The sequence below is a fragment of the Hetaerina americana genome, unplaced genomic scaffold (genome assembly GCF_022747635.1).
Source record: "Hetaerina americana unplaced genomic scaffold, ioHetAmer1.1.p SCAF_4, whole genome shotgun sequence".
Lineage (NCBI taxonomy): Eukaryota > Metazoa > Arthropoda > Insecta > Odonata > Calopterygidae > Hetaerina > Hetaerina americana.
In genome coordinates, this window is record NW_027286985.1 from 1,256,878 (window position 1) to 1,317,825 (window position 60,948).

A 60,948-nucleotide genomic window follows, 5' to 3' on the forward strand; every position below is an offset into this window, starting at 1 on the left:
GGGATGCACTGAACTGGTCTCCCGAAGCAAAGGCTGTGCACCTCAAGTGGCTGCTCCACTCAATCCAACTGAAGGAACTTCAAGATGTGAAAAAGTACCTCGTTGAAAATCGTGCTCAAGCTCAAGAATGAACTGCGGACGAATTAGGTTCAAGAATCAATTGTGGATGGATTAAATGTTTCATCGTTTAAAAAAAATTAATTTTTGGATAAAAAAATGGCAAAAGACAATGGATTTCAATGAATAAAAAATATGTCACCATCAGAAATATATTAATCCATGAATCGAAGATTATTTTCAAGACCACATATTATCCCATGTTTGTCAATTTTTGTTGTGATGGGCATGTTAAATTTATCAGTTTGTATAATGAACAATCTTAGTTAGGTTCATTTACAGTTTACGTGCAGTTCATTCTGATTTTTACTTCTCCAGGGTGGACACTCAGCTTGGAATATTGAGACAAAGTCAAGAATTTCTCAACTTCTTCAAAAATCGGGAAAAGGACTGAATTTTTCAAGTCGTTAGGAATTAGGAATTCTTGATGAGGCCATGTGGTCTTTGTCATTGGCCATTGGCCATCGTCATTGGCCATGGCAATAACAGAGCCAACTTTGGTGATACCTTTGGCATGCATGGTGATGATGTGTGACAATATTATTATTTTGAATTGTCTTTGAGAGTGATCCTTTATGTGTTCTCACAACTGATTGGGCGGGTCTGCTGCCAAGAGGTTGGGGTGTGTTTCTAATAGCAATGATTGCTCAACCTCATATTGGTCATGCGAAATCTATTCTGGGTACATTTGGTGGTGGACACTGCCACTCATTTATGCCCTTTGTAACATTTCATGGGAATGTCATAAGGAAACAATCCCATAGCCCAGATGAAGAATTAGTCGCCTGCAGTCACGACTAAATCTGTGGTTGCTTAACAATAGAGAGAGTCAATCCTTTAACCCCATTTTGTTCATAGTGAGACATTTATTGGCAATAAACAAAAGTCTTCATGTGCTCAGGTCCAAAGAAGTTGCCTCAATAATCACCAAGTGGTGGGCATTAAAAAACAAAATAAGTGTAACTTTTCTTTGTTAAACAGTGATTATAACAAATATCATAATAATAGTCCTTGTGATTCGCATACCCTGGTTGTTTTGGTTCCAAATGGAGCACAAATATGTGGTGTCATATTCATCTCTATAAATTGTTTGAGCATTCATCAGAAGCCCTCAAATAAATGTTTTCAGGAGGTGAGGATAAAATGAATGACATTGGTGAAGGTTACGTACAGTAAGACAAGAGTGTTAGGTAAGAGGAAGGGAAATAGGAGGAAAGGAAATGACAAAGAGATAGTGGAGGAATCTTATAGGATGTGGGTAAAAGGTTGAAATACGAGGGAAATTTAAGCAAATGATGGCGAAGGGAGTTCAGCAGTGTGGCAGACGTTCGTGAAGTCAACGCAATGGAGGTCAGGAAACAAGTGAATTTTGGACTGGCTGGACCCGGCCTATTTCATCCTTGTTGATCCCTGCCTAGTCACATGCAATGTTTTCCATCCTTCCTTTCTCCTCCCCCCCCCCTATAAAATGAGATAGTCTCTCACCTCATAGAATATTTAAAAATGATCATCTGATAAAGTTCCAAATATTCAGGACAAAAAATCCAGAAAAAGGAAGCATGTTTTTTTAAGAATTGGAATTTAGAAGATGAATGGCCACTTTGGTCAAATGTTTTGGAATTCCAGTGCATCGGATTGTTTTCCTATTTTTATATCACCTACCGCAGTGTTTACTTAATATTGTGTCCATGAACAGCTTTGGCTGGAGTGATTCATAAGGAAGTTACCAAGGTGAATGCTCACTCCAGGGCCTTGATTGAGGATCAGGGCAGTTTCTGACCAGTAGCAAAGCTGTCTCACTTGTTTTTGAATGAAAGTTAACAAACATCATTGTCATTGAAAGTACTCGTGTGTCCATTAAAATTAATATGTGTAAAAAAGTTAAAGTGGGTGCAAAAATCTTAAAAACTAAAGTTTTCACAAAGTTTATAATTGAAAATTGTGTATTTTTTCATAGTATAAGAAAAGTTCTTGCTTTGACAAAGACCCTAATATTTCACATAGTTTTCCATGTGCATGTTTCTGACCACATTACTTGAGGAGGTAATAATTCCCTGCACCTACTTCATGAATTTTACTGATATTTATTTCGTATGATATATGTTATCTCAGGAGCAGTCAGTATTATGCATTATGTATTTTTGTACCAAGAGGAAGTTCCTTTCACATTCAAGAGGTATTTTTTGACAAATGTACAAGACTTCCAAGGACAGCAGTAATGAAAAGTTGGTGGGCATTTTGGATCCTCTTCTGTTGTTAATTGTCTTGATTCACAAAGTGTTATCATTAAAATAATTATCAGTGAGCTGCATGCTGATATTAAATACTGTAGGTAGTGCAGTAATAAAATAATTCTAATACATTTGGCTTGTCTGATATGTCTGTGTTATAATCCACTTAAAGAGAATGATTTGGCTACACAGGCAAAAAGTAATAGAGAATGTATGCAGCGAAATTGTGTGTACATATTTGTAAATCCTATTAAGGGTTTAAAGCATCATCATAATCTATTTATTATTTGCTCACCTTGTCCCAAGCTCAATGACATGTGAAATTCAGGCCTCAGAATAGAGTGGCCAGTTCTTTTCCCTGTGGTTTCCTAGAAAGATCACAGTTTGGGTGAAGCTAGAGGTACCAGAAGCATCACCCGGAATAGTATCCAGGCCTTCTGATCAGTAAAAAATAAGAAATAGAAAGCACTCTGACATTGCAGAATGCTTGAACTACATAACAAATCATTCCAGTGTCTTTTACAAATTAAGGTGAAGGAACAAACTTAAAAATGAACAACTTGGAAGGTTCAAATGAATTGCAATGGTTACAGAAAACATATTTGAATGTATGCCACATTTTAACAGGCATCTCCAACATAACTCAATGACTTAATGTAATGTATAGTTTCCCATTTCTTCAAACGAATTCGAACTTATCCAGGGGTTTTCATAATATTTGCCCTTTTCTTAAATTATGTTTTTTTTCATATTCATCTATATTCTCATGTGTAGTGTAAAATCACTTCTTAAAAAGTTATGTCACCACCTTATTAAATATTGAATACTTCTAGTTTGATCTACATAATTTTTTTCTATGTGTTTGCACTTTCATACATTTTCTCCTGAGAAAAAAGGATTCTATTCTTTCATTATTATGTTCAGAATTGAATGGGATGTGTGTTGATTGAATTGACCACTGATATTTTCAATTAATAAGTTTCAGTAAATATGAACCAATTACATGGGAGTGAAGAGCCCGTATATTCAAGTGATGTTAGTGTAGGGTGTTAAATCATGTTAGGTAAGGCTTAAAAGTGTATCCATTCCAAATCTATTTCAACTGGTAAACAATAATCAATAATAATATATTTATAGGCATTTCATACCTACACATTAGCAGATTATGACCCAAACTGCCCTTGAGGGGTATTAGTTGGTGCATTAGCCAATGATTCCTTTAAAAGTTACTGTTGCAGCATCTCCGACAGTTCCTTTGAACAGACCTATGCCGAGAACTAATGCATTTCTAGGCTTGGTAGAAAGGAGAGATCGCTGTTGAAGAAATACAGTGCAGCCAGGACAAGTGAATGCTGGAGATACCTAGAGGCAATGAGGTACTCTACATATATGTTAATATAAGGGAGAATATTAGGTAAAAGAGGTCAAATTAGGAGGGAATATCATCTAGGACTTTGATAATTGGCTCTACTGATGAGTTACCACAGAGTGACTGTTTGGAATATTTTAACTTTGTGATTAACTATTTGTGATTGCATATTTCAGGATATTTAGACTCCGTAGTTTTTAATGCCATTTCCACTATTAGGTCCTCTCAATATTCCATGGAATTTTAGGTAATTTCCAATTAAAAATCAAATAAATAATATTACAGCCATGAATTCCACATGAAATTTTTTAACGTGTAATATTCACTATTAATGTGGCGATTAAATTGTGATCATCTTCACTTAATTATTTTTCACCTATGAAATGTGTAGGGAACATGTTTGAGTTCAAACTGACATTTTTACAAAGTGTACATGTGCATGTATTCAGTATATTATTAACCTATGAAAATCTGACTAGCTGAAGTACTAATAGATAGTATATTAAGAAATTAAAAATGTATAATACATTAAGTAATCAACCGGTTAAGGTAGGTTTTTGGATGGACACAACTACCAAATAAATATTTTAAGACTCCTAAAAAAACAGAACCCAGCAACCTACTCTACATCAAGTCCCTCTTCATCTCCGTGCACTTCCTTCATCCCAGCCAACATCCCTATCCTGTTCCTGTCATTTCCTTGTTTGCCTAACATTTTTCCCTCTATTACAGTCTTCAATATCCCATTGCTGATCAATATGCCCTTCATCCATTTTTCCTGCCTCCTTAGAATTTCTCCCAAAAAAACCCCTCTCCTCGCCCACCATGCCTAGTACTTCCTCATTTGTTTGTTTCCCCTTTGTTTTATTAATATTGATTCTCATCCCATATCCATGGCACTGAATTTCCAATTCACTCAGCAATGCTTGCAGCCCCTTGGCTGACTGACAAACTAAAGCTTGGTCATCAGCAAACCTTACTGATTTTACAAAATCCCCTTTTGATTTTCATTCCTACCTCCAGTTCTTCCCATGCCTCTTTAATCATTTCCTCCACATGTACGATGAACAACAACAGTGATCCTCTCACTTCATCTTCCATCACACTTAAATGCTCTTTATAATTTGTTATCTGTCTCAATTAATGATTTAACTCTTAGTACTTCCTTTTGCCTAACTCACTGTTTACATTCTTCCATTTTCTTCTCTCATCAATTTTTGTAATCATCTCATCCGTGATCCATGGTTTCCTAGTCCTTTTAGCATTAACGGTTCCAATAGTGTCTTTTGCGGCTTTGGACAACCCTTTCTTGATACTTTCCCATTTTTCTTCGATAGTACTCAGCTCTTTACCAGCATACATGATTTTCTCTACAGCCTGCTGGTAATCCTTCCTTGTCAATCCATTTAATGCTTCTACATTCCATCTCCTAACCTGCCACCCCTGCCTTATCTTTTTGAAATGAATGCTACACTTCATGATAACTAAATTGTGGTCAGAGTCCGCATCCGCTCCCGGGAAGCTGTGCGAAATGATCTCACTGTTCCTAGACCTGTGCCTTACCATAATATAGTTCTAATTGATACCTTTCTTATTCATCTGGCATTTTCCATTTATACTTAGACCTTTTGTGGTGTCTAAACCAAGTGTTGGTGATGCCCCCTGTGTCCTACAGAACTCAATTGCTTTCTCCCTGCGGTCATTCCTCGTGCCTAAACCGTAGTCCCCCACTTAATCATGATCTCTTCCTTCAGATATCGTTGCATTCCAATTCCTAATCACTATCAAATGTTTCCCTGTGGGAACACACGAGATTATGTCCTAAAGGTATAATATTGTAGTTGACACCAAACTCCACACTGAATAATGAAGATGAATTACTGTGCTAATACATCAGTAATGAAGTAGTTTTATTTGTAATGATTAATCTACGAGAGTTTGGTTATTGAAGAAAATAGGGTTATGGGGATGTCAGTTTTAGGTAGGGTCATACTATATCATAACTCAAGTATTTACTCAGTGAATTGGTCTTCTTTGAATATTATGTATAAAATATGCCAATGTTTTTTATTTCAATTCAAACTTAAGGTTTTTCAACTTGCCTGTAGTTGAGTTTTAACATTGCATGTCCCTATGTGTGTGGTTGCCTGATAAAATGAAAAATGTACAATCATTCTAATCAAGAAATTTGATTAGAATGATTTCCTGCCAATGAGGCTACATAGATGATTAATATTCCACGGGAAGAATGAGCATTCAAACCCAAATAAACCTGAAGTTCCCCAAAGCATTAAAAGTACTGTGCCACTAGGTTATTGCTGCATCTCCCTATCCCCTAGGTACACATCCTACCTCACACCAACATAAAGCAGCTTTTCATATTTGTAAACTTTTCATCTCCTTTCTACTTGGGGCTTAAGTCTTTGATTACCCTCGGGGTTAGTGTCCTTTCCATTGGCTTTGCTAGCATCTGTATCATGTGATATGCCATCTTTGGCTCCAAGTAGGATCCTACTTGGTGCTTGCTTCTTATCTGAGGTATTACTCACAGAAAAGGTGTAAAGAAAAGGTGTAAGGCAGGGTTGCCCATTATCACCGATACTGTTCAACGTATACATGGAGGAAATGATTAAAGAGGCATGAGAAGAATTGGAGGTAGGAATGAAAGGTGGCAGGTAATTCGTAAAATCAGGTTTGCTGATGACCAAGTTTTAGTGTGTCAGTCAGTCAAGGGATTGCAAGCATTGCTGAGGGAATTATTAATTCAGTACGATAGGTATGAAATAAGAATAAATAAAATACGGTAATGCAGTTTTCCAGAAAGAGAAAAGCTAATTTAAACTTAAAATAGGAGGACCAAAATTAGAGCAGGTGGAACAGTTAATGTATCTCAGAAATGTTTTGGACCAAAATGGTCAATGCAGCAGGGACATGTCTCAGACTGCATCTGATAAGGAGAAGAATTTCATCAAGTGGAAAAGCTTTCTCAAGGCGGAGGGAATTGATGACAGGGCTGTTGACTGATCATGATAAGACAAGGCTAATTAAAACTGGTATGGAGCATAGTTATGTACAGTGGAAACATGGTCATTGAAGCAGGATGATAGGTGTAGATAGGAGGCTTTTGAAATGAGGTTGGGGAGAAGGTGAAGTGGAGAGATAGGAAAACAATTGAGAAGATATTAGGTATGTTGGAGGAGGGAAAGTGCTGAGAGAAATCTTAAGGAGGTAGGAAAGATGGATGAAAAGCATATTAATTGGCAGTGGGATGTTTCATTCTTTGATATAGGGTGAATGTTAGGAAAATGAGGAAGGTGCAGAAATAGGGAAGGGATGTTGGACAAAATGAACAGAGGAAGGAAATATATGGAGATGATGAGGGGCTTGTTGTAGTCTATTAGGATTTTGGGTTGTGTTTTGTTAGGAAAGACAAGATATTTATGATGTGCCCATCCAAAACCTAAGTTAACCGGTAGATTATCTGTAATAATATAATGAAATGCATGCGAAGTACCATTGTTTCACCAGGTTCTCTCTGCGTTATACGTCCATTGTTAACCACTCATCTGGGTATTTAATTTTTCCAAGTCCAACCTGTGGTAGTTATTTAATTTTACACTGAGCCCAAATTTCTATTTTTGCCTTAGGATGATTAAACACGAACATTTTATTATTTTTTTGCAGTCTAAAAAAATATTTTGAGTGATCGTTTGAAATGATGAAAATTTTTGGTTTAAATTTTTAAATTAATGATAAACCTCGATTATTTAACAAAGTTAAAGACGATAACAATTTACTAATTCGCACAATTAATGAAAATATTAGCGTAGAACGAATGCTATTTAAGACATGGTTATATCAATGGCAACAGAATGTTTCGACTAATGGGCAACATGTAAATTACAATGTTAAAAATTTTGTAAAATTAAGGAGCAATATAGGCAACCACACAATACAATAATTTTTTTTTTATTCTTTACTTTTCTTTAGTAAAAAATTTTTAAATGATTACAACACTTCATTTCTACGCAAAAAAACGCTTCACTTTTTATGCAACCAGTAAATAAAAACTACAGTACAAAATTAAATTGTTTGAAGCAAACGTGAAGAGAAATGAAATTCTAAAAAAATTGTATGGTAAATCATGACCATTATTTTAAATTTGCTGTACTTCTGTTAGTTTTACTCACCCAAAGACGATTTATTTTAAAATTCAATGAGTATCTATTTTTAGAAATCCTTATCAGTATGTTATACTCTGAAACTTGAAGCAGGACCCCAATAGTTTGTTTCCTTCCTTTTCCCCGCTTTGTGGCACCCAGCACTTCTGGGGCACTTTTTGGGGGGACAGTATCAATAAAATGTTTTTCAGTAAGGCGAGATGGCTTAGGAGATTTAGATGGCTTTCCTTGCGCTACTTGGGCATCTTTTCCATACTTCGCTATTAATATTTCAGTCAGCGAGATTATAAATTCTTTTCGATTCAGTTTCCCCTTATTCTTTTTATAAATGACATAAGCATTCAACATTGCCATGTCCTTCAAGTGCCGAAATATTTTTGATTGTATTTTTTTGGTCGATTTCTCGCAATTTTGCACATGTCCAGGAGTCCATCGCTTCTATGAACCAACCCATATTCTTATTGTAGTCTTGTAACACAATTGGTTTCACCACTTTTTCCATTTCAGTTCCATGAAATGTGCTCACCATTATCACGTTTCTTTTACCCTTCCATTTCATCGCCATCTGTTTTTCCTTCGTCCCAACCACATCCGTTCTATCCTCTGATAACTTGTCCACTAACCTAGGGCTAGTGTACAAATTGCCCAATATATAGCATGCCCCTAACCTAGCCGATTTTCAGCTCAATCACGGACAATCCTGGTGGTGGCATTCTCTTCTTTATATTTGTCCGAATAAACTGTCCTTTCCCGTATAAATGAAAAAATTCTATTTATAGCCCGATTCACTTTCACATAGCACAAACAGGGGCCATGAGAATGCAACCCGCAAGATAGCGACATAGCTTCGCTCTAAGACGTATAGGTACAAAAAAAAATGCTAAGGTGGTTCTCGGGTTAGACTGCGTGAGAGACATTTTTAGCTCAACGCTTCTCTCGCGTTGCAGGGAACATCTTCAGGAGCGAAGTAATCTTGCGTGCAGTTTCAGTTTTATAGGTTTTTATTTCCGTAAGAACAGCTTACAAGAAATATATAAAATATATGGTGGAAACATAACAAAACAATACGGAAAACCCGTTTTAGGATAGACTCCTCTTCGGGGTGGAAAAACTAAATATGGAAAGGCTACAAAGATGGTAGCTTTTGCGGAAAAAACCTTACATTTCTTTTCAGCGGGAGCGGTATTGGCCCGGCATTCACCCAAGGGCGGAGGGAAACCCGTAAAACCTCCGCCAGACCACCGGAGAAGAGAGATTGAAAATTTAGAGGGTAGAAGGATAACAGGGACATCAACAGTATTATAGAATATAGAGGCAATAAAGTAATGGAAAAAATATTAAAAATGTAGTAACAATAACGATAGTTCTTGCTAAAAGTTCACTGGGATCTCACAGATAGTCTTTCACTGCACTTCACTTGTTGCGTTGAGCTTCTTCTTTGTTCTTCGGCGAGGGGGGGGGGGAGAGCGGCAGGTCGGGATCCGGACACGAGGGCGTGGGCAGCTCTCTGTTCGGACTCGGTATGTGGGTAAGTTGATCTCAGGGTAATATCTCGGGAAGGTGGTGTGGATGTCCCGTGCCGGCGACTGCAGCTTTATCACTGGCCTGGGACGTAGCAGGCCTCCCATGATGGTGGTGAGCAGCTCCACGTTGTAGTCCGCGAGGCGAGCCGCTGTTCTGCAGCGGGTGCGGCACAGCCTGTGGAGTATGGGTTCGACATCAGCACGGTCATAGATATATTCCCTGGGGGCGTCATGCGGGAGGAGGAGCAGCCGTCGCAGGACCCTGCGCTCGAAAGACGCATAGCGCTCGATGCCCTTGCCCAGAGGCAGCACCGCGAGCGCGGCGTACTCCAGCACAGGCCTGATAAAGGCCTTGTAGAGAAGCACCCCACAGCCCTCGGAGACCCCGTGGCCGTTTGCCCGGACGGCCCGCAGAAGGTTGGCACGGCGGCTGCACCTTGCTCTCAGAGGCACCCGCGTGCTGCCTGAAAGAGAGGTGTTTGTCAATATGGACTCCTAGGTAGGTAACGGATTTGGATGGAAGGATGGCTCTGTTCCACAGAGAGATGGAGGGAGGTGAGCTGCCGGTTTCACGGGTATCGTGGCTCCCGGCAAACACCATAAAAAATGGATTTCAGTGGATTTGGCCGCAGGCGCCATCTCTGAAACCATCCCTCGAGGGTCGAAGTGGCACGCTGCAGATGTTTCACGGCCGTTTCAACCCGCTGCGCCTGTAACCACAGTTCCGTGTCGTCGGCATATTGGGCGAGAGTGACTCGCTTGCCGTGGTTTTTGTCTGTGGGCATATCCCAACAGAACAGCACAGGTGGGAGGCTGTGTGTTGCCTTTCTCTTTTTGGCCGTTTGTAGATATTTTTCCCCCACGCAAGAGGCGTTTCCAGGTGTTTGGTAGGTGGAAGCCGTCGTCTCGGTTGAAATTCTGCGGTCGTTTCGTTATTTCAATAGACTCACGAATTAGCCTGGGGAAGTAGTATTGTTTCTTCGCTAAGACTTTCGTGTTGTCGAAGTCTATTTTATGTCCTGGCTCCGACATGATGTGCTCCACAATGGCTGATGTTCTCCATTGTTTGTTTTTCACAGATGTTTTGTGTTCTTTTATGTGTGTTTCTATTGCACGTACAGTCAGGCCAACGTAGCTTCCGCCGAAGCTGCATGTCACTTCGTACACCCCTTCGGTCAGTAGAGGGGGAAGTCTGTCTTTGGCCGAGGGGAATATGTCCTTTAGCTTCTTCACAGTGCCGAAACGTGTGACGACATTTTCCTCGCTGAGGATGCGTGCCTTTTACATAGGGAAGAAGGGCGAAAGCAGCTTGTTTCTCCTTCCTCTTGTCGGATTCTCTTTTCCTCACGGCTCTTCTGATGAAGGCATTATCGTGGGCGTTGTTTCTCATGGCTCTGTTCAGGTGTTTTTTTCTCTGCCGGGAGCGATTCTGCGTCTGACACTCTCTCTGCTCTGGAGAACTGGGTCTTGATGACGCCTGCCTTTTGCTGAGGGTGGTGATGTGAAGTGGCGTGGAGGTAACGATCAGTGTGCGTAGGTTTTCTGTACACTGAGTGGCCGAGGGTTCCGTCTGACTTCCTCGTCACGAGTACGTCAAGGAACGGGAGGCGTCCGTCTTTCTCGAGTTCCTTCGTGAATTTTATGGCCGAGTCTATGTTGTTCAATTCTCGGTGGAACTCATCTAATTTCTCCTCTCCATTTGGCCAGATGACGAAGGTGTCGTCCACGTAGCGTAGCCAGCATTTGGGAGGGAGGTTGCAGGATGAGAGCGCTTTCTCCTCGAGGTCTTCGTGAATATGTTGGCGAAGGTAGGAGACAATGGTGATCCCATGGCCGCTCCTTCCGTTTGCTGGTATATTTCGCCGTTCCATAGGAAATAGTTATTCTCCAGGCAGAATTCAATCAGTTCTGGAAAGTCTGGTGTTAGTCCTTTGCTGGTGAGTCTTTGAAGTATGGCCAGGGATTCCTGCAAGGGGACCTTTGTGAAAAGTGACACCACTTCGAAACTCACGAGAATATCACATGGGGAGACATTTAGTGATCCCAGAATCTCGATGAAGTGGGATGAATCTCTTACGTTTGACGTCGTATTCCCAGTGAAAGGTTTGAGGCTTCTAGCGAGAAACTGCACTAACTTGTAAGTAGGTGATCCTATGCTACTGACAATGGGTCTCAATGGGATATCCTCCTTGTGAACTTTTGGTAATCCGTTGAAAGTGAACATAAAATTGGTGTGATGCATGTACACAGCATACGCACCAAGGGATAATCTCCTCATCACGTATATATGCGACATTCCCAGATGAGTGGTTAATTATCAAAAGCTGGTTTACACTTAAATGTGGCATCATTGGCTTCCAGTTGTTCCACTGTATTTTCTGACATTTACATGCCTTGCTTGAAGATTATTTTAAAGAATTGGATCAAAACAATACATGAACCTGGAGTCTGACTTAAAGTTAAAAATTATAACTGATTCTCAAGATAATTTGCATTTATACACTTTAAAATGAGGTAAAATAATGGAACAGCAGAGAATGTTGAGGTTACCATCAGTACATGAATGAAGAAGAGTAGGAATTCTTCAATTACATGTCTGTCATCTCAAGCCCATTTCACATGGTTCATTTTTGTTAATAGCTGCCAAGGGAAACATTTTACTGGTGACCTTGAGCTGTGCTTGCAATGTTGATGATTTCTGGTTTACATGCATCTGGTGGAAGGTAACATGAGTATAGATAGCAAAAAAGAATTTATCCCTGGATGATTCTCAACACAAGTATTATGGCTGTCAGCTGACTTGCATGCCATACAGGAGAAATATGAGAGAGCTGGAAGGCCTGGATGTGGGCTGTTTGTTAATATTAGAGATAATTATAAATGAAAGGGAAGTTAAGATGGAAGCTGTGGTCAAAGTTGTTTGCTGAAACTGTTCAACCACTGCTGCTGTTGTGATGGCTACAAAAGCAAAGAGAAAGGAATGACGAGAGAAACAAAGAAAGCTATGGAGTGGTTACTCATTAGAAATTGAGGAAGAGATGTCCTAAGTTATAATATACAATGTAAGGAAGTAAGCAAATACTTCAGGTATACTTATGCTATGAAAATTTTATGAAGTTTACTTTAAGTGACTTAAAATATTTTACATTAATACACAGTGCATTACAGCCTCCAAAGTTGAAGGTCCTTTAAATAATGCAACAACATGTGCTCAGATATTCTGAAGGAACATTTGTTGCTGATCACCCGTCACTGTAAAATCAGACATTGTCATGAGATAATCTCAGTCATCCCTAGCAACACTTGCAGTTACCTTGTACTTGCTACTGAAACCTTATTTAAGGACCTCTCATATTCTTTAAGGATTTTCAAAAACACTGCCAAAGTTGGAAAAAGCATACAATACTTAAAAAGCATTGTCTCCCCTCTTGAATGCAAAATTCACTCAATTGAGTTCATTTGGATGGGAAGCTGTGAGTCAGGACAATTTTATACTCTTTGTCAATATCCTCAAGGCACCAGTCTGCTAATTCGGACTGTGCATTGCGTATAAACAAGTTTCTTGCCAACATGATTCAGACAATGCCCTCACTTCACCTGCTGCCTCATCCATGGTTTACCACTTTCATTGCAATCATGTCTCTCCGTAGAAGACAATAGTCGCATGAACTGATCATACTATGCGCTGCTACTTAATGGTGATTAGCCAATTGCAACAATCATCAGGAAAAATACCACTAATCCTTAAAAAGAAAGCAAGGTAGCAGAAGGCTAGCAGAATTTCCAGCAAGGGAACACTCACAGCAGCTAGCAAGACTGCATGCAAGGACTCCTTTGAAGGAAACCAAACCATATGAATCAGGCTTCCAATGTGGAGTCAATATGATAACAGTGCTTTACATATGGAATTTTCCAATAAAATTATTCCAAAGTACAATAAGGTGGGTGAAAAATGCTGCTTCTGAGTTTCTAAATTGTAATTCAGTAAAAGTTTTATATGGTGAAAAATTATCAGGTAAGTTTAAGAGGTGTCAATCCTGAAAAATTACAGTCCATACAAGATTTTTTCAGAGATGAAAACAATTTTGTGGCAGTCCTTTAAAATCCCTGACAACCTACAAGAGGCCAAATCAATTTTCCTGGCCAACCTGGAGTGTATAGTCATTATTATTAGGTAATCTACCTGTTAAGGTAGGTTTTTGGATGGACACAGCTACTAAATAAATATTTTCTGATTCCTAACAGACCACTAAATCCAGTATCCTCCTCTACATCAGGTCCCTCTTCATCTCTGAGTACTTGTTTCCTCCCTTCATCTCGTCCAACATCCCCATCCTGTTCCTACCCTTTCCTTGTTCGCCTAACATTCTCCCCTCTATTACAGTCTTCAACATTCCACTGCCGGTCAATAACACCTTCATCCACTTTCCTGCCTCAATAGGATTTCTCCCAACAAACCCCTGTCCTCGCCCACCATACCAAGTACTTCCTCATTTGTTTTCTCCTCTTTCCATTTCACCTTCTCCATTCTTCTCCACACCCACATTTCAAAAGCCTCCAGTCTATGTCTATCCTCCTGCTTCAATGACCACGTTTCCGCACCGTGCATAACTACGCTCCATATCAAAGTTTTTACGTGTCTTTTCTTAACATCCTTACTCAACGTCCCCGTCATCAACTTCCTCCTCCTTGTGAAAGCCTCTTTGCCTAGCGCAATTTTTCTCCTTATGTCCTTACTACTTTGACCGCGTTGGTCCAAAACACTTCCGAGATATGTAAACTGTTCTACCTGCTCTAGTTTTTGCCCTCCCATTTTAATGTTTAGCTAAGCCTTTTGCTTTCTAGAAAATCGCATTACCTTTGTTTTACTAATATTGATTCTCATCTCATACCTGTCGCACTGAATTTCCAATTCACTCAGCAATGCTTGCAACCCCTTGGCTGATTGACAAACTAAAGCTTGGTCATCAGCAAACCTAACTGATTTTATGAATTCCCCGCCCACTTTCATTCCGACCTCCATTTCTTCCCATACCTCTTCAATCATTTCCTCTGCATACAGGTTGAACAGCAACGGTGATAATGGGCAACCCTACCTTACACCTCTTCCTAACACTGCCCATCCGGACTCCCCGTTTCCCACCCGCACCTGAGCAGTCTGAGACATGTACAGGTTGCGGATTAGCCTCCTTTCCCTCCAATCTATTCCTATTTTCTGCAATATACTCATTAGTTTTTCCCAATTCACTCTATCAAATGCTTTTTCAAAATCTACGAAACAGGTATATACTTCCTGGTTGTGTTCCATATTCCTCTCGATTAATAATCTTATTACTGCAATGGCATCACGTGTACCTCTCCCCTTCCTAAACCCAAACTGATCGTCCCCTAAGTAATCATTTGCCCTACTCTCTATCCTTTTGTTTATGATCCTGAGAACAACTTTAGCTGCGTGGGATATCAAACTTATTGTCCTGTAGTCCTCGCATGACGTGACCTTTACCTTTTTCGGAATAGGAACTAACACTGATCTCACAAAGTCTTCCGGCCAGATTCCTTCCTCATAAATATGGAGTTTATAGTAAAATAATTATAATAATAAACCAGGTTGTTCAATTGCATGTGTATTCATCATGAAAATGTGAAATCAACAGTGAACATCTTTATTGAATGGGATAGTATTTTGGGATATGCAAGGTATAACTTACATAGACTACCTTGAAAAGGGTAAATCTACCAAGAGCAACTATAACATTGAGTTACCGGTGCTTTTGAAGGACGAAATCGCAATAAATGACTGCACATGAAGCAGAAAAAAATCTTCTTTCACAAAGACAATGCACCGTGTGCTACAAGTCAATGAAATACAATAGCCATATTGAATGATTTTGGCTTCAATCTGCTTCCCCACCCACCATTCATACACTCCAGACCTAGCCCCCAGCGACTACCGGCCGTTTGCTGATAGTCCCTAGATAAGACCCTCCAGGGAAAAAGATTTGGCTCGAATGAGGAAGTCATCGCTGATCAACTGAAGCTTATTCTGAGGACAAGGACAAATCCTTATACAAGCATGGTATCGAAATGTTAGAAAAGTGTTGGAATGATTGTACTTAGCTCTTGAGGGTGATTTATGTTGATGAATTAAAATGAATTTTGTAAAACAAATGTTGTTTTCTTGGTTAGTGCTGGAACTCTTTGAACGATGGGTTATACTACCTATATTGAAACTCAGGATATTGATTTTAAACAGTGATCTCATGTAATGTCAATTAATTATTATTTAAAATTGCTCAAAAACTTTGTTAATTCCACATGTAGCGCTAATAAGTCATTGTGTTCTCTTAAATCATCAGGTATTTCCACATATTCATGCCAGAAAAAATTTCCTGTATTCAATGTGAATTCTGCAGAAGTTAAACCTATCCATAGATATACTAGAAAGTTAAATTTCATTGATCAACTTTAAAATAGATGAATTTATTTTATCTTTACATGAATGTATAACAGTCAATCAAGGGGCAGTCATTATGGGACACAATAAAAAAAAAAATAAAGCCAATTTGTCACTAACAAAATAGATCCAAGAGCTCCAACCCAAATATGAGTTAGTCAGATTCATTTACAAACAGTTCAGTCATTTCTTTAGATTTAAGATCACATCTCCTTCCCCTCTGTTTTCTTCTTCCCTGTCAGACACAGACGAATCTGATTTTGACAATGATCTTGAAATGGTCCTTCTATTAGGATTTTCAAACACAGAGCCTGCAGCCTCACCTCCGTCATCTTCACTATCAGACTCTTCGTCGTCAGATGAAGATGATGTGGTGGAGGACGTGGAGGAAGTGGAAGATGAAGATTCGGTAACCTGACGCAGTGGTCGGCGATTGGTGTTCTGGGGAAGGTCATCTTCATTCTCGTTGCCAGATTCACTCTCATAATGTGACTTTTCCACATCTCCAAAGTCAGGATGGTCAAACTCGGGAGGCCATTCTAAATCTCCCGCTGCTCTCAAAACACGAACCATTTTCCTGAGGATAACTGAAACTATTTCTGCTTTAACCTTGTCGCCTTCAGGAATCCATTCAATAACTACAACATCCCCCCTGCGTACCCACACACTTTGCCTGAACTTGCGTGGCATTGACGCCAAGATTCTCTTCTCTGACCAATCCTCAGTTTTTGATGAAACTTGAACTTCGCTGTCACTTTTTGAGGAAGTGACAGCCTCACTGGAAGTTTTAGAGAGGCAATCAGTGGGAGTGGAACACCCTACTTCCTGGCCTTGAACTGTGTCTTCAGCCTTTAGTTCAGAAGAACTGAAAGCTACTGAAGGATTCGCTTCCACTTTGCCCACGACAACAAGGGGACTAGATGATCTGGTACGGGTTGGAGGGATTTCACCAGCCACCATTACTTCATGAAGATTGTTTCCTCTTCCTGCAAGGACACGAGCCAGTGCTTTCCCTGGACCAGGAGGCTGCCATGATTCCGGATCACAAACTTCCTGTCTAACAATTTTTCTCTTAGTGGCTTTGGACATTATTCTTCATAAGTTTCTCTGCAATAATAGGAAACCAACATTAAAATATGACACAAATAGCAACATCATGTTTAAATGAAAATGAAGTGTTTTCATGATAGAACATTTTTTGTTTAATGTATTTTAAATCACAAGATCTCAACATTTTTTCGATGAACTGGAAGGTTGTGGGGTTTGTGCAAACTGTAGAGCTTAACAAAATGTAAGATTTGGCAATATAAATTCTACACCTACACATGTTACTACATATGTTTTATCAATTCTTAAATTTTAGCATAAGAAAATATTTGGCCTCGGTGATTACACATTTCAAGGTCTATGTAACAGACTCAAACCTCCAGTGGTCAAAAACTACGGAAGTAATAAAAAAGTGATAACAGTTTTATCACTTTTAGCATATTTCTGAGGATATTACAATCATAAATTAAAAATGTATTGGAGTAAACCAAGCAAGTTAGCTTAACCATATACTAAAATCCGTCGCTTTGAGAGTCTCCCTAGGTCATCAAATGTCATTTCAAGTAATCTGAGTAGATGGTTGTAATACATATATGACAGGATCACCAAATAAACATCAGGACAGCATCGGCAAATTTAAAATCCCCTTGAGGTATATGCAGGTAGGTCCACCCGATAGTCTTAGACAAAGCCACAAGAAAGATGATTCTTAAGTTAGTCAAATCATATTAATAGTAACCTTTCTGGAACAGGATTGAAAAATAGATTAGATTTAGAGCCTGAATTAAGAGCAAAATGTTTACAGATAGTTGGCATCTTTTGAATCAGTTTTTACAACAAAGTAAACAGAAGCTTAGTAGATAAGACTAGAAAAGGCGATGAAATAGTTACTTCGGGAAGTTGATACCATGTGGAACTCACACTGACGACTGACTGCAGTTAGAATAAACTGTGTCATGCCACACTTACTGACAAGTAAAATACCATCCATAGGAATTGCCACATTACAGAATTTAAACTCTACTGGAGTTATTTGACCCAGTAACTTAGGAATTACATGTCTTAAAACAATTATTTCTGCATTGCAGTCCAGTGTGTTGTTAAATTTCAACAGGAACAATGTGAACAAAAGAGAACACATAGCAATTATTAGATAATGAGGGCTAATTCCAAAATCCACTCCGAAGTTACCTACTTAATAGAATAATTTTTTCCTAAACTAGAAAAGAAAATATTTCTGCAAAGATGCATCTTCAGCATTGAGATGATCAGTTTTGCTACAGGAAAGGCAGGCATGATGCCATAGCAGAAATAAAGTCACGAGTAGAAAGGAATGCAGAATACAACCAGGATGTAGAAGATATTACAGAAGATAGGAGTGTGTTGGGCAAAGAAGCTCTCATAAGAATGTGAGAATGTCATGAATGGGATTTTAAGGATGTAAAGAAAAGACTCATTAAAACTTTTGTACATTGCATGATTTTTTTACTGCTAGGAAACTTGGTTGTTGAAACAAGTTGACAAGTGCAGACTGGAGACTTTTAAGATGCGGGTATAGAGAAGGACAGAAAAGATTAAATGGAGGAAAGAAAAACAAAGAAAGAGCTAAGCATGATGGGGGAGGAGAGAGGTGGTTAGGAGAAATCCAAAGGAGGTAGGAACGGTGGATGGTAAGCATTTTGATTGTAGATGGACTATGAAGACTGGGTTAGAGGAGTGGGTGTTAGGCAAACAAGGGAGGAACAGAAAAGGAATAGGCATATTGGATGGAAGGAAGAGAGGATAGAAGTAAAAGGATTTGAAAAACAGTATTATTAAGTAAGATGTAATGTTGTGTCTTGTTCAATAAGGCTTGGACATGTAGCAATATTCATCCACTGTTCACAATGTTCGGTACCAAGAGAAAGAATTTTGAAAATTAATTTTCCAAGCCAAAGTAAATAATGCCTAAACAGCGCATGGCTAAAAGGCGATAAAGCGAACACAATGATTTTTTCAGATAAAAACTGAAGTTCACACCGACTCTGTAAAGATTATGAATCATTATTCTTTTATTTATCACATTTAAATTTTTACAGCATCCTAACTAGTAAGAATCCATTTGTATACCATACCTAGTCTACACCCAAAATATTACTCACCAGATATTTAAAGCTAGAATTAAATGTTTACTAATAAGTTATTAAAACTATAATGAAGGCTATGGTAATACATGGTGACCATTTTTTTTACTTACAACTGTCATTCAGCATGCTGGTATGATAGAAGAGAGCAACTCTGAGTAAAATAATCCCTCTTCCTTCTTACCACCTCCTTCCAGCCAATCATCCACATGTCTTAGGATGTGGGGAGCATTTAAATTCTTTAGAAATATTGACTAATAGACTATGAATCTAATCATAACCTAGCCGTCCTTATGAAATATTTTGTAAAGCACGAAATTAAAGAATTACCACCAATCACACTGTGGCAATAAGAAAAGTAACTTCTATTAATTGGTAATCTTGGTCTTCTTAGTCTTGCTTGGATTAATTCTCTGCACAGTTGCCAAAGTGTAACGCCCCTTAATTTTTGCAAGAGCAGTGTATATATCCACGGACTCCCCAGGGGGTACGCCATGCCCACGATGTAGGCCATGAGGATTGGATGGAGTGATACACTCATCACCCGGCTCTTTTCGCATTGCTCCATCCACAGAAACACCGCTAAAAAATGCCACACTCATTGGGAGATCGCCAAGTCCTGCACGATGAGAGCAGAATGCACGCACTAAAAGATGAGCAACATGAAGTCTAAGAGCCGCCTCATACCGACCAGAAAGAGGTACAATATACCGAACTTCATCATGGAAACTGAGACCAAATCTGACATCAAATTTTGCCTTAAGTAAAGATGAAGCTGAAGAATTGGATGGCACACCAGGAGACAGTGATCTCATGGCAACTAGGAGTAGGTGGAGGAAGTCTACTGCCCCACTTTGAACAACCCAGTTAACCCGTGTAGGCAGAAACCGGTTGCCCACACGCTCTGGTTCCAAAGCCCTGCTCAACCTTGCACCAAGGAATGGGGTGACAGGCTGGGCCGAGCGAGCAACTTCCTCCAAGGCATTGAACATGGCTGACTCAGAGCCTCCTTCCCAAACGTAAGCCTCCTCCTTTCGCTTTTCTTCCAGCTCTTCCGTTTTCAGCATCTTCTGGATTCGCTTGCCTTTTGTCAAAGCCATCATGACTCCGGCCTTCTTCGAAGCATCGGCATCAGTCAGGGATGGATTGAATCTTTGCAGCAACCGAGTTGCAAACCGTCGTCCAGCGCCATATATGCGGGCATAATTCAAAACCTTGGCATGGTCACGAGTGCAGCCCACTGCAACAGCAGTTGCACTGTGCATATCCGTTCCATCAGATTTACGACCTTGAAGTGTTCTCCATCCTAAAGGCGTCCCCCCGTGCAATCCACTACCTTTCAGTTTTTCACCCATTTTTCCACCGATTGAATCTGCAGCATCTCCAAGAAGTGCTGCAATCCACAATTCCTGAGAATCTACATCGGCTCCTATCATACACTCTTTGGAATTCGATGGCCTGACCATTGCACGAAGTTCAGATCCAATTCTATCTTTCTCAGCATTCGAGGCCGTCATCCATGTGGGCTCTACCGCCCTTCGCGTGAGTGTTCCACACACTATAACCTGAGGAAGAATGACTGCATCATTAGTTTTAGCCAAATCTGTGACCCCCTTGGTTTTTGTGGCGAGTCGAACCACCATCTGAGAACTGATCCTATCCCTATTGTTTCTCCAGTAGGACACCATTTTTCCAATAGTAAGCACAGAGCCAGCAGTAGACGATCCTTCTAAGGCATCACCCGAACTCAAAGTAGCATCTGATGCTGCCTCCAAGAAGTCCTTTGATAATGGATTGCCAACACGTTTCCCTGGTCCATCGCGGTGAGGTAATCGGCAAAACCATATTCCGGGTAGATTCACTTCAGGACAGAGACGAGCAGTACCTCCATACCACTTGGGAGGTTTATTGCTCTCTTTCCCTAGACGTTTTTTGCTCTTCACCCATTCACTGATTGACATATACTCCTCAACCATTCCATGTACTTGTAATGGAGTGATGTTGCCACAATCATTTTCATATGAAGATTTTACACTGGTTGGGACTGGGCAAAATCTAACCAGTTCCTGAAGTGGTGGCTGTGGCTCGGAACTCTCACCTGGTTTAAAATCAATGGGCAAGGGTCGGCCAGGGACAAGTACTCCCCAGCCATAGCCTTGAATGTAATGAAGAGGATATTGTTCCCAACACAACCGAAGAAGTTTAGAAGCTACTCTTGCATTTGGTGTAAGTAAGGTTGGCTCTGGTATCCATTCATCATCCTCATCTGACGAGGATGGTTTCGGGCAAAGCTGGCGATACCATTTTGGATAGCCAGGCATATGTGGACGTCGTGCAGGTAAGTTTTCTTTTGTTTTCACTAGATTTGAAAACTTACGAGACAGACTCATTTCTTCATCTGATAAATCCTCATTTTCTTCTAAACCTAGGAAATTTTTAAAGTCATCGATTGATGTCTCAGGAGAATCTTTGCTTTTCGTTTTGGAAATATTTCCACGTTTAGGAACAAGATTCTGTATACTCCAGTCTTGATCCCACATCCAAATATCTTTCGTATACCCAGGAATATCACCCTCCACCAGCCTACATGCTTCGTTGGCTTTATGAATCAACTTCAACTTAAGATCGGATTCAAGTTCATCATGCACCTCCGATGCTTCTGTTATATATTGATTCCATGCAGAGTGGGAAAGAGGAAGCCTTGCAGTGCCAAGTTCCAGCATTCCAGCAAGAGTAACAGGATGAGGAAATCTTTCAAGAAATTGAGGCAGCAGAGCACACAACAGTTCGTGTGTTGCCTTTGTGTCTCTGGAGCAATAACTCATCAATTCTTGAAACCTCACCAGTATTTCTGAAGGAGGGGATTCAGGACCGAAAACTTCTCTGGTTGTTTTATCTATGCCGGGTCCACCACAGTGCAGGCGATGAGCTTCGGAAAGGGAATTAAGAGATGCCACTTCCCTCCATGCATTATCATCTAAATCAACTTCAGAGAGAACACTGCCATCACTTGAGCCATTATCATTCCTTTTCCTGCGTCTCGCATCCGATGAAAGTACAGCCCTCTGGTAACTACTCACACCTCCAATACAGACATGGGCAGAGAGGGTATCAAAAAATCTCAGGGCTGTTCCTTGGGGCCAGTACTGCTCCCTGACACGGGCACGGTCATAAGAAGCATGATGGGCAACAACTATTCTTACTTTTTTCAATAGTTTCTGGAATGATTCCGCAGGACCACTTTCAAGTGGAATTAGCTCTTCTAATGTAATAGGTTTCCCCATTCTATGCGGACCAGGGTCACCATTACCTCCATCTTCTGACAGCCAAAAGCATACCCAAGAATACCAATGAGTAGGAGAAAGAGCAGTGGCCATTGTAGGGACTTCGCCAAGTGACCTACATACCTCCACATCAAACACTAGTGCATCTTCATCTGGAAAATCCACCCTCTCACTTTGCCCGTCAGGTCCATAACGAGTCCATCCCAATTGCCTCGACCAAACCTCCGGAGGTGGAATTGGCGTGGAATTCACAAGTTTTTCAAGCAAATTCCGATATGGCCCTGCTTGTTCCTCTCCGATTTCTTGGAAATGTGACTCGATCGTTCCTCCTCTGAGAACAGGTAAAGCTAAAGATGAAATATCAGGCACCGATGTTGTCGGTTTATCTATTAAATCATGGGCTGCCAGGTTTTCCTTGGCACGCGATATTTGTTCGCTAGTAGGCTGCGGTTCCACCAACCCAAATAACTGACGATATAAGGAACGACTGAGCATTTGTATTCCGAGTGCATTAACCCTTTTTTCGTGAGATTCATTTTCACTGAATTTTTCAACGGCTACTTGATTCGGCGCATTACTTTTCAAGTCACGGTACTCATCCATCGCCGATGATAACTTCTTCTTAATGAGTTTGAAAGACACCCGTTTGACATTTTGGCGTGTCTTAGAATCCTCTTCACTTATAACGTCGTTTAAAGCTTCTTCCAGGCGCGTTTTCTTTTTCTGCCTCTTAGTTTCACCAGACAGTTCAGACGAAATACTCCTTGAAAACTTTTTCCAACAGTAACCTCTTTTCAGATTCACTCGTAAATTCCACAATTCGAAAAACAAAGGTTTACGTGATTTGTGGGAGAAACTGTACAACAGAATATTTCTTTCCATTGTGTATTGGATGTTTGAAACCGTAACTGGAATCACCCAAATATTGTCGAGTTAATACTTTCGTTCGCAACATTAATCTTTTCTTAACAACAAAGTTCAATCAATTCGGTAGCACAATACCAGTTTTCTACGGAAGAAGAATACAAATATACTTATTGTGACTGATACATAAAATCACATCGTCGGCCTGAATTTTTTGTGTGAGATAGGAGAACTCGGGAGTCCTATAAGAGAAAACATGGAAGGAAATACTATCGGTTGTGAGGAAACAAACTGATACATATACAGATATACATACCTCCGGAAAATATACGCGGGAGACGGTGGCCACGCTGCTAATACAAATTGACCGAAACTGTTTCTCTCGCAGCATGAATTTTCGGATTATGCTATTGTTTTGTTATTGTTGGTCGCGACGAGACATGCAAATTTAAATCGGTGTAACTCCCATATTTCTTTTATGAAGTTATAATATGTCTTCTTTTACAACGTTTTGCTATCTTATTTACATTTAATCAATCACATCTACTATTTCATACAATTTCTATCATCATGCGTTCTCTTTCATGGATTATTCACCCTGAATTTCTGTGGGACGAGTGTCGAAGAAATCTTAATTGACATTTAAGTAAGCATATTTAAGTAGGTCGGAAATAATATTAACTTCCTTGATAATATTTTAAATCTAAAAGAGATTTGATAAAGCTCTAAAATCTTTGAGTTCACCAACAGACATTAGCATGTGTATGAAGAGTGCAATCACAATTTATGTTGTTTTCGTGAATAGTGCCCGACGAAAATGGCCAACAAATCACAAAAAAATGCTCAAAATCTCGTGCTGTAAAAGATAAAATGTCGAAAAGTTAACGGACCATTAGGAAAAAGATGTCATTTGCATGTAGGCACTTTCCTTAAGATATAAATAGAAAAATGTTAGTCGTTCACTTAGCAGGGAAATAGTAATATATTTCCATTCCTTCGCAGTGAATTCGAAAAATTTCAGGCATTCCAATCGTAATTTCTTTACAGCCAAAAGAAGATTCAGTCTAAATCAGCAATTCCATAATTATTATACTAGGCAAACCAAGTCCATGTTAAATCACAAGAGGTATCCTATTTTAACTCTAAAGAAAGCTATTTAAATCAATAACGGCGCTAGGGGATTGGCCATGAATCTGAATGAAGAGCGATCCTCGAGCAAATTAATGGGACAATTCAGAACAATAATTGTTGATAATGATAATTACTAAGTCACTAAAAGGTAATTCAACTACTCAGTCAAGTTCATTAAATACTTCATCTGACACCAGAACTTCAAATCATTGAGTTAATGTGGTGGGTGCGGTATTCCATTGGATAGAATGTTGGGTTCCTGAATAGAGGACCCAGGTTCTTCAAGTTAGCCGAAGATTTTTTCTTGTACCTCACTTAATTTTCTAGGAAACAAAAGGCGACACAGGGAAAGGAATCGATCCCCCTATCCTAGAAAGTGAATTTCACATATTGTTGCGCTTAGGTCAACATCATTATAGTGTTTTAGAGTTAATCAATGTGTACTATATTTTGATTGCCATTAATTATAATTTTAGGCTAACCCGTTGCAAAATATCTCATGAAATTCTCATCATTAAGGTGAATAACTGTTAACTTAGGAGTAATTTTATACTCCTTCTTTTTTACTCAAACTTGATTTGATGTATGGGATTACATGATCCATTGACACTTGTGAGCTGTCTTGATAGCGGCAAAGATAATGATTATAATCTTCTTTCATTCATGCCGTTGGGATATCCATGTGGATGTCATCAAACAATAAAATGGTATAACAAGATGAAAAGGGAGTAAAGAATGAACAACAATAAATTTAAAATACAATATTTTCAAAGTCCAGGTCAAAATAGTCATTGAAAAGTACAGTGGGTTGGTGCACAACCATTTTTCAATTATATATTTGAACCTAAGGCAGCTTACTGCTTAGCCCCTGCTTGGCATCTTGTTGAATTATTTTATTGCCAAGCTGATAGATAGACAGTAGACAGCTTTCTCTGGTTTATATTAAAATTGTTTTGATCTTGTGTCATTTGAGTGAACTGATGACTAGACTTGAATGAATATACATGCGTTTTTTTAAATCTGCTTAGCACAAACAAACTGTAGATAGTAGAAATTTTCAGGGCCCAGGATTTCTTGACATTCTCATTGCCTTTTCTGCAGTTTTAAGTATTTTCAAAGTTTTATGAACATTTCCCCAGTCTAATACCATAGTTAAGTATGCTCTATAAGAAATCAAAGGGGGCTGTCATGTAATCTTTGCTCACACTTGTATTAAGTCTCTTTAACTAGCACAAAGCCCTGGTAAGTTTTTCACCGATTAGGAAAACATGTGTATTCCAAGTTAGCTTCCCATTGACAATTACTCCCAGTAAGGTCATTAAGACATAAGCTGTTGATCACCTCCCTTAATAAATACCCCTGGTAGGGTAACTGATCGCAGATAAATCTAAGGTTAGGAGTCAGATGAAATCTAGCCGCATCTTAACCTGGTTGGCCGGCCATTCTAGTGATGCTTTAGCATGCTAAAAACACTATTAGTGAAGACGATAGGAAACCACATTAATTCTCATTAATAATATGAATGGAAACAAAGGGGGAATGAATCCTCATGGCTATCTACTGAGCTGGGTGCAGAGTCCGGGGGGGGGGGAGGGGAAGCAAGGCCTCCACTGATATCATAACGTAAAATCAAAAAATACTCTATTATCTAAATGATGGGGAAATAAAAATGGTTGGGGAGAGGCAAGTGGTCCTTGAGAATAGGATAGATTGGGCAAAAAAGGAAATTAAATGGGTGGTTAATAGTTCATATAGAAGTTGTGTGAACTCTCATGCCTTGAAACAAAAAATAATCATTGGATTGTTTGCATTTATAAAAAATAAGCAACACTCAAACCTGTGATCCTTGGCCGTAAAGAAAGGAAAATACAACTAAAATAAAGCCATATTGGTCACGTTTAATCAAAATAAATAGATGCCTAGCATATACCTCTGTCCAGTTGGTCTCGTTTTACAAAGAGTGCGGGGTCAGATATTACCTGAAATAATGAAAATGTGCGAGGGAGTGACTAAATTCTCTACCAAGCACTATCAAATAAAAATATCCTAGTCTCAAATGCAATATTTCATGTTTTATTGTAACTTTTTACAAACATTTGTTGACATGACTGAACAAAATTCATGCCTCACCAGTTTCATTAATTGGTGAAAAAGATAAGTGAATGTAATGGCATTGAGAAACTTCTTCTATGACTAGCATGAAGACTAGTACTTAAGGTGTATGCACAGAACAATATATATATATATATATATATATATATATATATATATATATATATATATATATATATATATAATGAATAAGTGTTCAAAAATTGTGAATGCTAAGAATTATCCATATCATTAAGCTGTCTCCCAACAGAAGCATGAGCAATCACACCAGAATATACTGAACTTATTTACAGTGAATTTACACGCATCTCTTTTAATTGGCATGACCTACAACTATGTATATAAACATCTTAAAATTGCTAATTTCTCCAACGAAGTACAAATCGACAGCCAACAAAACTTTTATTAAAATTCTTTTCATTTCAAGGCTTTTTGAGAGAAAAACTCCGTATGATGCTATCCCATTTCACCTGGCATGAAAGGAGTAGTAGTTGGAAATTTTTTTTATACCACTCCATATTGTATTTGTGATGAATTTCCCAATTTTTGTCAAGAAAATCCTTATAAAATGAGGACATCTCTTCAGATGTCAAAGCTTTCTTCTCAGGTGAACAACATTCATTGTTTTGCGTGGACTTATGGATATAATCTTGTTTTTGCTATAAATAAAAGGCTTGCGTTAAAAGCGATATTAATATTGCAGGTTCTTAGCCAAAAATGAATTAACGTGATATCCTTACCTTGTAAAAGTTATTATTATGTTGCAACCAGAAAGATTGGTTCCAATTTTGCACTTCTTCTCTTTGAAGCCGGAATTTTTTCTCCAATATAGACTCTGTTTCTGAGATTTTAAACAACAAAGGTCGTAAATTGGACACTGGATCTGGCGGACCTATTAAATCACTCTTTATTTTCTTCGGATCGTGCATTTCAATTTTAGTTGAAAATGATTTGCTTACAAAACCGCTAACTGATAAAACCCACTGTGAAGACAATTTTTCATTCATGATAATTCGAAAATAGTGTAATTTAAATTGAAATGAGTACCGCGATTTCCAATCCTTACCAAATTATGACTTTTGCATAATCTACTCGGAGTACACACTCTGCCATGCATACTAGTAGAAAGGCCGATAAGTTTTGATTTCAGGAAATTACTCAGATTCCGTATTCAATTATCCTATCACATGAGTTCTCAGATACAACCTACATGGAAAAGGCAAGACTACAAAAATTGTAATGCCTAATTATAATAATCATGCAGCAAATACAGTTATCGTATTGAATCACCAGATTACCTCCGCTTTTTGTCGACTAAATTCAATTCTTTCGAAGATTATCTAGAAGCACTATTATACATCCCTCGTAGCTACCCATAGAAGGGAACGGTCTTGTCCTACTGCCGCAATCTCATGGAGATGAAAGAACTTAATGACTCTAAATTCAGAAAAATGAACATCTGAAAAAACTAAGTTATGTAACTCCAAGGACCAAGAGACTTTATATAACTTGTATAATCATTATTGCCCAGATAATGAAATTTGCCCTCTCTGTATTTCGAATAGGCGTATAAAACAAATGCTACTCCATAAGGGATGTGCGTAGGTCCTTTAGAAAATACATATAAAAAGACCTATATCAGAACATACATGTAATCGACATCCTAAATTACTAAATGAAAGATAAAACTGTACTCTGATATTGTGAGTTGGATTTGATGTCATCGATTCTCAGCATAAATCATCCGCCGACAGCTGTGTGCAGATGAAGCTACGTTGCCAAAACTGGCAAGATTGATTCTTAATAAATGACTCTCAGAAAAGCGTGTTATGATATCATCGGGCTCCGAGGAGTTACGTGCCTGGAAATTGCTGTTATTGCGTTCCTTTCATACCAAATTTAGATAACTCATATAATTCGATTTCCTTGTGCGTAAAAACAAGATAGCCTTGCCATGGATGTCGAAAATAGGTGGCAACTTCAAGTTAAGACTAAATACATGTTGAAGGACCTGAATATGAGCATTGCTTCCGCTTCCCTAATGGTAAATTTGAGCATTTCTGTAATCGACTGGCTCTAGTATATCCCTGTCTTGACTCTGAAAGGCAATATCATAACCTGTGGAGATCTTAACATTGAAATGACACTTAAAACTAGCAATTGTCAGGCTCTTGAAAATCAATTGCTTTCTTGTTATTATTTGTGCCGGGCAACCAAACAGCCTACTCGATTTTCTGCCCATCTAGATGATGTAATTACCAATTTTGGTCCTGAACTATACAGTATAAATGGTATTGAGTATCACCTATGTGACCATCAAGGTTGGAGCTTCACTCTCAAGACTAGAGTAACTCCAAAGATATTCTCAAATTGAGGTAAGATCATAATCATTAGACCCATAACAATGTAAGGTTAAGAGCGTTTTAAACTGCATCTACCTGGTATCAGTTTGCATGGTGTTTGCACAGAATGTTGAGCAACTTTGTTTTCCAATTTTTTAAGGTCATTTCTTAGATATTTTTGAACAGCTTTCCTACAAAAATACTAAATTATATGCCAACTAAAAATAATCTCTGGTATACTGGGGAGTTTTTAGCTCTTAGAAACGATTTTCTTAGTTACCGCCGCTCTTACAAAACCAGTGGAAGTCTGCGTGACAGAGGTTTACTTGAAATAAAAAAGAGATCATTATAACTCAATTAGGTGTGCAACAAATAAATCTAAATAAAGGATTTTATTTTCAATGCAAAAAATAAACAAAAGGCAGCATGGGGAGTAATCAATTAAGAAGTTGGTCATGGTACAAAAATGTCCACATCTAGAAGATCCAAACGTATTATCTAGCACTATCCAAAGACAGGCTAAGGAATTAATATTATTATTACTTTTTATTTGCCCAGAGATCACAATGCAAAAATACCAGGTGGGTGGTGTATGTACATGATATAAGGCACGTCAAAGAGGAGCAAAGGCACAGGCTCAGTTAAGATACAAAAAAGAAATGATGCTCATAGTTACATAAATGTTAGGCACTAACCCATGGACATTGGCTGTAACATGTACATGCAATATCAAATTCAGAAAAATCATTAACATGAATCAGACCATGACCATTGCTAGGAACTAAAAGTATGAACTTACTGGTTGGGAATATTGTTGAGATATTCGTCAACCGAGTAGAACATATTGTGTTGTAGATATCTTTTTAATTTATGCCTGAATGCAGCAGTTCTCTTGGTATCCTTGATACTTTTGGGTAGTTTGTTGTATAATCTGATGCCCATTTCATTGGTTCCTAATTTAAATGCTTTAGTTCTTATAATCCCATAATGGATGTCATTCCTGCCTCTGGTGTAATGATGATGATAGGCAGAGTTGAGAGAATAGTTGCAAATGTTATTTGTTATATATAGAATTAAAAACATAATGTAGATACACGGGAGTGGTAGCAAATTTAATTCATGGAAAATAGGCCTTGATGGAGCATTGTGAGGTTTCCTGGTGATGATTCTAATAGCTTTCTTTTGCATTTTAAAGATGGTTTGAGAAATAGCAGCCGATCCCCATAATATTATACTGTAGGTTATATTTGAATAAATTTCCCCATAGTGCAAATTGAGTAGTACAGTTTTACTTGTACTGTCATACAGGTGTCTTAATAAGTAGTAAGTTGAACTGAGCTTGTGTTGAAGGGCTTTTACATGAGTATCCCAAGAAATATTTGCACATAGAGAAATACTTAGAAATTTGCATTCTGTCACATGCTCAATTGATTGGTCATTGATTTTTACCTGCAGATCATCTGACACGTTCTTATTGCACGTAAAGTATACTATTTTACTTTTATTTACATTTAAGTCTAGAAGGTTGTCTGTACACCACTTGTTTATTGCAAGTGTGACAGACTTAGATTTTTCCACAAGGCTGGGATATGTTTGTGTTGATATTATTACATTAGTGTCGTCAGCGTACAACACTGGTATTATTTCATCATTATTTGGTAAGCAATTAGGTAGGTCATTGATGTATATCAGAAAGAGGAGTGGCCCAAGGGTTGAGCCTTGTGGAACACCTTTGTTAACTTGGTATGCTTCGGATGAATATTTTGACCCATCAACTGATAACACTACTTTCTGAGTGCGATTATGAATATAGGACTTCATCCAGTTTAAAGGAATTCCTCTAATTCCTATTCTATTGAGTTTAATTAGTAGTCTAATGTGGTTTACATTATTAAAAGCCTTTGACAAGTCAAAAAACATTCCAAGAGTTTTGCGTTTAGCATCTAATGAATTAAGTATGCTGTCGATTGCCTGACATATGGCAGTTGTGGTAGACCTTTCCGATCTAAATCCATGCTGAGAATTTGAAAGTAGGAAGTTTTTTTTCGAGATAAGATGCTATTTGCATGTACATGGCTTTTTAGAATATTTTAGCAAATGCATTTTGGACGGCTATTGGTCTGTAGTTGTTCAAATCATTGACACAGCCATGGTTTTTATAAATGGGCACTACTTTTGATTCTTTTAATTGGGATGGGAAAATCCCTTGTATCAAAGATTCATTAATTAAAAATAAAAGGGGTGCTTTTATGGCTTCAAAACAATGATGAACAACTTTACCAGGAATTTCATCTGGGCCAGTACTGGATTTGTTTCTGAGTGAGGAGACAATAGTTTTTAGATTGGTTTCAGAACAGGGCTTGGCAAACATTGAGGATGGTGCATTTGCCAAAAGCACATTGACTGGAGAAGTAGTTAGGCAAGGAGCTGATACGTAGTGTTTGTTAAATTTATTAGCTACAGATGAATAGCTAATGGCAGTGTTGTTTTCAGGGTTACAAAGTTTTGGGCGAGTGAGTTGTCCATTTTTCTTACCTCTACAGCCATTAATTATTTCCCATGCAGTTTTGGACTTATTATTGGAATTAAGTAACTTATTATCATTATAAGTTCTTTTCGTGGTAGAAATCAGTTTACGGTAATACTTTTGAAATTCCTTATAGAGTAACCTTTGTTCATGATTGCTTGAACTTTTACTGGAGATAGCAAGTTTTTTAAGGATAGTTGAGTAGTAATGGATCTCATCAGTTAGCCATGGCTTACATTTTGTTCTATGAAATATTTTATGATGTGTTACCGGAAAACACAATTCAAAATTGTGTTTGAAAATTGAATAAAAGTAATTGAAACCTTTGTCTACTGACTTAAGGTCATAGACGTTGTTCCAGTTTTGGGACTGTAGAAGGAGCAGAAAATGCTGCATATTTCCATGAGTAAGAGACCGCCTTGGGTAAGTTTTATCATTTAGGCTCTCCATTGGTTGGTTAGTATCAATACTTATTTTCACCATGCAATGGTCTGTTATACCTAGGTCACTAACAGCTGTTACTACTTTTTCTTGGTCAAGGTTGGTCACAGCGTAATCAATTAGGGTGGCAGATGTGGGAGTGACTCTGGTAGGATTATTGTTAAAACATTCCATGCCGTAAGTTTTGAAGAGATTCAGCAATTCGGATCTTTGAGAGGAGTCAACTAAGAGATTACAGTTGAGATCGCCGTTCAGCACGAGTATCCAGTTGTTTGCATTTAAGGAGCGAAAGAGTTGGTCCAGTTTTTTAATGAATGAATGAAAATCACCAGTTGGTGATCTGTAGATGGAGATGAGCACGAGCAATCCCACTGGAGTTTCATGGAAACACACTGCACATTCAAAAGTTTTTTCTTCCTTCACAGGCACGTCAATTGAGTTAATAGTGCCCTTTATTCTACTATGCACGATTGTGGCCACACCTCCATTTTTATACATGGTCCGGCAGAATGAGGACACCAGGCAGTAATTTGAGATTGAAATAACCATTAGTTCTTCATATTTTAACCAATGCTCAGTAATACACAAAATGTCTGGTTCACACTCATTTATAGCCACTTCCAGCAGGTTTACTTTGTTCCTGAGGCACTGTATATTAACTTGCGCGATTGTTAAAGGCCGACTAACTTTGACTAACCCTTTGCGGAAGTCAGGCGGGCCTTCAGAAAAAAAACCTACTGACACAAACATGTTTCGGCCAAAAGTCGGGACTTTCCACTACATCTTTTAAGTCTTCACCAATAGATACACGAAAAGAGGTATAGGTGCCCCGAGTTACCTTCAGCTGTTCGATCTCAAAGCACTTGCCAGGTATTTTACTTGATTCATACTTTTTAACTGCTTCGATTGACGTGTCTTCTGTGAATCGCCAAGCGTGTATGTGGACCATTTTCGGCAGCCCGACTAAATCACTGTCCCAGTTTGACGTCCCCACAATTGGCTTTGGCCGAGGTTTCCGCTTATTTGAAACCATGGTGTAGCCCTCATCGTCTTCTTTCCTCATGTTGCATGTAGTGGTATGCGCTTCCACGGGTGGTGGCTGTAAATTTCCTTTGCGAGCAACGGAAGAGTACGGCAGCGTCACCTTAGGAGCACGCTCTTTGTTATTAGTATTACTATCAGTAGCTACGACTTGAGAATAATTAAACCGTTCCATGTTACTTTTCTTCTCTTTCACAGTTTTTTCGGGAAGTTGCAATCGCTCACTTTCCAATGAGTTGGTGATCGATATTTTAACGTCACCCGGTATTTCCCTCGGTTTCTCATGTGTTTTCAGTGGACACATTTTTAGAATGGCGATTTCCTTAGACTGGTTATTTATTAAATTCAAACGGTCCATTAGCTTGACCTGTAGATCTGTCACTATATGTATGGTATGAAATGAATCATTTACATTTAAATACTAACAAAACTCAGCATAATTTATGCCATCTTAAATCAAAAATAACTAATATTGAAATTGCTAAAATACTAGAAATTCATACTGATACAAAACTTAACTGTGAGACCCACATTAGTCAGATCTGTAATAAACTGAGTAAAGCTGTTTATATGTTAACAAAGCTCAATTTTCTCCTTTCAAATGAATATTGCTTAACACTTTACCATGCCCTCTTTCAATGTCATTTGATATATGGTGTTGGGTTATCGGGTCAATCCCCAAATGTCAAACAAATTTTGCTACTATAAAAGAGAGCTATCTCTTGATAATACACTACCATGTGATTCCTGCAATTGTGAACTGTACTCTATTAGGTACGGAATCATGATTGTGAATTAAAAGGAATGGTAACTACAGTCGTATGAATGATATGGGAAAAATCAACCCCAGCTGTGCTCTTAATAGTGGGCAAAGGATATGGTGGGGGAAATGAGAGAGGAAAAATATACAAATAAAAACAAATTAAAAAATAAAATGATATAGGGGGGTTAAAACAGAAAAAAACGATTAAACCAAATTATGATAACGAAAACGCTATGGCTAAGGTAAACTGGAGAGATTTGACCCTCGCCTTTATCAAGCACTCACCCAGACAGGGCTTGCAAGAGATTTCTCCCTGCGCCAGCGGCCCACCAATCACACTTAATAAAATAAATGCAAATTAATCATGCGCTCTCTAGCTAGGATGCACTAAATAGCCTTGATCCCTGCCTGTTGTAAGAACTAAGATTATTTTTAGTTGGCATATAATTTAGTATTTTTGTAGGAAAGCTGTTCAAAAATGTCTAGGAAATTACCTTAAATAATTGGAAAACAAACATTCTGTGCAAGTACCATGCAAACTGATACCAGATAGATGCAGTTTGAAACGCTCTCAACCTTATATTGTTATGGGTCTAATGATTATGGTCTTGCCTCTATTTGAGAATATCTTTGGAGTTACTCTAGTCTTAAGAGTGAAGCTCTAACCTTGATGGTCACATAGGTGATACTCAATAGCATTTATACTATATAGTTCAGGACCATAATTGGTAATTACATTATCTAGACGGGCACAAAATCGAGTAGGCTGTTTGGTTGCCCGGCACAAATAATAACAAGAAAGCAATTGATTTTCAAGAGCCTGACAATTGCTAGTTTTAAGTGTCGTTTCAATGTTGAGATCTCCACAGGTTATGATAATCAATTGCAATTTTGTTCATCGTACCTTTGTATAAAAGAAAGTTCCGAGGACTACAATTTTACCCCATTAATCAAATTCTATTTTGAAGTATAGTTGCAATGGTGGGACTATTAACATGAATTGGGGCGGGACCAGTAGAAGACCCATATACAGGTATTATTTCTGGACAAATTCTTAGTGTACTATGTTTTATGTTATTCATCCCATCACAATAATAATTTGAGATGAAATAACAAACAGTTAACCAACTAATTAGCTTTTGAAAGCACAAGATAAAGAATTAACTTTATTAGTTTGTGCAATAATTTAAACATTTAATTGTAATGGATATAGTAAATAGCTTAATCCCTATAAAAAAATTAAATAATTCAGAGAAATTGGTAAAAAACTCTTTCAAGCTAGATACATTAGCTTGTCATAACGATAATGAGGCAATGTACCACAAACCCAAATAAAAATAAAAGAAATTATAACTACATTAAAAAAGAAAAAAATTGAATTTATAGTGCAACCTCTAAAAATAACCACAAACAATATGCTTATAAATAATACAATACTTGCATATTCAGACATAAAAATTAAGGCAAACCCCCCTCTTCTATATTCCACATTAAAACCAGAAACAAGCTCTGATTCTCCTTCGGCAAATCGAAAGGAGTCCGATTAGTTTCAGCTTAACAAGAAGCAAATCAAATAATTATTAATGAAAAACTTAAAAAGGCAAATCAAATATAGCCCTGAAATAAATTATAGCTAATTAGGGAATAACCTTCACTAAGGAAAATAAAAGATATCAAAATTAATGCCGATCTTACTTCATAAGAAATAGTTTGAGCTACAACCCAAAGACCCCCTAACAAAGCATAAGCAGAATTAGAGGCCTATCCTGCAATTATAATAGTATAGACCCCTTGTACAATATAGAAAGAATAATGAACCGAACCTATAAGAAAATAGCCCTCCATAAAAGGGTATAACAGCCCAACAAAGAAGAGAAATAAATAAACTAAAAATAGGAGAAAAATAGTAAGGTAAATAATTAGATCTAGAAGGGAAGGTCTGTTCTTTATTAAAAAGTTTAATGGTATCAGAAAAAGGCTGAGCAATCCCAGAATAACCAACTTTATTAGGCCCTTTACGCACTTGTACGTAACCTAGAACCTTAGACTCTAATTAAGTAAGAAAAGGAACACCAATTAAAACACAAATAATCTCAAGGAAGAAGATCCTAAGCCCAATAAAAATAATTACGAAGAACTCCTATACCACTATTTCGGTCACCTGGTGACCGAAATACCGGTATAGGAGTTCTTCGTAATTATTTTTATTGGCCTTAGGATCTTCTTCCTTGAGATTATTTCTTTAACAGCCAATAGCTCCACATCCTCCAAAACACAAATGACTAGAATTAGCCCTCCAGTAAAATTTAAAATAACATCATATAGCTGCAATCTCTACTTATAAGAATTAATCCTATATGAATAACTCGTACTGGCTACCACAGGTCTGATTGGTACATCTTGTTTGTGTAGTTTGGGTAAACCGTATAATCTTGAGGGTAGTGGGTTCATGTTAACCAGGTAGAATTTTTCTTTTTCACTGAAAACTTTGACGGATGCAGATATGGCATTTTTAACAAGCTTTTGGTATGCTGCAGTGGGGTCTTCCTTCAAAATTTCGAAATTGTTGGAAGAAATGAAGGCTTGGCACTTACTTATGTAATTTTCTTTATCCAGGATAACTATGCTGTTTCCCTTATCTGCTCTGATGATGGTCAGTTGCTCCTCTTCTATTTGCGTGGATAGATTCTCGAGTGTGGCTGCGTCTGTCGATGGGCGTTGGAAGTTGCTAGGCGTCTTCTTCATATCGGCCGAGATGATATCAGCCATGAGTTGTTTAGTGCCCAAACTTTCACCGGAAAGGGCCACTTCGCAGTCCGCAGCTACGTTTTTGTAGGTCTTGGTGGAAATTGGAAGTGCAGGAGCATATTTTAGCCCTTTGTGGAGTAAATTTAATGCAGGATCCGAGAGATTGCATTTGGACAAATTCACTACTCTCGGGGAGAAGGTGTTCTCCATAGTTGTTTGCTGGGACCTATTGCTGGTTGATGAGACACTGTGGTTACCTTTCCTTGAGAGACGTAAAAGTTTTTGGTCGATGACTTTATGTTTCCGTTCACCGATGTCTTGGGACAGGTTTCTCACTCGTTCTTCGAACACTTGGAATTCAACGTGGTGCAGTTTAAAACACAATTCTATATGTAGTGTATGTAGGTAGAAGCACAGGGTATCTCGCTTGCTGTACCACATTTTTAGCTCCTTTTGAACCCACACCTTTTTTGCCGTGGAAACTGCCAATTGGGCTGCTGCAGAGGCGCAAGGGGTTTTGATGTGCACAAACTTTGGGGTAACACCTAATTTCAAACACCTGCTGGTGAAATATATGTTGAGGGAGGCTTTGCGGCACTTGATGAACAATTTCAGATATAACTTTGCCTGTGTTGCCTTGCTAGCGTTAAGAATAAATTGAGTAGCTTCAGGCGTGATGTGGTGGAAGTCGAACATAATGAATAACTGATCGTAGCACTTTTCCACTTGATAAAAATATTTTTATTTACGACCGGGTTTCGATGTATTACATCATCATCAGGTAACCAACTGAAGTTGTGTTCAAGCTTATATACCTTCCGGAAGGGGTGGAGAGGGCATGGTAGGAAACGAGGGGGGGGGTTTGGAGAGGGGGGGAAAAGGAGGGGAAGGGGGTGAAGGGAAAGACAAGGGAGATATTTACAAGAAATAGCGGAAACAGCGTATTGACCTTGTTAAAAAACACACACTATATAGTCTTTAGGGTTTGAAGTGATCCTGTTGGGTGGATGGCGGCAGTCTCCAATAAACCATCGGTGGCCGGGACGCGTCATCAGAGGACTGAAACAACACCAGAAGTGGCCTAAGAGCCATGACTGCCCTACCGAAGTTATGCCTAACGGCGGTTTCCGGGGGGAAGGCACACAAAAGAGTTGGAAGTTTAGTGAGAGGTCACTGGTGGCAAAAGTACCGACCCTGGGAGAGTCCCACACACCGCGAGTCCCGATGGTGCGTGAAGCAATCTCCAACTCTACGGGGAAAAAAACTTACACACACACACAGACACACACACAGACACACACAGAGACACACACATAAGTGCCCCACGAGTAGCAAGTGGATTCCGCGCGGTGTCCAAGGAAGCAGTAGAAGTCATCTCAGGACATCTGCCAATCGAGATACTGGCGAAAGGACGGCAGGTGATCTTCAAAACAAAGTAAAGCTCTACAAGACCTGAAAGTCAAGAAAAAAGAAGAGGACCTGATAACCGAAGAACGTAAAAGGAGTTTAGAACGGTGGCAGAAACGTTGGGATGAGTCAACTAAGGGCAGATGGACGAACCGGTTGATTCCCCAAGTTGACAAGTGGTTCAATCGCAGTCACGGTGAGGTCAACTATTACCTGACACAGATGCTGTCAGGTGCTACCGAGCCTACCTCTACAAATTCAAGCACGAGGAGTCCCCGGAGTGCCCATCCTATGTAAGAGTCGACGAAGATGCGGAGCATGTGTTCTTCAAGTGCCCTCGATACGATGAAGCTAGGAAAGAGCTAGAAATGACGATTAAACAGAGATTAGCTCCAGAAGGTTTGACGGAGGCGATGACGTCATCAAAGGAGGTGTGGACAGCAGGCGATATCTTTGAATCGAAAATTCTTAAGGACCTACGAATAAAAGAGCTGGAGAGAAAGGCAAATGAAGATAGAAGAAAGCAGAATGAAGATAGAATATAAGAGAAAGAAGACTAGAAGAAAGAGGAGTATAAGAGGAAAACCAGAAGAAGAGGAGCACCCCGAACCCCTAATCTTGCCGCGAACATCATGGCAGGGAGGGGGGAGAAAGGATGCCGCTAAACAGATGAAAGAGCCAGCAATAGTTACCGCCCCCCCGCGAAGTAATGCCTGACGGCAGTTCCGCGGGGGATTAGGCTTGGATGTAGAGAGGTTAGTTTTTTACTTGGTATGGGTCGCCTGGGCTGACTCCGGCCACGTTCCGATACATCCAGGAACCCGTGGTTATTCACCTTTTGGTGACTTCGAGACCAGACCGAGCCAAATGTCGTGCTTATCCTTGTGTGTGGGTAAGTGCGTGCGTAAAGAGCATTTCCCTTCCCTCTTTAAAAAAACACAGACACACGCACGCACACAGACACGGCAACTGAACCATTGAAATACCACAATGCCATTGTGTTTTTTAAGTTTCTCTTTATTAATTTTTCTTCCCCATTCTAAATTATGAACTCTCTCCTACTATGAAATAAATAATGAAGATCCAAGCTAATAAACTTGAATGCCAGCTACACATATAGCTTATTTAAATAAAGCTTATTTGATTTACTTTTCACCATAACTGCTGTAAAGCCACTCTGTGGAGGAGTAGAATTCCACAATCCTGGAGGAGGAAAGATGACACTGATTTCTTCATTCATTAAATCCTAATGTTTTTCTCAAGTCTAATTTATTCCTGAATAAGAGTCAGCAATGTGATGGGATGTTTTTCTTCTTATTTTTTATTAAATTTAAAAAATATTAGGTCTCAAAAGCTAACCTTATGCTTATTTTTTGATTCACAGCATTAGCACTGGGTTCGGGAGCATTCAATCAGAGGCTAAATTCATATGTGACTCACTGATCAACTCTCCAATTACCCTTATCTATGGCCTGGCCTGGATTTATGAAGGGTATGGTATTTAAAAAAAATTCTATCACGCATAATGACCATTGTTTATGTAAGTATATAAAAAACCCACGAATCTTAAGTAATTTGTCTTTCCTTCAAGTATTTACATTAGCCATACTTTTTATTCCCTTTAACTTCTAGGACCATTCTTGCACCTGGTATGTAGGAAAAGGACTCCATTAGGAATACTGCCGTAATGCCTTTTACCATCTGAGAAGTATGAAAAAAATAATATTTATGGGAACATGAAAGAAAGGACGTCTATCTTTGAACATGCATACTCAACACATAATTATCCATAGCTCGTTTAGTTTTATAAGCATTTTTACAGGTTACATATGAGGAGAAAATCTTATTTCCTACTACAGAGACGGAACTAAAAACATCATGAAAGTACATTTCTTTGCGTGAAATTACTTAAATACTCAGAAGAAAATTTATAGAAGGTTCTATGAAATATACAAGAAATCTTAGTTGATTTTTGCCCTTATGACGCAATGTTAGAAGTAGCATTAGTTGGGCTTCTGTGAATCAATCTGGGTAGATTTTGAATACTACTAATAACGGAGATTATTTGTATCATGGGTTAATTTTTCAGTGTCCCTAACCAGGCACCCTTTATTTTTGGAACTAGCATCTTCCTGGTCAACGTGGTTCTTTAGAACATAATTCTAATGGCTCTGTAAATAGCTGGCACAATTCACCATTGTTCTTTATTGACGGTTTTTAATATTTTTTAACATTTAACCAAGGGTTTCTGTAACCTAATTAGATCTCTATATAATATGGAACTTCAAGACTGCCTCTTTGCAACAATATTTTCATGAGACGCACTAATCAACGATGCCTCAGTTGGTATCAAGAGACGCTAACTGATGAGTCATGATACATAATTTTATGCAATGGCGAACTCGGATGACAAGCTTGCGGTATCAATCAAAATGCTTATTGAAGTAGCATGCTTCAAATTCAGGTTCTATTCTATTGTAAATATGTCTATCCATGAAAAGAGCGATTTTTCAGAACTCTGGTGCATATATGCATATTTAATTTTCATAGAATATGATATCGTTCCACGCTCAAAATTATTTTAATTTTTTAGCACGTACATAATGACCAATTTGTGACTCAGTACTGACCAATATTAAATAGTACGTTATTCCAGGGAAGAATTTATTGCCTTCGGCGGGGGATCCATTCTTTCAACCTGCTTCGCTAAGCTCTGTGCATAGAAATAAAACCATCAACGCAATCCAGTGATGATTTTTAAACGCCTTTAATGTATACAAAAGTGGAACTAAAGAGAATTACCAATTTTCTAAATAATATTAAATATACAGGGAGGTAACAAGAGTGCAATCGGCTTCCAAAAATGCGTGTAAGCATCTTCGACAGATCGCGTGTAGAGGCTGCGCAATGATACAGTCACTTGTACAAACAAAATTCAGGCGTAAACGGCCCCCTCCCACCTTTCTTTAAATCCATTAACGCACACCCAGTCAATTTCTCCGTATCTTTTAAAACATATTTGTTTATTTTACGTGGGTGTGGATTATTTGGATTTCTTCGGGTATAATTTGCATCATATGACTATAAAAAAGTTTTATCAGAAAATTAGCTGAACAGCATAATAATAACTGACAATGAACTGTTAATCCTTACATAATGATTAACCACGATGCCAACTTGTAGACTTAAGTTCTCCATGATACAAAATATCCACATACCAGCGGAGATCGCAAGCTATTATTCAATGTGAAGGGAAATCTTATCGCTGAATCAGATTTAAGTGACAATTACGAAATGGGCCCTGTCGATGCTGAAGATCTAGGCGTTCCTTTGAACATTACTCCGACGACGTCGACTGTCAGTAATCGTTTTCTAGGAAAAGTAAGTATATATTTGTTAGTAATTGCTAAAATCTACTTCTTTAATGCGTATGCAATGTCAGCTTTTTGAAAGTCGGGACGAGAAATGACGGGTATTATTTTGATATCCATAATTTCCATTAGTGTTACAGGAGTAAATTAATTTTTTAGTTAATGGTGAAATTTGAAATCCAATATTATTCTGTTCTTCGTTTTCAGAGACGCGCCGCGAACACAGTGGGCAAATATGAGTGGTTGTTCTTGGGAATTGTTAGTTTTACTCTTTTCGCAGTGTTGGCCATTACATTGTATAGAGTTTTAGAGCTTCCACCAACAGTGAGTGAATTCACGTTGGGAATTTTGGTGCTATTTAACATAGGTAGGGGTTTGATGTTTTTCCTTAAAAATGCCAGTTTTTCACTGAAAAAGTGAATGTTAATCATTAAAAAATTAATGTTACATGTTAATCATTTCCCAGTGTTTTGCTACGTTTATGCCTACCATGGTGTCTTGTTCGAACAACCAAATGAAATTGGCTTCCTTGTGCTATCCACTGTCATCATATTGATTTATTCAGTGCTGGGATATCATGCAGGAGAAATCCAAGATTCTGTAAAAACAGTAAGGAGTTTCACTTTATCATTCGTACTTTTCTCCTAAGTGCCCCCTTTACTCTAACATCTATTTATTATTACATCTCGTTATTTTACAATGGTAAAATATAGATGTGTCATATAAAATACAGAAAAATGTATAAATACATGGTTATAATGAAAAATACCTAAATGGTTACAGCTTGTCATGTCCTGACACAAAATACTCATTTTGGACATAGAAATAACTCTTGACATAGAAAATATTTTAATCTTAATGTAAGTACCTGGACTGAGTTGCCATGTTAAATGCCTGCTGGAAATTGCTTTTGACATTCTATTTTCTTTTCTCAGGGAAAGCTCGTGTATATGTGTTTCATTGGACCGATTATTGTCATTCTGGGTTGCCAGATTGGATATGATTATGGCATTTCTGGGAACTTAGTGTTCAAGATTGTAGGGGCTGACCCTTTCATGCAAAAAATATGTCGTCGAGCTCAACTTCAAATTGTTTTACTCTTTTTTGATGCCCAAGCAATAGTAAGTACCCACTAAAATTCATGGATGGAACATTTTTAAGGTAAATGATTATACCAGAATCACTAGTGATATTTAAGTACTTTTCCTCAATGTTCAAAATCCCAGAAATAAGGCCTGGGAATTGGAAGAATTATCTTCATAAAAATATGTTTTTCTATTATTTAACTAAACTTTAGATACACTCTGATGAAAAACATTTTGATAAAATAAGAGGATACTCATCTTTTGAAATGTACTGTTGAAATTTGGTAAATCATAGTAGAATATAAATTTAAATGCCTGATAAGCTTTTAATATGTTCTTCTCAGTTATGAAGCCTTTTATACTGAGGTACACTTTGATGCAGCTGCAATAAGAGTGTAGTAAAATAATCTAATCATTGTTTCTTTGTACAGGTCTCCATTGGTGACTTAAAGATATATTGTGAACAGTTAGTCCCTGTCCTTGTTCAATTAGAGAATTCAAATTCATGATATTGTGATATGTGAAGACTTCAATATTGATATGCGGCATAGAAACAACTTTACAAACAGCGTACACCTGAACAATGTTCTGATATCTTTTAACTTTATGTACCAATTCCATACCAACCAAATCACTTTCTTCTATTGATAATAAGATAACCAACCTCAATGAATTGAACTGGCATAAAATGGCCTTTGATCCATACCTGTTAGGCCATACTGTCATTGAATTCTTCTGAAGTATACAGTCAATAATAGATAGTGTGTATACTACTAATAATAATAATTTTATTGGTCATTAAGTGGGAATACAATAAGCCTCATCAAAAAGAACACATTGGACTTAAAATGCATGTCAGCTCATCTGATGTATAACCCATAACAGTACTGCAAGCATGTAACACATCAGAAATTGTATCCTTTTTCTCTGAATGAATAATTCATTCACTTAGTACTGAGCTTTGGAGGCTAGACATGAGTACATGGTTTCTTTAAATTTGGCCGAGTTAGTTTTTCTAGCAGTCTGTGGCAGTTTATTAAATAATTTTATACCAAAGTTTTTCAAGTGATATAGGGATTTTGTTAACCTGCAGTTAGACATGGAGAGGTGATTTTTTATTTTGGTGTTATTATGATGTTCATCATGTCTAGTGGGAATCAAATGTGAATTATCTTTTATATAAATTAATAATTTATGGATGTACAAGATCTGTTCAAAAAGTATCACAAATTTTGAATTTCTGGGGGTTACGTATTATGATTTTTGATTTTTTTGTGGCGTTATGTTGTATCTCACTTATGCCAAAACGTTCGGCCATTTTGAATGTTCAGTTAATTGTTGACAGCTGTTTTGCGTGGACATATTTTGGCTTGTCTTTGATTTCTACCTGTTCCAAAAAATGGATCAAAGAATCTGTATCAAATTTTGTGTGAAAAACAAAATTCAGTGCACGGACGCAATCCGAATGTTGACTGTGGCATATGGAGAAGCTACCTTGGACCGAAGCAACGTGTATCAGTTTTACAAAATGTTCTCAGAGGGCCGAGAAGATGTGAAGGATGAAGAGCGTGCCGGACGCCCAACAACAGGCGAAAACATTGATGAAGTGAAGAAAATAGTATTGGCCATTCGTCGAATCACTGTTAGAGAAGTTGCTGAGGACCTAAACTTACCGATTGGATAATGCCATTCGATTTTTGCCAATGATTTGGGCATGACATGGGTCGCCATGAAATTCGTACCAAAATTGCTCAATTTCGACCAAAAACGGCAATGCATTAACATTGCTAATGGACTTGCATTGAACTCTGTCAGCGACGACCAAAATTTGCTCAGGAGGGTCATAACTGGTGATGAATCATGGGTTTATGGTTATGACGTGGAAACTAAAGCTCAATCATCTCAATGGAAGCTGCAGCACAAGCCAAGTCCAAAAAAAGCATGCCTTAGTTCGTTAGAATGTGAAAGTTTTGCTTACAGTTTTCTTTGTTTGCAGGGGCGTGGTGCTTCACGAGTTCTCGTCACAGGGTAAAATGCTAAATAAAAAATATTACCTGCAAGTTATGCACAATTTGCACAAAGCAATCCACCACAAACGCCTGCCTCTAATATCGAATGGGGATTACTTTGAAGGGGACAAAATAGATATTAATGAATAAATGTATAATTTTTGAAAAAACACACAAGTCGCCATACTTTTTGAACAGACCTCGCACATGCTGTACACAATATTCATACTCAAAGATAGTCGTCTGTGGTTTCAATTGCAGAAGATGAGTAACTGATGACTTTTTTCTCTAGAATTAAATCAGGTTTTATATCTGGAGCATAGCCCCAGATTTCTTGGCCGTAATTAAGATGGCTGTTAAAGAAATCATCTTGTGCAAATGGTTTCACACTGATTTCAGAGTTAAGCCATTTTCTCTACATTTAGTGTGAAACCATTTACCTTAAACCACTCAGTGGCTGAAATTAAGAAATTATCACCCATATCTGTTGATTCCTGTAGATTTAGGTATGAATGTTTAAAGGTTTCATCATCTACCTACAAGATGAAATATGCATTTAGTGGGGCTGATCCCTCATGAAGGTATTGAAATCTTCAAAGCTCTCCTGTAAGATAAAGAATGACTTTCTGTTCTCTTTGATTGCTTTTCGTCTTCACACAGATTGACTATTTCATTTTCTATTTTCTGTCAATTTCTTGTAATTGCATCTGAGCATTGCTTCTCAAATATTGATGGATAAAACTAGGAAGCTCCAAAAAAAAAAGAAATGTTTGGCATGGAACTTCAGAGCCTTAGAGAAAGGGTCATGTCTCCGTAAACAGCTGAAACTCCAGAGGGAAACGTTAGGGCTTTGTATACACTGCTAAAAAATGAATATAGGAGTAAGACTCTTGTGTTTAGGAATAGAACTAAATGTGAACTTATTGCCAATTCTGATAATCCAAATCATACATTTTGTCTAGTTCTCAAGGGTTAAATGAACCATACCAAACGCTCCATTATTGCATATATGTCATAACATGAATTTAATGAATATTCATTATTCTGTGAAAAAGTTTATTCCTATTGCAAAAATATCAGCTGATGAAGCAAACAGCATTAAAAAATACCACATAAAGAAAAATAATATGTTCAAATGGATAATGGTTTGCACAAGTAGAAATTAGGAAAGCTATGAGTGTTTAACAGCCACTGCTTGTTGGCTAATATTTGTTCCCGCCACACAGCCTTGTGGAGGCTTGCGGGGTATTGTGTGGATGAAGATATTATGCACAGATGTCACTTATCTATTCTGGATCTCAGTTTTTTGACACAGTTGATAATATTATTCTCCTTAGAATACTTCCTCTACAGCATATTTATTCATAAAAAATGCTTAGAAGGCTAAAATGAAAATTTCCAGAAGATTCCCTTGTGACCGGTATTCTTAATTCTATGGCTTATATTAGCAAGCTGAAACCCATTTTTGTTTTGGTGATTATTGGAGAAACATTCATTTAGTCATTATTATCTACTTTCCTGAAAAACTAAGTTTCTGAACCTTACAATAGAAAATGCCTCATCAAAATCATTTTTAATCTTTCTTTGCATCTCGAATAAGAGTTGCTGAAACAATTTTCCCCTTCTAGAATGCCTCTCTTGTTTTTGCTTGAATTATAATTCCAATTACACCTTGCATTCGATTTCTGGTGATGCCTCCGGGCACCCGCAGCTTAACCCATGCTGTGTGATTCATCAAGTATCAGGTTTTTCGGTAAACCACAGGTAAAGAAACTGCCCCTCCCCCCCCCCCTCATGGCATATGTTTCAACATGCTTTTGGGCTTGGTCATGGGTGAACTCTGGCCCCATTTATCAAACCTACCTTCGGGTTGATTACTGTGGTTTGGTATTCTGCAGAAGGCATATGCAGTTCTCTCGACTTATGATCAGATATAGGCTTGCGTAAATGCCCTGCAATGGTATTCTTCAGTATGATTTTTATTATAACTAAAATATTTATTTTTTTGTATTGCAGAAAACTCTTTACTTGCATTTAAGCAAAAATAATTTTCCAAGGTATGATTCTTAATCTTGCATTTCTGTCAATACTTCCTGTTCAAATATTTCCGTAGTTGTTACTTCAAAATCCTCCTCCTTTGGTGCATTTCATTCACTATTCCTTACAGAGAATCTATTATGACCTTAGGAAAAAGGCTCGGAGATGTTGGTCTCATAGTGATAGTTAGTCATAGAAAATCCTCTGATTAAATGGTAAAGAAAAAAATATGATTTAACCAGATTTATTCATTTTGCCAAGCAGAAGACTCTCACACCAAATAGCACACATTCTCATCCATAGGCCCAGGAAGTTGCAAAATCAACTCACTTTCAAATCAAACCATACTAGCCTTCTTTAATAATAAGGTCAATTTTAAATCTTTGATGTGCAGTTCTATTGATAAAACTAGTGATATGTCTAAAGCCGATATTTATAAACTTAATTGTTAAGATTGTAATGTCATGTATTTGGGACGAATAAGGTATTAAATAAGTAGGGTTGAGTGATCTCGATTTAGAATCAACGAACGTGAAAGCCTTTTTCAATCATTTTTAAACTCTTCACTCTTTGCGAAGCACCTAATAGCAAACAAACACATTCACATTTACAATGAAATTAAATATTTTGGAAGGAAAGGAATTAAACTGTAATGTAGTAAAATCCTGGAACAGTTTGAAAGCACCCAATAAAAGCTTAGACCTCGCTGCATGTTGCCATTGAGCACTTCTTGTGAACACTTCATGTTGCTCATTACCTTGGAATTTAATTCATCTCCGTTAAAAATAGTCCCCTCTTGGTCACACACTAACCACTGCCACCCTTAACCCTTTTCATGTCTCTGGCTATAATTGCCCTTTCAAAATTGTCTTCACCAAATGATCATAGATTTGATATGATCTTGATATGCACCGAAATTGGTTTTCTTTCATTATAAAATGTCAAAAAATTCATTGTTTTACTTAAGGCCTAAGAATTCAAGTCACTCAGAGGAGACCAAAAACTTTGGTGTTTAACTGAAAATCTTCAAAATTGTAATCTTGTCACAATTGACATGTTCTCCGTAAGTGGGACATGCATAGGATTTTTGGTCCTCAATATTAATGCCAAAAGTTTATTTTAAATCAATTGTGAGAAATTACACCAGCTGCTGTATAGCCTTTGATAAATGAATTAGATTATTAAGAATGTCATGATATGGCAAAAAATTACTCTGCTCATTGCAGTGACACTTGTATTTTGTATCTGTGCCATTTGGTTCTCTAGTGGATCTACTTCATTTAATTGAGATCAACCCCACCTGACTTTGATATTGTTTCCTTATATTCTATTTCATAGTGCCAAATAATGCTTCAATCAATGACAGTTATTTTACAAATTAAATTTCAATTCTATTCATAAAGGCAGAAATGAAAATTTTTATTTTAGCTTATTTTCCAGAAACATGAGAGGTTACTGGGCAGTAACTTGTCATGAAGTGTAATCTTGAATTTAGGCCTGAACTCAGTTAACTTCATGCAAACTTTTTCTGCTACTTTCTGCCATAACTCACCATTCTCCAAATATGGGAATCCACTACAAAAGTATTTAGAATCTTTGCCAGTCAGCATTTAGATAAATATCTAAATGCTGACTGGCAATAAATCTACATTTCCTGTTTTATTAGCCACTTGTTATGTGAATCCACTCGAAAGTTTTGGTCTGAAATAACTGATCGCCACTTGCCACAGCATCCATTGATCCTCTAAGTTACTTATCTTTGGGTCACTGAAATTTTATCATAAAAGGCAAAAGAATGATTTTATGCAGGCATAAAAAACAGATAAAGATTGAAATGTAATGAAATAATTGACTTTGTAATTCCACACTTTTGTAATTCCACACAAAAGTGTATGGAATTAAAAAGTCAATTATTTCATTACATTTCAATATGTTATGCAAATTCCACAAAGTTACGCCTGAGACAACAAACAGATAAAGAGTTTAGTGAAAATACAGGACACTATTGTCAACCAGTTGGCATTGCAGATTATCATATTTAAGTTCTAATCACAGACTAATTACAGCCTTATTGCGAAGGAAAGGATGGGTTAGTAAGGGAGATGGGAAGAAGGAGAGTGCAATGACATATGTGATAGAAACCAGGAGGGACCAAATTCTATGAATTACTGTTCCTTCAATGAAAACTTTTATTTGACTAATCATGATGAAGAGTTTATAATTTGTATTCAACTATGGACGAACTTCTTAAAGGAATTAGCGAAATGTATTATTTGCGGTTTATTTTGCATGCTGAGATGTTGGAAAAATTCTTTACTGTAATGAACATGAAATATCTTTATATATTAATAATGTAAAAGGAAAATTTTAAGCAACAAAAATTGAATTTTGATCATTTATAATATTTTAAACTTTATTGAAAAAGGTTGTATGGTATTCAGTTAACTGTAATAACTTAATACAATGAAAAAATGTGTTTACAGAAGTATAGAATAATTATAAAGAATGATTTTCTTGTTATTTTTAAGACATTGGCCAAAATAATCAATCCAGTGCCTTTAGTTAGATGTATTAGCAAATATTTTATAAATTAATAAACTAAAAAAATAGCTTTAAATACAGGGTCGTACCCAAAAGTGGTAGGACTGATTTTCTCTGGCGCGAACGGAACGGTGGAGGGGGGTCTGCCTGGCAGGGTAAGGTGGAGGGGGCTCTTAGCAACAGACCGAAACCAACCTCAGTCGCCTGCGGGCTGTCGTTGAGTGAGGACACCGATTTTAGTGACGCAAGTTTTTTGTCTGCGTCGAAAAACAAAATGAATCTGAATTTAGAGCAACGTTATTCCGTGAAGTTTTGTGCAAAACTCGGGAAGACGGCAACTGAGACCCTCGATATGATCAAGCAGGCTTATGGGGGCACTGCCTTAAGCCGTTCCACAGTATTTGAGTGGCACAAGTTGTTTAAAGAGGGTAGGGAGCACGTTGAAGACGACCATCGCTCCGGACGGCCGTCGACGGCAAGAACCGACACGAATGTGGACAGAGTGAGGACACTGCTGAACATAGACCGATGCTCAACAGGTGAAGAAATTGCATACCAGTTGGGTCTGTCTGCATCCAACGTCCAACGCATTATTTCACAGGATTTGGCCATGCGCAAGGTGTGTGCCAAGATGGTGCCGAAAATTCTGCCATGGCGCGCTCGTCGTCAGACAGCTCCTGGCCAAATATGGCGTTGCCACGTTGCCGTACCCGCCCTATTCTCCCGATCTGGCACCACCGGACTGCTTCTTCTTCCCCCTGATGAAAAGACAGCCCAAGGGACGACATTTTGACTCGATAAAGGCCGTTCAAGAGGCTTCGACGAGGGTCATCAACGGCATCCCCAAAGAAAATTTCCAGTGGGCGTAGATAGATAGATAGATAGTGATCTTTATTTGGGAGAAATTGAGACCAAATGGTCCCTTCTTCTTCTATGGCGTATGGGGAATGGGAGCAACGTTATACTAAGTGTGTGGCAGCTCAAGGAGCATACTTTGAAGATTATTAAGTCGATGTAAGTATATCGTCAATAAAATTCTTGTAAAAAAATCAGTCCTACCACTTTTGGGTGCGACCCTGTATAAATATGTAAGAGTGGAATTCGCTGAAATTCACCAAAATTTAAAGATTTCTATGAAATAGTATGGCAGAAAAGATTATATTAATTTCGAAAACCCATCATCATGCCTGCTCTGGTGCTTTTAGTGGTAAGATATGAGTAGCTGAAGTGAGTTCATCTATGATATGTTGCTTACCATGAGGATAATTGATGAGGTATAAAAAATCTGTTCATTTCAGTATATTAGTGTAAGAGCAATATGATCGCTTGTTTGCTCATGCTGCACGCCCAGGACACTATTGATGGCTTTGCTGCTGACTCTCTAATTAAATTGACCATTTCACAAGAAAATTTATTTTTCGTCAATTTCAATGATAGACGAATGGAAGCTACCATTAATATAACTATTGCATTGCCCTAGCTATTAAAATGGCAAAAGGTATTTTCATATTTAAATACCTAATAGCAATTACATGAGGTTTGAATTATTCTTTGCAAATATTATCAAATAGCTGGATGAGTTTTTTCACTCTGCGATGCAGTGTTAAAAACCATGAATATAATGAACCTAAGGTCTCAGAAAATTGTTTTCCAATTATTGGATCTCCTCTGAGGGAAAACCCATATGCAGTGAATTTTAAATAATCCTCAAGATTGTGTGAATATCTCTATACCCAGCAGTTTTTATTAAAACTTTTTTCTTCAGTATTTTATAATGCATTATTATTTGTCCATAATTATATCTGAAGTAAAAATATATCCATACAATTGGCAAGTCCAGTAGTAAAGTACATTATGTATTTGATGGTACACACTTAGAGCCATTCATTATATGAATATTGCCTGGAATTCGGTCAGCAAAATGAAAATGAGTGAGCATTAGTCATATGTATTTGGGAATTAAAAAAATTGTCTTAAAATTGAAATATTGTGGTTTTAATTATGTAATTACTGCATGTATTAGCTCATAAAATGCTCTGTGATTGTGTAGGTTTGAATTTACAATAAATATTTGCATCAGATTGAAAAGGATCAAAGTATTTTAATGTTATTTTAATTTGAAGGAAATAGAATCACTACATCAAAAAAATAACAGATATATTGTTTATTCATTGTAGAATCCGAGAAATTCATCATTTTGCAGTTATTTTTGCTTTCCTCGTACATAATGTCATCTTTACTTCCATCCAGCGCAACGCTAATTAGTGCATAACTACCCTCCAAATCAAATTTTTAAGGAGCCTTTTCTTTTATTCTAACTCAACATCCCTGCTATCGGTTCCCTCCTCCATGTGAAAGTTCTTTGCAGAAGGCAGTTCTTCTCCTCATGTCCATACTACTTTGTCCATTTTGCTCCAAAACACTTCCGAGATGCATAAACGTTTCAACCTGCACTAGTTTTTTCCCTACTATTTTAATGTTTAACTTAGCCTTTCTCTATCTGGAAAACCATATAAACTGAATTTCCAATTCACCCGGCAATGCTTGCAACCACTTGACTGACTGATTAAGTACAAGGTCAGTCATTAAAATAGTGGGACTGAGTTTTTCAACATTCCCTAAAAAGTGTTCAAAGTAGCACCCTTATGCCTCCACACACCAGAGCGAGTGGTTTTTCCTCGCATTGTCTGCCTTCTAGAAGCTGATGCTCAGAATGCTGCTAAGCTCCCTAATCATGGCCCGTTTTAATGCCTCCAACAAGTCATGGTGGGTCATTGTCTAAAAACTTTGGATCCTAACCCCACATGGTCGAGGGCCTCTTGCAAGATCTGCATGCAAATTTCCTTTTGTTCATCTGAGAGACTTGCAGTGCCAACTTCACACACACCTTTCTCATGGCCATGGTTTTGGTTACAAGTCGATAGACATCACTTTTAGGGATGTCAAGATCATCAGAAACCATGCAAACACTTGATCTGCGATCGCTGTCCAACAAAGCCTTTCACTCATGCAAGATTTTCATCACTTTTTGAGGTCGAAGACACTGAATATTCTGTATCTTCAAACATCTTCTCCACCCTCCTCCCGAAACAACTTGTGCCTCTCAAAAACACACCCGATCTATCCATGGTGTTATCACCATGAGCTGCCCTCAGCATGTCATGAGTCTGTTTTGCGGTTTTGCCCATTTTATAATGCAAAATATGATGGTATAGGAATTCCAATGACAGGTTCATGATGGAGTGTTCGAAGGCCTTGTTATAGAGGTTTTGCGAATAAACTATCTACACTCTTCAAAGGCTGGGAGTGAAATGCCACCAGCATCCAGCTTTTCCTGAGACTCCCGTCCGTCAAACCCAGCCAGAGAAACCACCGCCCATCCGTCGGTCTATCCAGGAAAAAATATGTCAGGACTCATTTTCCCTATATTGTTCATTACATAAATCTTGGGAATAAAATGCGCTGGTTTCCCATTGCCTTCCTCAATAGTGTTTTTATCATGACACTATCACTCAATAGCTGCCCCACAGTTGTCAGATGCCTTTGCAGCCGACTCACTGAGGAACTGACGCTGTATAGACTGCCTATAGTCTGTTTGTTAACCCATGATCTATTTGGCATAGGTGACCCTACCGGGAACAATTATCATTGCTCCCACCAGGACAGCTCTAGGGGTCATTGGAATGCACAAGCCCTTCCACTACGTCAAGGTTATATTCAGTGGGTGGGACCACAAGTATATGTAAGGTTTAGGAATTTAGTCTCAAGCATAATATTAAATGTGCAATGTTACTGCTGCAGTTTTAATAGTGTAAATGAAATGTTACATATTTTGCTTATGTAAGGAAGTGTAGTGGTGGGCTTCGATAGTCCTCTTCCACTTTGCCTTCCGCTCACATTTTGTGGTTTTTAGATTGGGAAATTTTCATAAGTTCAACAATAGCCATACATCAACTTGGAAATTTCTTGCTTGTATCAAAGTCTTTCAAATAAGGTGGCAACATAAAATTTTAAGCCCAAAAAATTGTCTTTTTTCAAAGTCACAGGAGTAATCTATACTTATACAGCAAATAAATATGATATTTGGCCACTGATATGGCATGGCCGAAGGCAGTGGACATGCTCTTTTGAGCGTGGAAAATGGCACTTGTGATCAATTTGAAATCCAGCCTCTTCCTCATGTACTAAATGTAACACCAACAAATGTTTCTATGTAACTTGCTTGTAATTTATTCATTATCGTATGCCTATGACCAGCATTCCAATCCTTCACCTCTCCGCGATTCTTCCTTTCTCCCAACAACACTTACCAACCAATATCTTGCCGTCTTCCTCCCATTCACAAATCCAAACCCTTCATGCATGGTCCACAATAACAGCTGGCAGTGCTGCCCATCTGTATTTTCTCCTGCTGAGCCCTGCCTTGACCCTTGCTTGTGTTTTAATACTTGTTGACTAGGGCTCTTCCATTGCACTCCGTTTTCATATCTCTTTTACCCAATTGTGCTCTTGTAATATTTCTTAATTGATAAGTCTCTTGTCTGTGGGATATGCCCTTCAGTCTGCTACCTTTGTAATCGTTGATGATTTCTCTGAAGTTATCTTATCTGGGGTGAACTAGAAACATGGTTAAAAATAGTTGAAAATGTACAAACCTTCTTTATTTAAGCTGAATTGAGGAACAGCAGTCACTCCCAGCATGCACTCTTGATAGTCCATTGTTTATCTAAATGAATAGGATACATACCTGCCTCAAATGAAAAGTGAGTTACCTTTAGTCTCAAAATATTGTAATCTGAAAAAAATATAAATTTGCAATCCTTGAATTGATTTGATATCCTCTGAAAAAATAATGGCAGTGCTTTAATTATACATAACTAGCATCGGGAAGGACAAATTGAGCTTCTTATGACTTATTTTTAGACGGACTATATTAAATAATATTTCTTTAAGCCGTAAACGGTTTTTACAGCACTATAAAAGTTAAAAAGTTTTCTCCTCCTTTTTTATTTTTATAGTGGTGTAAAAAAACCTTAATGGCTTAAGGAAATATTTTGTAGTAGTAGTTTTAGGAGAGGCAACTGATAGGTGAGGTCACTTGCACCATTAGAGATGGACAGGGAAGGATGAAGGGTGGAGAGAAACCCGGCGCCAGCATTAGCCTACTCTTAACGAAAGGCTCCAAGGGTTCCACAGCTTAACGTCCCATCAGAAGGGCGGTGTACTCACTCAAAGTGCTCTCCACAAAGCTCATCAAGTAGAGATCGATATACCTTTGGAATATATCTGCCGCCGCTAGGATTCGAATCCTGGCCCTCAGGGTAGGAAGCAAGTACGTTAGCCATCTCACCATCTCGATCCGCTACAAAATATTATGTAAAATAGGCAGTTATGTAGTATTGGAAATTGTACAAAGGCCCCTTAGTTGTGACCCTTAATATTTGGAATAAAATGTGGCACTATTTTGTTTGTTTCCTAAGAGTTATTAATATGTTAATTTACATGACATGCTGTATTTTTATTAAGTTATTTGGATGCCAAATTAAGAATTTCAGGTTTGTCAAGCTAAGCTTGCAGCACAGAGAAGGGAATTTTTTATCTTTGTGACCAAATGGGTTGGTTCCCCTGTCTAACATGTAGTCACAGTCCCTCTGTCTGCCCTTTCACATCCCTTCCTCCAGTTCTCCTCCCACCCCCTCCCCTGTATCACTGATCTGTGGCTCTGATTTTGCCAAAATGACACTCTTGGTCATATATGCTAATTTTTTATGTTATTTATTAAAAGCTTGTTCCTCTGATCTCTGTCACTTAATTGATTTAAGCATAAATGATCTGAAAGTAACTGTGCAGTTGCCAGATTTTTTGCGTGGTAGGCAATAAAGTAGTTGCTAAATATTTTGGGCTAGTTGCATAAAGGCAGTTTGGTGCAATTTTTTTGTAGAATACTGAACCATTTATAAGGGTTTTGTTTGTCTATGTTAATTATTTAGCATATTACTATCAACACCTGCCAATTTTATGGCTATATATCAGGCAGAGATGTGGAGTCATGTTATAATTTGATTTTTTTCTAATGTAGCTTGAAATATAGGGTTTGAAGTAGAGTTGAGATAGTAAGGAAATGGAGAGTGTGACGTGGGATGTAGTAACTTAAATTAGTGTGAAGGAACGCTATGTAAAGTGTAATTTTAGGAAAATGTATTTGCAGACAAATGTGAAAAATGCAATGAGGTAGAAAAAGAAAAAAAAATGAGACCAAATATGAGATTGTAATGATGTCAAAAGTTATTCAGAAAAGTTGCTAAGAATATGTGAAACAATTTGTTGGCATATTTCATGCCATTTAGCCTGGATATTGCTGTAAGATGTAACATAGAAAGAAGTACGCATAAAATAGCCAGGAATTCTATAAAGCAGGATTAAAAATTTCTATTAAAATAAGGGAAAAATGAATGGGATTTATTTTCCCATGCCACGGCATTTATGAAAGATTTAACCTGTAGGTTTTTCAGTCAGTCATAGTAACCCATTCTGAAAAAGTTAAAGCAGTGGAATTTAATTCTAATTTACCATAGATTTAACCTAAATGCAAAGTCCAAAAGATAAATGAACTGAACTATTGACTGGCCTCACGAAAAATAGTTCGGGTGGGCATTATGCTGTAGCAGTAAAAAGAATGAACATCCAAGTGGGCGTAGATTGTAGTGGCGATGTATTAATTGCTTCTTGGATTTGAGAACTTGTTGGAAAATATGCTGTTGACATAGTTAATGAATGAATTGAAATTATAGGAATAGGTGTAGGGATAGGTATCCATTTATAAATTTCTGATTAAGTAAGGATAGTGTATGGAAAATTATGGTGGCAAGTTTTAGACAGAAGATTTTAATATTTATTTTATTTATTTATTTATTCAGTATTATTCCGAAAACAGCACATTTTGGCCTTTACATCGAACTGTTAACAACGATAACAATGGTCTCATTTACAAACACCCAAGCCCTAGATGGAGGGAAACTCACCCAGGCGGGAATCGAACCCGCGACCCTTGGAATGGCAGACGAGGACGTTACCCCGCCGCCACCGGGGTCGGCGATATATTTATCAACTGCATTCTTACTCCTGCGCTTTGAAAATTTGTGATAGGCATATGATGGGTTGCGGGTAAAAATGAAAGTAGGCTGAATACTGAGTACTGAATAAGTGTGATTTGCAAGTTATTAAGTTTTAGTCAGCCAGTCAGTGAATGGATATACATACACCTCTTTTTGGATATGCTATAGGATGAATGTGGAGGAATATGGAAAGAAGATATGCCATAAAAAATGAAGGAAATGAGTGGAGCTGGGCTCTTTGGGAAGTAGGGGAGCTAATTGAAAGTGTTTTATATTTGAAGTACAATTTCACAGTCTAAATCTCAACCATTTAGTACTCAATCCATATTTGACATTCTTTAGAAAGAGGGATTGGTTTTCTTGCCATCTTTTGGAATTTTTTATGCAAGTACATATTCTTTCCCTTAGCTGATAATGTGACGTAAACATCTGAATATTCCCTGGTATATATATGCTATATGTTTTGGTGTGGCCTCTTTCAGCCAAGTAATAAGTGAAGGTCTTCTCATTTAAGTTCTGAGAATGCTCATTATTTGCAAAACTCTTGTCATTATATATGATTTTCTTACTTTTTTCTCCAAGTGTCTCTTAGGTCTTTGGTACCTAATTTTATGTCCCTCATTTCTTGTTGACAATTAGGACTTCCTTTCTGTTTTTAAATCCTTTTTAATGTTAGTCTAACCCGTACTATTCTAATCCATTCATTCTTTCAAAAACTTCCGGTAACCTTATATCCTGGTCCTAATATTTATTATAGTGTATAATTGCCATTATGCAACTGCTAGATTTGGCATGTGATCACAAACCGTTTCATTTATATTCCTCATTATACGTATAATCTAGGTAATCTTTAACTAAGATTGTATATGCAGTGCGCATATTCATACTATTCTGGTTAAAGTGCATCGATTGTATGGGGTCTTTTTTATGGCATATGCTTTGCAAGTTTCGTGACAAAGGTTGCCTGTCAGTACTGTTATTTATTAAGAGCTATCATATATTTTTCAGTGATATTGCCCATGGAACGCTTAACTACCACATGGAACTCTACATAAAGAAGCTGCCGCCTTTCATTCTTTGTACTCTTCACAATATTCCCCATCTGACATTTATTCTAACTGCCACTGATGAATGTGTTGCTAATGTGATAATTGTATATACAGTCTGCCTCTATTAGGTAACTGCAATTGTCTTCAGTAGAAATTTCAAGTGGTTCACAAACTGTTAATATAATGATATAGTAGGTAATAAATATGAAACTCCTGGAAAGAGTACCCAATTCTAAACTATTTAACCCATAAATTATGAGATGCAGTTAATAGGCTTAGTTTTACTTCATCGTGTATTAATTGACATCCTTGCATCTAAATCAAATATATGAAAATTCACAGGGAAGTATCAATTTAACTTTGCATTCCCACAGGATGGAATTTTTAGTGTCAACTATTTTCACTATACTGTTGGTTGGCATTTCTTTCCTGCGTGTTGTATTGGAATTCTTCCTAGTCAATTCACCCACAACTTGCCTCACCTATCTCTCAAGTGTATGTATATTTGATATAAGAGTAGTCTGCTACATTTGTGTTCCCCTCTCTCTAATGGGTTCTAGCATAGTTAATTGTATCTTTAATGGTTGCCTTACATTTGATAATATCTTTAAGTTGATTGATCTCCTAGATCAGTTTTATTTACCATTATTTTTATATTTATCATTATTATAATTTTAATTAGTTTTTTTAAAGTAAAAATGCCATGAAAAGTGAATCATGAAATCATCTATAATTGAATAAATAATGTAGTAAACTTGATTATATCATAATACCTTTGAATTAAAAAAATGAAAGTATTACTACAGTATGGAAGCATTTTGATCTGATTCTCTGTGGTAGAAGTATTTATCTCTGTCATGAATTGCATAACAGTTGCTTACAGGTGAAAAAGACTTGGTCTTAAAGAAGAGAAAGAATTGTGTATTGGTTTTTGTTGATGCATTTGTCAATCATATTCAATGAAAAATTGTTCTGGTAAAGAATGCCTCATGTAGTAATACTTGTGGCCAGCATGTCTGTCGTATGGCTTACCTTTCAATACATGGTTATAACTTTGCTACATCATTCATTCTAGTGAAACTTATAACTTTGCAATTGGTTTCGGTGATAAATGGGAAAAAATGTAGTGTGTTGCTGGTACAAAGAGTATGGATATAAATTTAGTAGTGGTTGTTTAACTTATTTGGTACTGGTAGTGGTAAAATTGAAGTTTAAGTACATTGGTGAGGGTCCGTTCCTCCCCTGAAGCATTCTGCAGTCAAGAAAACCATTGCGTCATTGTTGATACAACCTATGCGGCCAATTCCACTTTAAAAAGTTGTATGAAAATATGATCAGTTACATTTGTCATATTGTTAATGGAATAAAGCGTAATTGCCTTCCATTGATAGAATTTTAATGGTATGGAAAAGTATTAGTTCAATGATATACCCATCTCATATGATTTCATTCTAGTTACAAATTTGATTCAGGATTTTCTATGGAATAAAATTATTCATTTTATTTTACATTTTCATAATATGGCCAAAACAAAGCATTAAATATAAATTACGTAAATTATTTTCATAATCATATTTGGTGGTGTATATTTTTATTGTTTGTATCATACCTGGTTTTTGAACACAATTTAGGATAATTCTCTCTTTATCTTGGTAAAATTGCTAACCAATCACAGGTTCAAAAAAGTATTTTGACCTGCTCATGTTTGTGATATATTGAAAAGAAAAATATTTGACTTTACCTGTATATAGTTGCAATCAGTAGGTAGTGTATATTGCAGAATCTTCTATAAAAATTGTAAATGAGCTGAAATATGATCTTCAACTGCTCTCTTTTGATATCTGTTGGTTAAAGTAGAATGTCCCTGAGTGAGTTTCAATATTGAATGTTTTGGATTCTTTCGATAATTTAGTAATCAGTATTTATTATTATGGATTTGAAAACTAAAACTCTTAAAATAATGAAAGTGAATAATTCAATTTTTGTGAAGGAATTTATACTTATTTCAATTTTCAGGCCAGCTGTATTATCCTAGTCATCCATGCTGTGGGTATCAGTCTTGTACAAGAAGTGCTTGTTTTTTGTCTTGGATGCATTTTCATCGTTGTTTGGTTGATGATTGGATACTTTGCTGTGAGTTTCATTAGTACAGCTATGGATGAAAAGAAAATGCTCTGAGTTTTCTCAACTATTAAATTTACCTAATTATCATTTGACAGGTTCTCTGTGAAAGTCTCTTATGTATGGCAGCATTTTTAACTTTGTGCACTGTTCAGCCATCATATGTTGTTTGGCGTCTTGTTGTTGCCAATTCATATGTGAGTATCTATCGTCTTTGTGTCGTTTCCATGTAGAAATGTTACCATCTGTAGTGCATTCTTGCTTAACTAGATGGCATTCCATATTTTACAGCAACCAGATTTTCTGGATCTTTCAATTGTTAATGCTTCTGGAGTGTTTTTTCTTCTTATTCATTCCTACCTAATTGTCAACTCAATTAGGGTTTATCAGAACTTTGGGAAAGGCCTGAAAGAGAAAAGTAAGTAATATTTCCCATATATTTTTATTCTTATAGCATTTTGTCAATATTCAATTGGGGTACCAATGGAATTTGTGTAATTTTAATTGCTTATTCACTACAAATTTGCATGCCTGGTCTATTTCAGTATTTGGCGATCAACGACAAACTTCACAATATGGTGCAGTGCAAAGATTTAGTGAGACTTGAAAGAATAAGTATAATGTCAAATATTTATCGCTGCAGTATTTGAAAGAAAAATCAGTGGACTTATGACATATTAGTTACTATATTATAGTATTACCCTGTTGTATTGCCTGTAATGTCTGGTATGACCTTACTATGATATACACTTATAAATATCTATTTTCTGGAAGCATTCCATTTCTGTGAGCAATATTTTTTGTTGCATACATTTCAGAGGTGCACGTTTTGTTTTGTATTAAGACTTTTTCAATAAAATATCTTATATCAAATCATTTATATTTTTTATTTAATATTTTTGTTTCCAATGCATTTGTAACATTGCTTCCTTTGTAAACAACAATTGGGCAGTGAAGATTTAAGTGAGCTTTATAATGTGAAATGTTGACTATTTGTCCGTAAATTACAGAGAAAAATGCCACAACTTCAAACTGAAGTCCAAACACTCCTTTTCTGAACAACAGCATCTTAGACTGTATAGAATTACAAATCTCAACCATTTGTCTTCCTGCAATCGCCTGCACATTCACTCTTTCCGTCAAAACACTCAACACCTCCAAACACCACAACTGAAGGTCTCTCAGCAAATTGTCATTTCCATTACATTTTTGGTGGAGGCGAGGGTGAGGTGGTATCAGTGGCAATGCCATCACAAGGGCATGCGAAATGATGGATCTAATTATTCAATAGACTTATAGTTCTTCTGAAGTTCTCGAAACTGACTGCCTAATGATCACAAAATTGTCTTGCCTTAACTTGTGCTGATATGCAGAGGGAGAATCATGATAGCCTTTTAAATGAGCTGAAATTCTTTTTTTTGGCAAAAATTTCATTTTAAATCCAGTACTTTTTTAAATATTATATGCATGGCATATTATATTACAGTTCCTTGAACTTACGCAGGACGGTGAAAGGAGCTGTATTACCGAAAACATGTTTCATAGTATTAAGAAAAAAAATACTGTGGACTAAACCACCTAATTGATCACAAGGGAAGTTAGAACAGTTCGGTGGATGTTTCAAGGTTTATTGGCAGAGCCAGTCTTTTCGTTATTTAATATATTCACTAAGGAAAAATCCACATATTTTTCTAAAAATTAATGACCCAGAAAGTATGCTGGAAGTCAAATTCCCTAACGTAAACTTTGGAATTGGATCCGATGGATTTATTCATTAAAACATCCCTAACCTCTGGGTATGTGTACTTATAAAATTGCCGAAATGTTATCTAAAATTTTGTCATGGTTGAACACCGAACACTATTAAAAAGGTTGCCGATTGGGGATTTGACAAGAGACCGCCCTCTTGTCTGAC

At 37.5% G+C, this 60,948-nt stretch overlaps 5 protein-coding genes across 10 annotated transcripts in view; 2 read left to right on the forward strand and 3 right to left on the reverse strand.

Annotated features, from left to right (window-relative positions):
• Positions 1–2,461, forward strand: part of DNAlig3 (DNA ligase 3) — a 202,975-nt gene extending 200,514 nt beyond the window's left edge. For all 3 annotated transcript variants that reach the window (XM_071589614.1, XM_071589613.1, XM_071589615.1), the window contains one exon: positions 1–2,461. This exon is cut by the window's left edge and continues 10 nt beyond it. In XM_071589614.1, coding sequence (XP_071445715.1) covers positions 1–131 — 131 coding nt within the window. In that variant the 3' untranslated portion in view covers positions 132–2,461.
• Positions 2,462–15,880: 13,419 nt separating this feature from the next.
• LOC139692320 (probable RNA-binding protein EIF1AD) lies at positions 15,881–23,572 on the reverse strand. Of its 2 annotated transcripts, none has more exons than XM_071590436.1 (2): positions 23,510–23,572; positions 15,881–16,982 (listed from the first exon to the last, which is right to left on the reverse strand). In XM_071590436.1, the coding sequence occupies exon 2, from the start codon at positions 16,962–16,964 to the stop codon at positions 16,059–16,061; it is 906 nt and encodes a 301-aa protein (XP_071446537.1). In that variant the 5' UTR covers positions 16,965–16,982; positions 23,510–23,572; the 3' UTR covers positions 15,881–16,058. The 2 variants fall into 2 exon arrangements, with proteins under 2 accessions (XP_071446537.1, XP_071446536.1); XM_071590435.1 differs by lacking the exon at positions 23,510–23,572 and adding an exon at positions 19,159–19,276.
• Positions 19,386–23,127, reverse strand: PolG1 (DNA polymerase gamma, catalytic subunit tam). Its single transcript, XM_071590050.1, has one exon. The coding sequence runs from the start codon at positions 22,930–22,932 to the stop codon at positions 19,414–19,416; it is 3,519 nt and encodes a 1,172-aa protein (XP_071446151.1). The 5' UTR covers positions 22,933–23,127; the 3' UTR covers positions 19,386–19,413.
• A 2,802-nt stretch (positions 23,573–26,374) lies between the features above and the next one.
• Coa8 (Cytochrome c oxidase assembly factor 8) lies at positions 26,375–28,222 on the reverse strand. 3 transcript variants are annotated; one of them, XM_071589798.1, is made up of 5 exons: positions 28,131–28,222; positions 27,735–27,873; positions 27,503–27,642; positions 27,177–27,419; positions 26,375–27,095 (listed from the first exon to the last, which is right to left on the reverse strand). In XM_071589798.1, the coding sequence occupies exons 3-5, from the start codon at positions 27,551–27,553 to the stop codon at positions 26,859–26,861; spliced, it is 531 nt and encodes a 176-aa protein (XP_071445899.1). In that variant the 5' UTR covers positions 27,554–27,642; positions 27,735–27,873; positions 28,131–28,222; the 3' UTR covers positions 26,375–26,858. The 3 variants fall into 3 exon arrangements, with proteins under 3 accessions (XP_071445899.1, XP_071445898.1, XP_071445900.1); XM_071589797.1 differs by lacking the exon at positions 28,131–28,222 and having other exon boundaries at positions 27,735–28,026; XM_071589799.1 differs by lacking the exon at positions 28,131–28,222 and having other exon boundaries at positions 27,503–27,661; positions 27,735–28,026.
• A 12,059-nt stretch (positions 28,223–40,281) lies between these two features.
• Positions 40,282–59,894, forward strand: LOC139692236 (uncharacterized). Its single transcript, XM_071590304.1, has 8 exons — positions 40,282–41,086; positions 41,284–41,443; positions 41,543–41,685; positions 42,012–42,197; positions 58,929–59,045; positions 59,132–59,230; positions 59,325–59,451; positions 59,579–59,894. The coding sequence occupies exons 1-8, from the start codon at positions 41,000–41,002 to the stop codon at positions 59,638–59,640; spliced, it is 981 nt and encodes a 326-aa protein (XP_071446405.1). The 5' UTR covers positions 40,282–40,999; the 3' UTR covers positions 59,641–59,894.
• Positions 59,895–60,948: the final 1,054 nt, after the last annotated feature.

Excerpts from the sequence above, each read along its gene's own strand:
- LOC139692320 (XM_071590436.1), bottom strand. The coding sequence starts at position 16,964 with ATGTCCAAAGCCACTAAGAGAAAAATTGTTAGACAGGAAGTTTGTGAT.
- PolG1 (XM_071590050.1), bottom strand. The coding sequence starts at position 22,932 with ATGGATGAGTACCGTGACTTGAAAAGTAATGCGCCGAATCAAGTAGCC.
- Coa8 (XM_071589798.1), bottom strand. The coding sequence starts at position 27,553 with ATGCATGGCAGAGTGTGTACTCCGAGTAGATTATGCAAAAGTCATAAT. Across the intron at positions 27,420-27,502 it reads TATGCAAAAGTCATAATTTG|TGGGTTTTATCAGTTAGCGG; the intron begins GTAAGGATTGGA and ends TTGTCTTCACAG. Across the intron at positions 27,096-27,176 it reads ATAATAATAACTTTTACAAG|CAAAAACAAGATTATATCCA; the intron begins GTAAGGATATCA and ends TTTTATTTATAG.
- LOC139692236 (XM_071590304.1), top strand. The coding sequence starts at position 41,000 with ATGGGCCCTGTCGATGCTGAAGATCTAGGCGTTCCTTTGAACATTACT. Across the intron at positions 41,444-41,542 it reads TTTGGTGCTATTTAACATAG|TGTTTTGCTACGTTTATGCC; the intron begins GTAGGGGTTTGA and ends ATCATTTCCCAG. Across the intron at positions 59,452-59,578 it reads GAAAGGCCTGAAAGAGAAAA|TATTTGGCGATCAACGACAA; the intron begins GTAAGTAATATT and ends GGTCTATTTCAG.